Genomic DNA, 55,389 nt, shown 5'->3' on the forward strand with positions numbered 1-55,389 from the left:
CGGGAAGCGCCCAGGGGCCCGTCCCCTCTGGCCCGCTGCTCGCTGCTCCCGGCCGCGGGGCCGGGCGGCTGCGCTGACGGGCCGCACAGTCAGAGGGGGGAGAGGAGTGTGGGTGGTCGCTGGAGACAAGGGAGGAGCGCAGCAGACCCCGCTCTCTCCGATGGGGCCGTTTAAGACTGTTCCCTTCTGCAAAAGCAAGAGTAGCCCCGGTGGGAAAGGTAATGCCCTGTCAGAGCGCACACGCTGCCCCCACTCCCAGTACCAGTCTTTAGTTTACTCTGCAAAGCTAATTTGAAAGCTATTTTTGATTGGGGCAGAAATCCTGTTTCCCCTTTAGCACACCTGTGCACGTCAGTAACTTAAAATTAATTTCTACAGAGTCAGTACAATTACTGATAACACAACACTTGGCTACTTGCGTGTGTAGAAGCACACAGGAAACACCTGCCACATCAAACCAGCACTTTGCCCGCGTCTGACGAAGTGGGTATTCACCCAGGAAAGCTCACGCTCCAAAACGTCTGTTAGTCTATGAGGTGCCACAGGACTCTCTGCTGCTTTTACAGATCCAGACTAACACGGCTCCCCCTCTGATACTTGCCTAAAACCGTTGCCCTACAAATCTTTTCCCATAGAGTTAAGGTGTACCCCTATTTTAACCATTTAGCCTCCCTCGCTGTGGGTTAAACTCCACCTCTTGGACAATAAACAGCTCATTCGTATTGTGTGCCACAGCTTGGATAACGGTAGCTTTGATACCACTTTCTATCCCCGTAGATCACACAATGCGTTACTGAATTATATCTGACAGCATTAGATGGGAAGAGTTTTCAACAGTGACAAGTACTTAAGTCTCATTCACTTTGTGAGCCTTAGATGACCAAGTACTTAAGTCACTAATTGTCTACAATAGGTGAAGAGTTGGACGGCGTAAGTGAAAAGATATAAATATAATACAGATTAAAGATTCTCAGGTGTGATTTGAAATGAGCTCTTTAAGATGAGCTTCAGAGAAAGCATGTGTAGCAACAGGCTGTGATGGAGTAGGGGCTGTCTGCGTGGGGGAGGACTTTAGGGGATGAACTGTACCTGAGGCTGTAACCTAAGCTAGGCAAGGGGGGTGGGAGGTCAACACTCTTGCCCGGGAAGCTAGACAAAGGAAGGGGCCAGCAGGAGGGGGTTAGTTTCAGTTTCATTTTGGGGCTGGGTGGGTGGAATTCAGGGTATCTTAAGCTGGGATCCAAGCACCCTGAAACTCCAGGACTTGATTGAGGGGTCCTAACTGTGCCCACAAGCTCTGCTGTAACCTGCGTTCCTGTTGTCCAATAAACCTTCTGTTTTACTTGCTGGCTGAGAGTCTCTGTGGAGTCCCAGGAAGAGGGGTGCAGGACCGGACTCCCCCACACTCCATGACACAGGCAAGTTAGGGTAACAGAAGGTTCACTCTAGAAGAGTTGGGAGGAGAGACAAGGCAAGATGCAGTGTACTGAAAACTAGGACAGTCGTTTTTAAACAGGATTCTCATATGGTCAGAAAGCCACTAGATATATTGGAAAAATAACTGATTAGCAATCTTTGTGTTTTATAGTGTTTAACTCCTCAAAGCTGGTAAGATGGAACTTCTAGAAAAATTGGAGCAATCTCAATAGAGGTCCTGAGACTTTGGAAGTGACATAAAGCTATTCCCTTACTGGATTTTGAGGAGACAAAACCACCTCCTTACTCCCAACCTGTTTGCCCATGTGAGTGGTAAAACCACTAGCTCAGCTAATTAGGAGGTGGAGTGAGGGTATTTGAGTGGGCAGCTGCCACTGTACAGTAGGTATGAGTGGGATTACAGCATTAACAGGTCATCCAGAGATTTAATGTGAACTGGTGCTAGGGTTTATAGAAGAGTTAAACTGAGGCGAGATTTAGAATAAAAATACAGAGATGTTGGAAGTACTCCCACTCAACCGCACCTGAGCAAGGAAGATTTAACTTACTGAATTTAGAACTAAGTCTTATGATCAGCCAGTTGACCTCCAGCACCTTCATGGTGCTCTCCTTTTTGCAAACCCTTTAAGGGGTCATGGACAAACAGATGTTTTTGCTTTCTTTCTTCCTCCATTTGGGGTTGTAAAGAAACTGGTAATTTTAAAAACATATTTTAGCAAAACAATTTCCCCTTAAATCACAGTTGGATTTTACCTAGTTAATTTGAGAGGCAGGGGAAGAAATCTTGAATTCATATTCCTGAACTTCTCTAGTACTTGTTTAAAATTGCATTACAAATTGCCCTCACTACCTGGAAGAGGTATTATTCCCATTTTAAAGAGGGTGAAACAGACTCAGGTCCCAAGCTATTAGCCGATCAAGGCTGAAAACAAGTTCCTGTCTTCCAGCCTTATGTTCAGGCCACTAAACCACATTGTCTCCTCCTAATTTACTGGGCAATGCTCTAGTTATTTGATTGAATGATAAGAGTATTGGATACGTGAGTTCTCCTGTCCTTCAATACACTCCTGCAGACTGGTCCAGTTTCTTCTTCTTGTTGAAAGCAAGCCTCACCAACTGTCTGGAAGGAACAAGGGCACCAGAGCCAATGAGAATTTAGAGATGCATTTCCTATGCTCCTTGTGGACTTACTTTGGATTATAAAGACATTATTGAAACTTTGGAGCAGCAGTGAAAGGGTGATAGAAGTCCTTACGTTTTCATTTATTAATTACCACCAGCCACGGAGCTATTTTCTTCAAAGATAGAAGTACTGATTAAATTTAAATATGTGAAGCTAAAATTCTCAGACTATTACTCATCCCATTTATAAAGAGAGGACCTAATTCTGCAGCCAAATCCATGCAGTTGCTCACAAATAAAGGATGCAGAAGAAATCTTCAGTTCTGAAGTGTGACTTGAGTGTAGACTATGCTCTGTATTGTCTAAGAGTTCTCAAAAATGTTTATATAAAACCAAATGGAGTGCCTAAAACATATTAATGTTTATTAGTGGAAGTTTGCCACTGATTTAAGATTTGCTTATTTTGGTATATTTTCTCAAATAGACTTTGAAATTCAACTAGGGCATCTGGTGAATGTGTCTTAGGGTTGAGGATCTGAGTACACTGTACAAGATAATTTGTGGCTCTGTTAGTTCTCATAGCAGCTGCACTATCATGGATGCAAATGAACTGGCCTATGTAAGCACTTATATTGTGGTGATAGCCACTCATACAAAACTATGACTGGAAAGGGTACAGACATTAAAATGTTAAGTTTTTGCCAAAATTCAAGACACTCTCGTGGTGGTATAAACTTCTCTAGGGGGGAAAACTATTATAGTGTCATTTGCCAAGATAGGGCAATAGTGAGCCTTACTTCCCAGAAATTGAACCTTCTCATCTTGGGAATTATGGCACTTATTCACTGATGCATAATGGCAAGGTCTCAGCTAGCTGTGCCATGAGCTACATCATGTTTCCCTCAACTTGGTCCATGTCATGAGTTAGTATTGGCTCCACATGGGATGGGTATTGGGCACATCTAACAAATGTGATTTCATACTTAGTATCCAAATTGAAGCATTAAAGTCTTGAAACAAGAAGACAGCACATTTTACTTGCTCTTCACTTCCATAAGCCAAGGACCTGCTTTTCAGATGTCTCTGCACCTGCAGCTTTCACTGACTTCAATGGGAGTTCTTATTTTTCATGGGGTTGAGGGAGAATCAGGCCCCAGTTGCATTTTAGAAGAAATAGAAAAATGCATTCTTTACCTCTATAGTCCAAACATGATTAACAGCTCACAGATCAGCTTATTAGCCTGGCTGTGTACCTCCTCCTGCCAATATCCACTTTCACCCCTCAACACTCCTGCCAGCCAGCATCTCATGCAACTGCGCATGGCCGCCACGCGTCTAGCTGCTAGATGTCTTTCGGCCAGACAACGGCCCTATTAGACTTCTCCCCCTACTGCATAAGTAGTTCCTTGCTGCTGCTGGTTAACTCCCTACTGTATTTCCTCCCAGACATTCCCAGTCTGCCCCTTCCCTGAGGAGCTCCACCTACAGCTACCACTATCACTTGGTTTCCCCCAGACCAGGACATGTAACTAAGGAAGTGCCTTCAAGTCCTTTTCTCTAAGAATTGATTAAAACTCAAGAATGAAAAGGGTTAAACAAGTTTGTCCCTCTGATCTATCAGTTTTTTTAATCCCTGTTCCAGGAGCATGTGTACTGCCATTTGCCAAACTGGCTACAGTGGGCCAACAGTGTCACCTAGTGGTATGAAATCACATTATGAAGACTTCAACACTAAAAGAAGAGAACTCATCCTTCTCAACCAAGGTCATCTTATATACTGCCTTATTGCAGTTAAAACAAAAACATGAATTAGGCTTCAGTCTTAGAGTTCAAAGTAAATTACAAAGCTTTATTGAATAAAAATGTTTCATACTTAGCAAGATTGGAAGAAAGTAGAATATTTTACACCTCTATAAAAATATAGTTAGGACTAATTCTCAAGTGAATACAGTACAGAGAATAAACTACTGTAGAAATAACGCCCCCCCTTTCAAATTATTTGTAAAATAAATCCTGTCAAGTTTAAAAATGCACTAAAAGCTTTGCTAGAAACCTGTTCCAAGAAAGAATCCCACTGTTTGTCTAGTTTTCTTAGATTTTGTATGTGTAAGTCTCACAGTTCTAACTATTAAAAAAGTTCTGGCAGTTTGGTACAAGTAGGCTTTAATAACTGTCAAAAGGCCTTACAAAAGTTACTTGCAGTTTTAGTGAATCAGAAGAGCGAATGAAATCTAAAAGTAGAAAAAAAAAAAAGTCACCTCAGAAAATGCACATGGAATGCAAGAGTAATGCCCTGCAGACTCCTGTGAAAGGGATGGCTTGTCTTCAAGAGTATTGTCAGTCATCATGGGGTTTGATCTGCACTGCTATTCCAGCAAGGGGCACACTGGTGCATTAGCCAGCCAGAGGGCTGTACTACCTCTTAATTCCAGTTTAGAATGAGTTGTGTATACAGAAGAACAGAGTGCAAAGTAAGAAGTTTTCCACTCATTAAGAGCAAGCAAATAAGAATTACACTGCATTCTGTGTACTCAATATATTTGAGTTGCTAGATACTAAGTACAAAGAAAATTAGTGTTTTCATGAGGAAAACATCCCAGCTGTGCCCTTTCCGTGTATTAAAGTGCATTCAGTCACCATTTTTTTCAAGCAGACCTGCAAGTCCCTTTGGAATTGGTCCCTAAGCACTGCAGTAGCATTCATAGTGGTAACAGTGTATTACAGAAAGTGTTTAATACCACCTTTGGGAGTACAGTGGAATCCTGCAAACTACCGTTACTGGAATAAAGAATAAAATACAATGACCATGGTATAGAATAGATCTCTCTGTTCTCATGCTGTAAATTGTGATTACCTGATGTAGGAGCAGCTGTCCCACACCAAGGGGTCAAACATGTTTCCATACAGCTAGATATGATCTTTGCAGGTTTCTAGTGTACTTTTCTACCTCATATCTGTACATTCTGTTGTTCCCTAATGTGTCAACGTGCAGGATAGCATCACTTTCACAGAGGGCAGCTGCTTGTTAAAAGCTAATACACCAATTTAAGGCCCAGTACCTTGCAGCAAGTTTTCTAGTGAAAGACCAATTTATTCTTCATCTTCATCCTCTTCCTCATAGTAACGATTCCTCTTGATCTGTTCTTCCACAGACAAATCTTCCACATCTTCACCTTCCCAGAACACATCATCTCTGGATTTCCTATTCTGGCTAGGGGATAATTCCTTAGCAGTGACCGTGTTCAATAAGCTGAAATGTTTAGGAGAGTTGGAGTCAAATATTGCTTTATTTGGAGATGGCTGCTGCATTGTGGCCTTTTCTTCCTCATCTGTCTCCATACCCACCTGACCATTCTGTACCAAGTTCTCTTCCCTGTCTGCCTTGATATCAGGCACTTCCCTTCCTCTTTCTTCCTCCAGTTCTTTATTCTTCTCTTCAGTGTTCTGGATGTTCCCATTCTCAGCTCTTGTTTCCTTTCGCTTTCTTTCCATCACTGCCTCACTCTCTAGTTCTTCACTTTGTTTGAATGTGACCCTATCTGCTTTGGTAGGAGAAGATACATTTGCTGTTTTATGGCCCTTAACAGACATTGTTCTAAATGAGGCTGCTACTGTAAATGGACGGCTTCTTTCCTTCAGTGAGGATGTTCTTCGTAGCTTTTTGAGATCCAGGTCCACATCCTCCTGCACATCTGGCTTCGACACCTCATCTTCTGGGGGCCACTTTGGCTTAAATACTTTGATACCCTCTTCCAATGCACTTCCTTGACTACCTAGCTCTGACGGAGGCGGCCAGGCAATCCTCAGTTTCTTTGTTTCTGATGGTTTCTCTTCCCTTCCAGGCAAAGCTGCAGCTTTTGCTTCCATGCTAGCTGCAAGAACTCCCACCTTCGCAATTGGGGCATCCTCTACTCCTGGACTTTGAGGGCCTTCTATTGTATTTACAGTGTGGGCAGATTTCTCCAGGGACTCTTCGTTCTCAGTTTTGCTTACCCATAGTTCTTTGTGCTGTTTGTGCCCAAAACCTTCATCATAGTTGCCTTTGGCTTTGAAAAGCTGATTGAAGTGAGGCTTGCAATAAATATTCCCACGCAGAGATGCATATGTTCCAAGACTGCAAGAAAACAAAATGTTAGCACTTTGCATGTCTCTCAATCAGTTGCAGATTAAGGCCCGAATTTTAGCTAGATCACTGAAACACTTGGCATTAAACATCTCAAACAGTGTGTTGACCTGGTGTCACCAGAGAAAAAGTCCTACCCAGTACATTAAAAAAGGCATTTCTATGGGCTTTCCTCTTAAGTGCTCAAAGATCTTTACAGCAGGTAGGTATTATCCCCATCTAACAGATAGGAAAACTAGTCTAGAGAATTCAAGTGACATGTCCAAGGTCATGCAGCAAGGTAGCAGCAGAGCTGGGAGTAGAACCTAACTCCCAGGCCCTTGCTCAATCAACTAGACTACAGCTGCCTGTATTCACAGATGAACATTTGCATAGTATCATATTCAGCTTCCTGTTATATTTTAGGAAGGCTGCATTTCCCTTCTAAAGGACTGACACACTCATATACCTCACTCTCTGCACAGATTACCTGAGTTTGCTATTGCAATGTGAACAGCGGAAGCAGCTGATATGAAACACCTGCTGGTTGGCAAAGAGACGTTCCATTGGGTACACTGTCTTCTGACACACAACACAGGTTTCCTTCACTGGCAACTGAAACTTCTAAGGGAAGAAAAGACGACTTGTTAACTGGATCAGAACTAGTGGGTGAGGAGACTTGACTTGGGTTTTGTCCAAGACTTCCAGAGTTCTCAGAAACAACTTAATATTTAATAATTAGCAGCTCTGAACCCTACTTGTACCCTGTACCCTACCTGAGTAAAGCAGACCTATTACAGGCTCATTGTCTTGGTTTGACTGCATTCTCCCTCTCTGTTCCCCATCAGCTAAACCTCGGAGGTAAGACAACAGTCAAGAATTGACAGTGGAAGTTTTAAAATTCTCACATGGTTCATAAATAAGCTCTGTCAAACCATTACCAAGAGACTGACTACGGCTATACTGAAATTGAACACCTGCAACTGGCCCGTGTCAGCCGACTCAGGTTCGACGGCTGTAAATTTTTAGTGTAAACATTCAGGTTCCTGCTTGAGGCCAAATGCCTGCCCTATGATGAAATTTTACAGCTCTGCAGGCTGAGCCCTGCAAGCTAGAGTCAGCTGACATAGGCCAGCCACAGGTGTTTAATTGCAGTGTTTAATACCTTGTACGTCCTAGCCTCTTTGCCTCAAACCTGCTGATAGGGAAAGATGAGGAAGTGGGGAATACACAAAAGGGGATAAGTTTAACAAAACAACACACACACACACACACACACACACACACACACACCACACACCACACACCACACACCACACACCACACACCACACACCACACACACACAGTGAGATGAACAGCAATACAAGAAGCTCAGTGGAGGGAACAAGTAATGAGAAGGCCAAACAAGGGAAAGGACAGGGGAGAAGAGGATGACAGGAGGGTAACAGTTTGCTCAAAGACTTAGGCTGAGTAAGTTTTACTAAATGCTTATGGCTTTAGGAACGAAGGCTGCTCATTTAGGCAACTTTCCATACAAACTCTGATTAAGCCAGTAATTTATTCCTACAGTCTACTTTTAAAAAAAGTTAGTCTCAGTAGTTCAGGGCAGCAAGAAATGTATCTAACCCCATATGAAAAATTTCAGAGCTCTAGCAAAGGCACTAGTCTATACTCAGCTTTAGGGATTTGCAGTTTCACTAAAATGAAAGTTACATAACAGATAACTAAAGTTAACCCTGATGTTGACAGACCGGTAACAGTGCGTGTACTCCATCAGAGGCAACATCCCATAAGTTAAGAAATATTGTAAGGATAAACCCAATACTAGGAAGTATTAAGCGTCTACTTGGGAATAACCTCAGAATTCGTCTCCTGACAGCATCAAGGAGGTGATATTCTGTGTTCACCAAAGAGGTCACCTGATGCTCCCCACTCCTTAACACACCTACTAGAGGTGACTTAACATGGATGCTTAATAAAGAGGAAATGGCACATTGAATATCCAGTCAAAAAGCTAGCCCTTCTGGACTGACCTGATTGCAACAGCTTTTCTAGCAACAGAATAGAAAGTTACCTAGGTCCAGTGTTCAAGGAGTATAGAAAAATCACACTTAGATAACAGTCAACTCTGTTGCATAAGCATGTTTTACTATAAGTTTACTAAAAGCCTTTACGAGAAGGATATGATGGTTAAGGGATATGGAAGCAGGAAGTGCAACATCACAGGAGACAGTTACAGGGGTTGGTGTCCAGTTTGTATTTTAAATAAAATGATGACATGGTTAAGAACTGAAGGTTATGATAGATGAGGATCAGGTTGCTGAACAGAGCCAGCTGATTTAAACTGGTTTGTCACAACTTTAATGTTGCACATAATTTGGCAGTTTGCTATATATTATTTCTCATCTAATGCACTTAGATTGAGAACTTTAAAAATAAACTTTGATATTAGGTATCTGAAATTACACTAAGGGACTAATCCATACTGAGAGCTTGATAGAAAACCTCGAAAAACTCCCAGTGCCTCAAGTGATTTGTTTATTTTTAAAAGGGAACTTCAAGGCACTGACCCTTTGCACCAATTCTGTGTGAGTCAGTGCAAGCTCTAGAACACGCCACTGAAGTTTACTAGCCCAGACAAAGATCTACTCACCCACCCTTGCCACAAAAAGGAACAAGGCATTACTAACTTCCTTACCAATAAAAGTTGTTATCCTTCCCAAGCCGGCGTAAGTGCAAGGCTGCACTGCATAGTGCTAGCATGTGTTATTGCAATACATGTCTCCAACTAAGAGGAGGAACTTACATGGGTATACAGTGACCCCTGTTTGTCTGCTGAAGAGGTGGTTTTTGGGGTGCATAGAGAAAAGATTCCTTTCTGGGCATTACTATACATAGCTACTACAGGAGGAGGGTAAAGCCCAGTTAATAAAAAAAGGAGAGCTGGAGAGATAGTTGAAAGTTGAGCTCACATTAGAAGGGAAGCAGAAGGCAGGAGCAGAGATTAGGAACCAGGAACAGGAAACAGAAGCTGGAAGAGAAATAGGAACCTTGCATAAAAATCAACAGCATCTGGGCTATTCTCTAAAAACTGCAGCAACAACTATTAATGAAGGTAGAGATCCAAGTTGGGTTTTATCATGCTAGCAGATTCTTTTGAAATAAGCACAAAGGACCATAAACTTAAAGGATAAGCAGTTTACATATGAACACACACTGGAATACCTTCCAAGTTATACAATCCTAAAGGCATTTTTGCCATCTTAAAGGTGCTATATGGGCACAATTTGAGAAGAGGTGCTCACAGCACTGTGATATTAATTAATTAAATCTTGCTATCTTCTTAAATAAAATAAGTACTATACCTATCCTTTTACAGATGGGGGAAAAAATGCAGAGTGGTGAAGTGATGTGCCCAAGAGTAACATAGGAAGTGTGTGGCAGAGCAGAAATAAGACTTCCTATTTCAGACAGCATGTGTGAAGGGGATGCACCTCACATGTTACTGAGATATCATTAAAGTGCTCATCACATAGCATCTGTGTGCCTCAAAGTGAGAAAATAAATCCCTGTCCAAAAATTCTCCATCACTTCCTCGGCTACAGTTATATTGGGGTTGTTCTTGCCTGTTTATATCCCAGGAAGTCATGAGCAGGTCTACAGCCATCACTACTGAAGGAAGGCTTGGGTAAGGAGAGTAGCAGCAGACTGGGCTCTAAAGATGATAAAACTTGGACCCATCCAGATCTCCAGTGGAAGGGAATTTCACATCTAAGGGCTTGCCTCTGATAATGCCAGGACTCCAGCTCCGAGGAGTTATACACTGAGCTCCCTCAGCTATGAATACCTTCTTGATTGCAGCTGCTATCATGGCTGAGGCGAGGAGGAAGGCAGACAGCCAGACCCCAGGGTGGGTTTTAAAGATTAGCATCAGGACCTAGATGAAAATCTCTAGGAACTCTGACTTAAGGAAAGCCAAGAGCTTGTCAATGCAAGACCTACATCCAGACTTCTGTACTCAAAACTTCTCCTCCCATCCCAGAAGCAAATTAGTATTCCCACACTGTCACTGGAACCGTGCCCCTTTAACAATATGGCAGCTGTCAGCAGGCAGCTCACAAACTCTATCTTTAAAGAACTAAATTACAATTGTGTTCAGATGCTTTTCCATTCAGAACTCAAAACCCTGTGCTGAGCATTGAGCTAAGTTCCTTTATAGCCAGTCTCTTTTCTGTCATGAGTTAGTTCCAGCATGAGGTTTTTTTAAAGACTTTACCATAGAGCAGGGGTCGGCAACTTTCAGAAGTGGTGTGCTGAGTCTTCATTTATTCACTCTAATTTAAGGCTTCACATGCCGGTCATACATTTTAACGTTTTTAGAAGGTCTCTTTCTATAAAAGTCTATAATATAGAAAGAAACTATTGTTGTATGTAAAGTAAACAAGGTTTTAAAAATGTTTAAGAAACTTCATTTAAAATTAAATTAAAATGCAGAGCGCCCTGGACCGGTGGCCAGGACCCGGGCAGCGTTGAGTGCCACTGAAAATCAGCTTGCATGCCGCCTTTGGCGCATGTGCCATAGGTTGCCTACCCCTGCCATAAAGCAAAGCTGTGAGTTTAAGAGCTTTCTGCTGAAGAGTTTGGATGCTGATGGGTCAATAGCATAAGATCCCCTGAGAGTGCAAACACAGATTCATAGGCTGGATTGACTCTATGTTACAATCAGATTTGCTTAAGTATTAACTGTTGCTGGTGCTTAGGAAATAAATAGCTACTGTACCTTCACTACTTTTGGTGGAGAGGTGGCAGTCTGGTTGACGGGTTTGGAATCAGAGCTCTGCTGTTTTGTGTAGACATGTCTCTTGGCTTCAGTCTCACTCTGTGAGTTTAGTTCAACTGGAGAAGGGAGGGGAAGGAAAGTTCTGTTCAACTCATTTTTAAAAACCAAGAGAAACTCCTAGGAAGTTCAGTCTGGTAAGACCATGTAGTAATTATGTCAGAGAAAGGCTTAAAGGTCTGTCTGTTCCTGACCGTGTATGACTAAAGCATTAGTGCCAGAGCAAGCAAATATATTAACTCATCTTTTTCTGCACTGAAATTATCAAACGATTGAGTGGCTGTGTTGAGGAAATGAGACAGGTGCCAGCTTCTCAGTATGCACTAACCTCGTTTCTGGGAAATATGGCTCCACTTCAATAAAATGGTTAAGCACACGCCTAAAGTTAAGCTTGAAGTCAATAGGCTATAAACATGTGCTTAAATACCTTTGGAAGGCAACTTAGCCAATCAGCTACTGCTAATATATTTATTGAGTAATCTGTTGGCTACAGTGCTTGTTGTATTTGGCTCTGGAACACAAAGTCCAAATGGTGGGAGAACTGCACTTCTGGGGTTAAATTTAACCCCTTTATAAAGCAAGCATTAAAGCTGACTCAGCACTACAGTTACAAACCAGCTTATAAACCTGATAAAAATTCCCAGGTCTTGAGCTGGTCTGAGGTTTTAGCACAAGATTTTTATTAGAAAAATCCCAAGAATCTGAAGGGGTTGCAAGTGTTGAAATAAGATTGTTACTTCTGAATATAGTAATCTTTAAAAACATTTTTAAAAAAAGTCCCAATTTTATTAACAAGATCTGCTCCTTCTGGGCTATCATATGACAAGTTTCATAATCAGTAAATTCTATAGCCAATTTCTCAACCACTGGAAATGGGAGTTTATAAGACAAGGCTGACCATTACAGGGCCATGAACCAATGTCCACTTTAACCAAACAACTGGTTTATATGTGGTACAAAATTACAAGGCAGCACCTAGATAATGTGAGTGGGCTGCCATTGTGTGTGTTAGCGTACCTATTGGGTTCCGGGTATGTGTGTTAATGTAGCAGGGTGGTTATCCGGTCCTGCCCTGCGGGGCTTCCCAGGAGAGGGCTGGGGCTGGGAGCAAACCCCAGCTGAATGGAGGAAGTGGCTGCAGCTGGGGCCATGCCCCAAACAGACTAACCAGGCCTTATAAGGTGGCCAGGGCAGCCAGAAGCTCAGGAGTCTCTCTCTGCTTGTAGAGAAAGAAGGGCCTAGCTGCTAGGGAGCTGAGCAGGGTACTGGGAGTGGAGCAGGACTGGGGGAAGGCTAGAGGAGCTGGGGAGTTCCAGCCTGGAAAACCCCCAGGTTGTGGGCCTAAGACCAGCACTGGGGCTGCAGAGGGGCAGCTCAGCTATAGAGAGGCAGCAGGTCCAATCCACCCTTGCTTGTGATGAGTGGTGTATACTGCAGTCTGCCCCAGGGAGTGGGGCTAGATGGTGACTGGCAGTAGCCTTACACTGAGGCAAGGTGGGGTTAATGGGTGGGTGTTCCCTGGGGAGGGGAGACCCTAAGACTGAGGGTTCCTGCCAGGGGGCAGCACCCCCAATAACAGGGCACTGGATCTGGGAGGGATGCAGGGGTCAGCGGTAAGGTGGATCATCAACCTGCAGGGGGTACTCCAGGATGCTAGAAGAGCTAATTCCCTGAGAAGACCAGCAGGAGGTGCCACAGGAGTGAGTTCTTATGCTCAGATTGCTTCATAAAGTTAAATGGAATCCAGTCTTGACCAGCATATCCCTGTGATTAAATGGGAATCCTGATGCTTCCTCCAGAAGCTATGGGTTCTAAGGGCAAACTGATCTCAACATAAGCATGGCAGATAAGACGACAGTGCCAACTCATCCTGCCATCCACCTGCCCACTCTATTTATTGGGCTAGGCGAATGAGTGCTTACTGGTGCCATCTTCAGAAAGATTGGAATGGAAACCCAGACTCTTCTCCCTGAAGAAAACCTGCAAAAGTAATGTTATACTGTGAACCATATGAAAGTCAGCTGGGCTCACCAGTTGGACTCAAATTTATAAATGGATCATCCCAACATGAGTAGCAAAACAATGAGCAATTAATAGAACACTAAAACAGAAAAGCCTGTTTACTAGCCAATGACCACCCTAAGTTAAGAACTTCAACGATGTTAGCACTGGCTACAAAACATGTTCTGGATTTCTCACCTTCTTCAGGGCCTCCTTCATTGCCACTTAAGTAGTCAAGGATACAGAGGAGCCTAAGTTCCCCCCCTAAAACTACAAGCTGTGATCCTCCCAGTTTAGATCAAACATGCTTGGTCTGTCTTCTACATCCTTCTTTAGAAAAGAATTTACAAATTTCACTGTTTTATGCCTTCTGCTCAGCTCACACATAAATACTATGAAGTACAAGATTTTCATTAACAGAACTGTTAACACAGCCTAGTATAAGCTTGGTTCAGGTATGGAATAATTTACATACCAGGTGAAAAGCTCAATGCAGGCTCTAGAGGGCTATTTTAACCTGGTTCTCTCTATACGTTAAATAAAATATAGCTTAAATATATTTGCACATTGAGGAACTAAAATGCCATAATCAGATTAACAGCAGAACCTCACTAATTCACACTAATGACTGAAAGTCCTATTGCAAAGGATTGCACCTTGGAAATTAATGAGGAAGTAAACAAGTCCAGATAACATACTTTGTTCATCTGACTAGTTGAATTTTTATGATACTGCCTAATAAGCATTCCACAGTTCACTTTGTATACATCATAAAGAATTTTTAACCACTCTGTTACTGAATCTTTGGGATGTACAGGATGAGGGGAGAAGTGGTTTTTTGCATTTGAATTATGAGTGTATAGGTGAGTGAGGTTCTGTTGAACCTCTCTTTCTCCAGAAATTTCTGCCATTTAATAGATGTGCCCTGGACAGGGACAGTAGATTGATCCTGCAGTGATGTCCAAGTGACCATCCTACTACCACACAGTCTATTTAATGTGGATTCTTACACTGTGCTCATATTACACATCAAGTCAGTCACTAAAGGAATGCCTATAAATTCAAGTAACTTCACTCTAAGAGCTAGCAGAGAGAGGGTTTTATTCAAACCTTCCGTTCAACAACAGAAAATCTAACAGAGAAACTGCTTTTATTTAATAGGTTTCCTTTTAAGAGGCTCCCCTTGGTGGCTGTTTTCCCACTCCACAAGCAGCTAAAATGTGAAGACTCACTCAGTTCCCAGCAAGAAGCTGAAAGCAACATTCTGGTTGCCTGCCGAGGGAAGTGCGGAAAGGTTTAAAAGCCCTCCCAGCATTAGGCTGCCATGTGTTCAGAAAGCCTGTAATGCACAGTATCTGAAGTATTATTGTTTGGCTACTTTTATCCCCTTCTACCATCTCCCAGTTTAAGTCACAGATGCTTTGAGACTTTGCTTACTGTGTGAAGAAGGGGACAGTAATTATATACTCATTTTTAAAATTAAGTTTAAACAGCAGGAACAAAAAAGCTAATCAGGTTGCCAGTTACATTAAACAAGATCTGGCAACTTTGCCGCAGAGACCCACTTTCAAGTCATTGTGACCCAGTACTTTGCATTTACACATCTTCTCTCATCTGAGGCTCCCCAGGCACTTTACCAGAAATTTAAGTGTGCAAGCAAAGCATCTACAAGGTGTTGTCCCCATTTCACAGAGGGGGAAAATGGCACAGAAGAGTAGAGTATAGTGGCTTGCCCAAAGGTCACTCAGGAATGGTAGAGTCAGAAATAAGATGCAGGAGGCCCCTCTTCCAGTCTGCTGCTGCTATTAGATAATGCTTCTTCCTCCCATGTTCTTAATATGCCATCATTATGAAATTCAAGGATTCTGCCACATCAAGAACATTTACTATATTTGACAGACAAGCGCAACCCCCTCTAGACAAAGTTATAAAAAATAGCTAGATATTCTGCACACAAAGGACTTTATTTAGAGTCTTATAAATTAAGATTTCTCTTGCTTGTTTGTAATTACCATCCTACATTTTGATCATCTGAAAATCATGAGTGTCACAGCATGCAAATAATTTGTATCAGCCAATACACCTGAATTTCCAGATGCCTCCTGTGTGTCTTCAAGCAGTTCCATTTCAAGGAGAGTTCTTGATCCTCAATCAATACGAGTGCATCTTACCTTATCCCCATCCTGATGGGAAACGGAGTCCTCAGGACTTGGTGGCACATTCTCCTTCTGCTCAGATTGGTAACTCTTGATTTCACTGTCACTGGCTTGAATCTCATTCTATAGAGCAAAGGAATTGAGTGTTGACATCCTTTTTCCCTTACAGTGACAGAACTTTCCATGCTTCTTCTTAAAAGAAGTCTTGTGAATACTATGTCTTGTAACACACAGCTGATGACTGAAGGGAGTCTACAAATATTTGATAAGTGAAATACACCAAGGAGTGGGAGGAAATGTAGGATAATAAAGGGAGTATAACTTTTATTCCATATCATCACCACAGTATCAAAATACCTTTCCACCAAGAACCAACCGAGTCTGTCCTTAAAGCCAACTTTTCTTTCTTTCCTCTGATGAAGTGGGTATTCACCCACGAAAGCTCACGCTCCAATACGTCTGTTAGTCTGTAAGGTGCCACAGGATTCTCTGCTCCTTTTACAGATCTAACACGGCTACCCCTCTGATACTTCTTTCCTCTTGTCACTCTGGATAATTCCACATCTTCCCTTACCTGAAATGCTGCCTCATGTTTTGTTTTATTTAGGTCATAAGCACTTCAGGGCAAGGAACATGTATTATTCTCTAATGAACTATGAAAGAGAGTTTTGCCCGAGCTTCAATGCACGTCAACCAGCCAGGTGACAAATTGGACCTTCATCTTTCTCAAAGTTTGTCTCATTTCAGGAAAGTTTTACAGAAAAGTCTTCCAAATTTTCATCTAAAAAACCCCAGAGAAACCTCATGCTTCCTTTCCCAATCAATCAGTCAGTAGACTCTGTGGCAACGCAATGCTCATGCCTTTCATGAGACAGCCTTTCTGCATCAGGGGAAGAAGCTGCCAAGCACCAGCACCATACTGGACATCAAAAGGCCTTAAAAAAAAATACAGCTCTATATGCTTGTCCCTATCTTTTTGAACCTTAGTGTTTAATATGACAGGTCTTTAAATAGAAGTAATTTTTCCAAGTATCCTTTGCAGTGTTCTGAAGGGATTATGCCATCACACTTCCAACAGAAGAAAATATACAGTATCCTTATGGCTGGTCTACACTGGCACTTTACAGCACTGCAACTTTCTTGCTCAGGGGTGTGAAAAAACACCCCCTTGAGCGCATCAAGTTTTAGAGCTGTAAAGCGCCAGTGTAGATGGTGCCCCAGCACTGGGAGCTGCACCCCTTCTGGAGGTGGGTTTTTTGGGGGGGTTATTAAAGAGTGCTGGGAGAGCTCTCTCCTAGCGCTCTGCTTCAACTACACAAGCCACGTGCAGCAGCACTTTAACGTTGCCAATGTAGACAAGCCCTTGGTCCTGATCAGGTGCTGTCTACACAGACAACCCTCAAAAGAGTTCTCTTCCCCAAAAAGAATTTAATAATTCTGTTTTATAGCATATATGGGTCTGGACCTTGCTTTAAGATTTTACCGGTATTTCAGCTGGATACATACAGGATGAAGTACAAATTGCACACTTCCACACCAGCAAGATCCATTGTGCCCCCTGACAGTGGGGAATACAAGGAATTCATAGTGGGGAGATAGCTTTCAGTGATTCTACCAAGGAATAAGAGCCATAGCTTCCACTGGCTTATTTGGAAATTATTGTTAACATTGCTGTAGCAATTTGCATCCACACTTAGCTACAATCAATGTTAAGAGGCCACAATAGAATTCTGCTGGGAGTGACTGAGGGTGATAATCTATATAGCATAGGCTCAGACAGCAGGGGCATTCAAATAAGCTCTGCTCACAATGGGACATCAAGCCAGACTAGTGTTCCAGCTGGTGTGGTTTGGACTTCACAGTGAACAAAACCTAAAGGAGTCCATTTGTTAAACTGGCTGGCTGCTGGCTTCTGGGGAATGGTTTAGTCAGTGAACCCCAGCCATCTCTGTTACAAACTGGAAAAGACAATTCAGCAAACTGAATGTAACACAGGGAAGCATGATCTAAAATCTGCTATTAGCAGTTAAGCAGATTTATTACATTGGCTGCAATTACTTTCAGCTCATGCCATTAAGTTTACTTCAGGTACTGTCCAAAGTCTTGAGAATTAGACCCACACTGCATATGGCATGGAGAAATCCCTTCAGCTTGGGCTGTGGAGTTCCAGAAGCAAGATTCAAAATGCATCTCTAGATATAGACACTTCTAAGAACCACAAGCACTTCCCAAGCTTAACTTGGAGACTCGTCAACACTGGGGGCCAAAAAGTCACCCGTCTAGTTTCTCTACCTAGAATAGTCATCCACGTGGAATGTATGGCTAGAAAGGACACAAGTTTAACAAAAGCCTCTAACATCAAACAAAGCAGCTGATGGTTCCAACTGACACACCCCTTTCTGGTACATAAGCTTAGACTCTTGCTGTTTCTTTAGCTACAATACAGTTTGCTGTGATTCACTAGCTTCTCATTTCCTGTTCAGTTATCTGGCCAATGAGGACAGCTCAGATTTTTGTAATAGCCTGTTTCTTACCTGTACCGAGTTCATATGAATAGATGAGAAAAGGAATGGTTGCAAAGGGGAAGATGGCTGGTTATAAAGCACAGGACTGTGTCAGGAGATCTGAACTCTATTGTATTACCTTGGGTAAGTCACTTCATCTCACTTTCCCCAAAATCACAGGGGTAAGATTACATTTCATTAGTGTTTTTAAAGCATGCAGAGATCTTCAGATACAGAGTGCTACAGACATGCAGAAAAAGTAAAAAAGATTCCAGTTGCATTTCAAAGGAGGGTCTTCAGAAAGTATTAAGATTATTTCAGGAAAGGGCAAGTACACATCTCTTACTGCAGTTTTCTCAATTCTTCAGAGCAGAAGACAGCTTTTAATTCCAAGTGAGACAATGAATATTATGTTCTCATCAAACATGAGAACATTACATTTTAATAGCCTAATTTCCATCAGAACTATTTTCTAGCCTCAGGGCTACACCAGTAGGACACCCACTACTTCAGACACGTACCATGTGGCCTGTGGAGCTGCCTTGCTTGGACACAGCTGCCTGGTACTTTGCCAGTCTATCCTTTATTGAAGTTTCTGTTAAGTGAGGCATCTCCAGGTTTCTTCTATTCTCTGGCTTGTCTGGACTGAGTGTTGGAGAGCTACAGACTAGGTGATCTGGAACAAGGACATTATATGGTTAGAGTAACCTTCATAAGTGAAGCACTGAATAGTAAAATCTTCTGTTCAAAGAGATTCAGGTCTCTTCCTCCACTCCCAAAACATTCGGGAATCCCAGACTTGAGAGATGTTCTACCCCATGGCTTATGCTATACCAGGAGTATCAGTCTACCCCTGCAAATACAACTGAATCCTAAAAGCAGCACCTCAGAATGTGCAGTTAACATCTGCTTTGGCACAATCCAGCCAGTAAACTCCTCAGCAGTAAAGACGGTAAAAACCATCTGTACTTAGAAGAACATATAGGCATTATCAAGCAGATAGCAGGTGAGAAGTGCTGAAGAGAACAAATGGGTTCAGTTTTATTTAACCCAGAAAAGAATGGTAATGCAAGACTGTTCATTACACCACTAATGTATCCAGGTTTTGGTTTGTTTCTTTGGGGTTTTTTTTTTTTTTGGTTTTTTTTTTTTTGGGGGGGGGGGGGAGGGGCAGGGAGGAAGGAGATGGAGGCGGGGAAAGGAAGGAACATACGGCTATTTTAAAAAAAATAAAAGGGAGGGGGGAGGTGAAGCTTAGCACTCCACTACTAATAAATCCCCAAATATACCATTTACATGGTATCTTCCATCTGAAGATCTCAAAACAAAAACACTTCATAAAACAACTAAACCTAATTTCACATCATACTGGCAAGATGGGCAAGAGCTATCTATTTCACATAAGAGGAGATAGAAGAACAGATATTAAGCATTTTGTCCAGATCTCTTAACTCCCAGTGCTCTGTCACGGATTACCAAGCCATCCTTTTTTCACATCAATTCACCGCCATCTTACAGCCTTTATTTTAGACAGGGAAAAGATTTAAGGGCCAAGCACCTCTGATTATTCAACTAACTATTATGTAAGTGGACCTTAACTGGGAAGCTAGTTTTGACCACAAGTGGAGAACTAGAAATGGAGACCTTTCACTAACGCAGCCTCAAAATGAAAAATTCATTTTAATATAGAAGGCATAATGTTTTAACAGGGTGTGGAATGGTAAGAATTGGTACCTTTAATTGCTCTCTCTAGCCTGGCTCAGATAAGGATATTGTTTGCAACATTAGGAAGTAAAGTTCAATGCTAGCCATAGGCTGGAAACATAGGAGTTGCATTTAAAGCTATATTTCTAACAAAAGCTATTTAAAGATACCTGGACAATACAAGGTAGTGTTCATGAGACAAGAATTCCATAGCAAGTGCTTAACTTTTGGAGGGATTTAAAGCAACATGAAGAATTTCACCGTACTGGGTCACAAGGGAAATACTGGCAGGCAGGGAATTAGGGAGAAGAGTGTTTATTATTTCTTTGGTTTCTAAATTAAGTTTATTTTCCAAGACAAGAAGTACCACCATCTAATAGAACATGGGACTAGGAATCAAGAGATATGGCTTCTATTAGCTCTGTTATGAAGTTTTCTCCCATGCCCTAGTTTTTCTGTAGGATCCCGGAGAAAGATATGGGTGGGGTGCAAAGATATTATGTAAAAAAAGCTTTGTTTATTAGTGTTCATAATCATCATCAATCATTCCCAGCTCTTATCTAGCACTTATCAGTAGATCTCAAAGCACTTTACAAAGGAGGTCAGTATCATTATTCCCATTTTACAGATGGGGAAAACAGGGGAAGCAACTTGCCCAAGGTCACCCAGCAGGAGAGTGACAGAGTAGGGAATAAGAACCCAGCTCCTCTGAGTCCCAGTCCAGTACTCAAGGGCCACACTGCCTCAAGCTTCAGATGGAAGGCGTTCTCTCTCCTTCCTCTGCCAGACAACATTATTCCCCTACTGTTACATGCACAAAAGGGAGTTGTTTTAATGCACAGGCCCAAATGGCTCAAGACTACCGACCTGAAGCATTATGACTCCTCTCTCCAGAGCAGATGTCAAGGTCCTCTGAAGAAAAGCTGTTTTCAGAGATTCTCCTGCTATCTGCAGTCCTACTCTGGTCCTGAAAAATCTGTAAAACAAAACCCACCTATGAGCTGTCTGGACAAGCCAGAGATTGTTGTACATAATCCTTTGAGATGCATAGGTGACTCTAGCAAATCTCCTTTACTGGACTAAACACATCTAGCAGATGTCCTATTTAAGCAATATCAAGTTTGGTCACAGGATACCTACCTCTCCAGACATATCCATAGATGCCTTTTGATTGTGAAAAACAACTAGAATGCCATGTGTTAGATGCTGATCTCCAGTACATAACCTACAAGCTAGATGTCCAGGGAAGGAGATATATAAGCACTCATACCAGTTTATAAATTAACAGTTTACAAGCTCAGTAACAATCATTTAATCAAGATGTGAAATTAAGAGAGAAATAAGTTTTAAGATACCAATACATCCAGGAGCGGCGCCAGGGTTTTTGGCACCCTAGGCGGGGGGTCCTTCCGCGCTCCCGGTCGTTAGCAGCAATTGGGGGCTTCTTCCGCACTCCCAGTCTTCAGGGCACTTCGGTGGCAGGTCCTGGAGTGACTGAATGACCTGCCACAGAATTGCCGACGACGACCCAGAGCACGGAAGGACCCCCCGCCGCCCAACTGCCGCCGAGGTCGGCGAAATGCCGTTCTCCCAAATTCTGGTGTCCTAGGCGACGCTAGGTCGCCTAAATGGAAACGCCGGCCCTGAATACATCAGCATTACTATTCAGTAACTACAAAGGAGAACGAAAACTTTAGCAGATGACTTCAGTTACGTTTGATATCAATCAATAAGCACAACCTATCAGAGTCAAGCTGACCCCCAAATTAGGTCTGGTAGTCAGGTAGACTGCAATAGGTTGGTGCTGGACAGAAATAGCCTCAGATCTCCAGGATAAACCACCAACCACACTGCTGTGATGCTGGATACAATGCCTCTATATAAATCCACGGTACACCCATACTTGAATACCATGTGCAGATTGGGTTGATCCATCTCAAAAAAGTTATTAGAATTGGAAAAGGTACAGAGAAGGGGAACAAAAAATGATGAGAGGTATGGAAGAGGTTCCACATGAGGAGAGATTGAAGAGACTGGGACTTTTTTTTTTTTTTTTTTTTAAACTGAAAAGACTACTAAGGGGGATATGATAGAGGTCTATAAAAATCATGAATGGTGTGGAGAAAGTGAACAAGGAAGCGTTATTTACCCTTCCACAAGAACCAGGGGTCACCCAATGAAATTAATAGGCAGCAGGTTTAAAACAAACAAAAGGAAGTACTTGGTCACATAACTCAGTGTCAGCCTGTGAAACTTGCTGCCACGGGATGTTGTGACGGCCAAAACTATAACTGGGTTCAAAAAAAGAAGAAAGGAAGAAGTTCCTGCAGGATAGGTCCATCAAGGACAATTAGCCAAGATGGTCAAGGATGCAACCCCGTGCTCTGGCTGTCCCTAAGCCTGACTGCCAGATGCTGGGAAATGACGACGAGATGGATCGCTAAACTACTGCCTTGTTCATTCTGAAGCATCCAACACTGGCTGCTGTTAGAAGACAGATACTGAGCTAGATGGACCACAGATCTGACCCAGCATGGCCATTCTCATGCTAGGATGTTTTGTACTAGCAGCATAGACATTCTCTGGTCAGCTCCTTCAGATTTGATACATATTTGCTGCAATCAACTCTCAAATGGCTCCCTATAGAACTTTTTGGTGCACAATAAAAAAAAATCCAACAATTATAGAAATAAGTTTCAACAGCTCCTCTGAATTCTCTGTGGTGTGCAGAGTTTAGTTTGCCTACACCTGTTTGTCGGTAAACCTTTCAGAAGTGGTGTGTTGAGTCTTCATTTATTTATTCACACTAATTTAAGGTTTTGCAAGCCAGTAATACATTTTAATGGTTTTTAGACTGTCTCTTTCTGTAAGTCTATAATATAGAACTAAACTATTGTTGTATATAAAGTAAACAAGGTTTTTAAAATGTCTAAGAAGCTTCATTTAAAATTAAATTATAATGCAGAACCCCCCAGACTGGTGGCCAGGACCCAGGCAGTGAGAGTGCCACTGAAAATCAGCTTGTGTGCCACCTTTGGTACACGTGCCACAGGTTGCCTACCCCTGGCCTATACCAAGACTGGATGTTTTCACAGCCAAAAGTCAACCTATAAAAACAGCAGGAGGAGAGGAGAGCTCTCTTCTCCCCAGGAAGAGTTAAGTCTCAGAGCCCACTGGAAATTAAGGGGGCGGAGATTTGGCAAAACACTCCAACCACACATTTATTTTCCTGCTTCCAACAATTCTCTCATTTTCTGGTCACCAAACTGATAGAAATTCCAGTTTTATACTAACAGAGCTGTACTATAAGATAATCTCTGTGAAAAAATCAGGCTCTTTAGCACACAGAACAGAGGAACTTCACCGGGAAAGGAAAACACAGTTGGAAAATCCCTTGTTTTCTATTGGCAAGGTTAAAGAAATTTTATATTTCTATAGTTTAGAAAACTGATAATGTTTTTTTACTGGAAAAGCATTTTACTAAGAAACCTTTTCCTTCTGGTGAACGTACTGATAGATGCACCAGAGCAGAGCCTACACACTTCTAGGAATTTGCAGACTTCTCAGTCATCTCCAAGATTTGCTTGCACATTCTTGTTGTGTTCCACCATCACTACTACACTGAGCCAACACTCTGAAGTGCCTGAAACCTTACTTACAGTTTGAGATTAAAATATAGACAACAGTTTCTCTTTTCTCCCAATACATAGAGCTGAGTATTTTAGGCAGAGATTTTTGGGAGAGTGCTGCTAAGGAACAGTGTCCTTTTGGGGGATGGAAGGGAAGGGGTGAAGGTGAACTTCAGATGCATTAGCCTATTGCAAGTTCCTACTAGCATAAATTTGGAGACATAGCTGACATCTAGTATGCAAAGTTAAACACAAAGTTCATGCTTCTTTATATTGGGTGTGGTTAGCAGAAAGGAAGGTGGAACAAACAAGTTATTACAAGTGCACAATATGACCCAGGAAGAAAGTTTAATTGGTCAGGTAAGTGCATCTGGAAGTACTAAAGAACAGCAGTTCTCTTAAACCAGAAGCTCTCATGTATATAACTAAATCTTGAGTGTATCTGTATTCCATTCTCATTTAAACGACAAGCAATCCTTTTTAAGAACAGAGATGCCTAAGTCTAGAAGCTTCCTTGAGTTCCTTAAGGAGTGGTTTCCTCCTCCTCTCTCTCCTCCGTACATACCCCATCCTCCTTCCTGTCAGCAGACTGGAACTGATTTGAACAAACTTTCCCTGAAATCTTCGCTCACAGATTATGTAGACTAAACACGTCAACTGAAATAAAATAAAATGCTAGGGTTTCCTGAAGCTTAAGGTAAAATTCTTTCACGATGCTTTTAAACCAGATTGGGCAAAATACTCCCTCGTGGTATGATTCATTCCATTATGCATGAAAGCACACTGTACTGGCTATCCTATCAACCAGAGCAAAACCTGGTCACAGCCCCCAAGGAGTTTACAATCTAGAGTAACTGAAGTAACTATGGTTCTGCTTAGCAGGGAGTTGAGTGATTCAAAGTCTGAGAGGTATAGTCCTCTCTTTTGTTCATCTTATGCCATCAGGGGAACAAATGGACACTAGTTATAGGGCAATAAGTTTAGAACAGAGTGAAATACCACTTCACTCAGTATATTGTCAAACTGGAATTCACTGCAGCGGGAAATCAGAGTCAAATACTGGAAGTAGACAGTGTCATGACTGTAGCTATGCAGTAACATAAGTGTACTAACATCTCAAGCCAAATCTCCTCAGCTCTCCCCAACAACTGACCATATGCATTGTGGGGGGGAAGAGAGGAAGGACTGGGGAGGAATACCTTCACCTGATTCAGTAAGGCACTTGCCACAAACTTGCTGTGACATCTTGGGCAAAGTACTATACTTTGCTTTACCTCAGTTTCCCCATCTGTGAAATGGGGTATACAACAAAAACAAATTACTAATTTCTGAAAAGCCCCAAGTTTCTTGGATGAAAGATGCTGCAAGTGGACCATTGCCATTCCATTTGGTTATTTGCCCAACAACTCATCTTGCTTTTGGCAAACCACACCTAATTTATATAGCAACATAAGAATACAAGTCACTACATATTAGATTAACAGTGCCAAAAAGAACAAGTACCTGCCTCAGAACAACTCCAAGGGACAATTATATCTTAATGCTTAAATGGAATGTTTTAGGTTATGCTCCCCAACTTTAACATAAAATTAACATAGAGATATACCTATCTCATAGAACTGGAAGGGACCTTGAAGGTCATTGAGTCCAGTCCCCTGCCTTCACTGGCAAGACCAAGTATTGATTTTGCCCCAGATCCCTATATGGCCCCCTCAAGGACTGAACTCGCAACCCTGGGTTTAGCAGGCCAATGCTCAAACCACTGAGCGATCCCTCCCCCCTAAGATGACTTTCTTCTACTACTTGCACTTGTGTGCCTTATTTGGTGTGAGTCACTGTGACACACTGAAGTATCTTTGAAATTGCCAAAGACTTGAGACATTAGAACCAATAAGTAATAAAGGAAAGCTGGTCTTTTGCTTCAGGCATCAGTTTGAGTCCCACTCTCACTTCTCAGCCAGGCTGCTACTGACGTGCTTAGAAATACTTTCTTCCCAAAGATGCAACAAACATGCATCTTGCTTCTGAGATTTCAGATTTTGATCCAGTTTCTGAAAGAAAAGAAGAACTGGAGCTTGTGCAGCCAGTGCGGCATCCCTGGGCAAAATGTAATCCAGCCATTTTTTTGTTCAGTTTTGAGAGTCTGGATTGTTTTGTTTCTACAAACAGATGCAGGTGAGGACATAAGGGGCAAAGACAGTCAGGACCAACAGTTTAGGAGCTATCCATGTTGAATTACAGAACTGAGCACACTGCACTTTGAAACTACCTAGACTTGTGCTGCTTCTCCAGTTGCTCCCTACTTTAATGCAACTAAAGCATATCCCTATGCTGCATGACTGAATCTGCATGATATCACCTCATACCCCCTAAAATTTCCAGGGCCAAAAAACTTACAGAAGTGCTTTTTAGTTGCAACAAAGGCCTTTCCTCTTCATTTTAAAAAACTTAAGACATCTTACTTTATAACTTTGACTGAGGGGGGAAATTGCATGTGCAAGATGAATTTTGAGTGGGCAAGAATGGAATTTAAAGGAAGAATCCCTCAAAGTTTCAGGACTTACAGAAACTGACCCCAGCAGTTCTGAATTAGCCAGTTTGCTGTGACCAAGTTTAAAATAATGACTTATCTATGACATACAGTTACCAATTCCAGCTGTTAAAGACGAGTACTTTGGTCAGCTCAAAAACACTTCCTTCCCCCAATGCTCAGATACAGTTATTCAAGTTTGGCTGGAAAACTGGTACTTTCCTGTGTTTTCATGTGCTCTGGAGAATGATTTCCTGAGAAGAAATCTCCAAAGTCACACCTTGCTACTGCTCCTTGTAATTAGCACCTTAGGGATGGAGTCAACAGCAAAGGCAGCTTTTAAAAATTTTAATGAGAACTAAGAACTCAGATTTAAACAGTTACTTGAGAAACCATTTTGAATGCCTATATTCAGGCCAAATATTCAGCCTAACCCAAAGATTCTGTTCCCCAAGCCCCCATTTATTTCATATCTAAAGTAAATATCTCCACTGTCCAAGATTTTGCTTTGTTTTACTGAATAATCTAATAAAACCATCACAAGTAGAACAAAGCCAGAAATATAAGAAAGTTTGAGAAAACTGGAGAATCCACCAGCATCAAGGCCCCAGGACTCTGTTCCTAAGTCACTGGCATATGCAACTCATTTTCTAGTTAAGCAATTCTCCCTGGGGACAAAATCTGCAGTCCACATGCAGGATCAAATTTCATGAGCAACTGTAGGAAAATGCAAGCCCTGTGCGTTTGCAAGTCAAAACTAGTAAAGGCGTGAGCTCATCTAGCTATTTTCCCTGTGAGAGAATTTTCTTTGATAGGAAACATTAAGATACACAGATGAGAGTTTAGCACAAAGGAGATGGCATTTCGGCTCAGTACAATATAAAAGGTGAGCCCTTAGACTCTCCCTGTAGCTTTGGCAGACCTTCCTGTCCCACAGCAGTGCGTGTTAAGCTATTCACAAAGGGATCTTAATAATTTAAAAACAAAAACAAAAACACACAACAACTCATGCTTAAATGACTCACTGCTCAGTGCCCACAGGAAAAATTAAGAAGCAGTCAGCCCCACCTTGCTTTAAAAAAAAAAAAAAAAATTTTACTCAAATACCAGTCCATTCTGTGTTTGATTGGATCCAACAAAAAAAAACAAAAAAGAGAAATAATCTATCCATCCCAGATTAACATGTTAAAAGAAGAATTCCCTGCTACTGTGGAACTGCAACAGAGAGTCAGTGACTTGAGGTAAGTGAGGTAATATATTTTATTGGACCAACTTCTGTTGGGGAGAGAGACAAGCTTTGAAGCACTGTGTAAGCTCAAAAAACTTGTCTCTCTCAACAACAGAAGTTGATCCAATAAAAGATATTACCTAACCCATCTTGTCTCTCTAATATCCTAGGACCAACATAGTTACAAGATTGCATACATGGAGAGTCCGTGACATCCATAGAGTTTTCAGCTCTTTAGCACCAACCACTTCAAGATACATTTTTCAGCTTCAGTAATGAATAAAACTGTCATTTGTACAGTTAATAGCTCTGCACCACCCCCTGCAGAGAGTTCTCAGATGCTCAGGAGGCAGTTAAGAGGCTAAAAACTAAGGTCTGAAGTTATATAATTCTTACCTTTGTTTGAGCTCCATCGCCCTTCTCAAACATCATCTTTAGTTTGTTTAGTGGGATGTTATATTTCTCTATCTTCCCTGAAGAGTCCGGGTTTTCACTAGCCTCAGGTTTGCCTACTTCTTGTCTGGATTCTCTTACACAATTTTCCATTTTATCACTCTCCAGTGAGTAGATCTTAGACTCCTTGCTGTCAACACTTGGATATTTCAATTGGCCAAAGACTCCAGAAGGCAATCGGGGTTGAGATTTTGAATAGACCCTTGATGTTTGGTCAGTTTCTGCTTTAGAAGCAGGGTTGGTTTCTACTCCAACACTGGTGCTGGCGACCTTCTGCCTAACCTCAGTACAGTTGCTTTGTAGGGTTTCCGTCCCAGACTCTGTTTCCAATATTGGATTCTCCCACTTCTTCTTTAACACACTCAGACTCCCCCTTTTAAAATGAGCGGGAAGATTTTCTGTGTTCTAAAAAGAACAAGAAGTTAATGCCAGTCAAACTGCCTGATGAAGCATTAAAGCACTTCTTTTCTGTACAAAAGGAAGTAAAGACTCAGTGCTGATCTTAGCCCGCTGCTCTTTCAGACAGCTGTGAATAGTTACAACTGTGCCACATGGAGAAAGCATCTGATGGGGGGAGAGAAAAGCTAGAAACTGAAGCAGGAAGTGATCAAACAGGATGGCCTTATAAGGAAAAAAAGGGAATCGAGGTCTAATGAGAGTTAAGGACGACACAAAAGGCTTGAATCCACACACTAAGGAAATCTAACAGAATCAACACCAGCAGACTTTAGAATGAGAGACTTATGTTAACAATGGGAAAAGCAGGCACGTGTAGAGGGGTGCTATGCCAAATGTTGCAATGTTTTCCATCTGCTCTAAGGGAAGCAGGGAGAACAATTAACTATCTATTCCAAGAACTAAACATTATCTTTCAGAAACCACTATTATTTTGGATTTATGCATTTCTACTTCAAGTTAGTCGCAGGATTTCAGTGCCAACAGGCCTCTAAACACAATATTTTACACCATCCAATACAAATTAAACATTACAATTCTTTTGCATCCATTTATAAAATCTGATCATATAGTGGAATATTTAATTCTTCTACTAAAAGTAACACTCTGATCACTGAATGACACATACTCATGCACATAAGTTACATCCTACAAGCACCGCCACACCACTGCCATAAGCCAACAGAACATATTCTGGATTAGCTGGTAGTGACCCACAGCAATACTACCCCTCAGATTCCAGTACCTTCAGACTACTTCTTCTCAGCAGTGATTACCCCGTGTACAAACAACAGAACCCCGCATTTAGCAAATTCACATCCAATACCTGCCAGTGCTGCATTTTTGTGGTCTGCTCCTTATGGATCCTACTTGCAGATAGTTTTACTTATGGTAGAACAGGTCTGCAAGGCTTTAGAGAATTAAACAGGATTAGCAGCTATATTGGGATTTAAGTCTCTCACCCCATTACTCTTCTAGTCACATTCTGAATGCTTCTCTACAAACTAACTAGAATCCACTTAAGCTTCAGGAAAAGATCAGTTTATTTGCTCACTGTATTTAAAGCATATACGAAAATTGTAGGGAAAATGGCACAATTATTAAAGAGGTAACAAAGGTCCCCTGTGTGAAGGGTTTTCAGAACAAAATTAGACACTGAAGTTCCTGCAGCTAAAGTTGCCTTGAATCCCGGGTGCACTGTTGCATATGGAGTTCTGGCATGCATCATACCATGAGTCATTCTGTGCTTAGGCTCTGCTTTGCCCTGCCCATACAAGTGATGCAATAGCTTCCAGTAGTGAGCTGGCATTCTTCCTTATTAACGCTGAGAAATTACATCCTGCAAAGCACCCCACAACTTGTTCCTATAAATAGGTTTATAAATGTTTTAAGCAAGAATTATTGACCTCTGTCAGGTCTCAGTAAGTCTTTGGATGGTCATGTAGTATGGGAATGAAGGAGCATTGAACAGGCTCCTGCCTGGTCTCTCTTGCCCTGGCTACAGTGACCCAGAGACAAGGCATGCAATGCATATTATGTGTGCCATCGAATTGCTCACTTATGACTGAGGAAGCATGCTCGGAGAGGGAATTGCTCATTCCTTTTGGACACCGTAGTTAACCCTGTACATTTTAAATGAAGAAAAGCAGAAATTCTGCTTGTAAATGCAGACTTGCCATCTTAGAGCATTCTCACCCACCGGAGTCCCCTGATCCCAGAGCAGTCAGAGGAAGTGAAACTGTAATAGCAGAGCCAAACAGAACGGCTCTCCTCCCCCAAGGCAAGTAAGTCCAAATGATTTAAAAATCTACTTCAGAGAAGGGACCCCTAAAATGGATCCTGCAGTTAGAAAGGAAAATAAATTAAAACTATTGGAAGCTGACAGCATCCCGTTAAGCTTCAAAATTTAGATAAGAAATGACCAAACAAGCATAGAAACCATACAACTGCCTACAGCTCAGAAAACAGAGGTGGCTATTCATGTTTTGTCCTTTGAACAGAGGACTCCGAGCCAGCTGCATCTTGGCTTCTACTTAGAACTGAACCAGTGATTCAGTGTGTGACCTCGGGCAAGTCACTTGACTTTCCTGTGCTTCAGTCAATCCAGTGGGGAAAGACAGGCCAAAAGCAAGCCCTTGGTGAAAAAAGGCAAACACTGCATCTGAGCCAAGTATTCTTGCAAACACAAGGTACAAAAAAGCCATAGCACATGTATGGGTTGTTTAGCGTCTCTCAAGAGCAGCGGTCTCAGGAAAGGTGTAACACAGCAAGTCACCCTAATTTATATGATGCTTCTGATTCCAGAAGGATCATAAATACTTACATTTCTTTTTTTCTCTGCAGTAGCTTCTTCAGCTGCTTTCTGATACCTTTTGGGAAAGTGGAAGAAAAAAAGTTGACTACAAAATTCCAAATCTTTTGGTGGGAGCACATTCACCCTGCAACAAGGATATTACATACTTTCCAGACCTCATGAACAAAAAACTGGAGATTTCAAACACTTATCAGTTGATTGTCATGGAAAAAGTGGTAAGACACAAAAGCATATGAACAATGTAACAAGGTACAGTGACATGTTCTTTTGAACAATACAACTCTTACAGGAAAAAAAAAAATATTTAAAACCTATTGACTAGTAAAGCCATTAAAACACCGAGCAGTCATCCCACACTTCATTGCCCTGGACAGAGAGAACCAAAGCTAAGAGATTGTGAAACACCTTGCTCAATTGGTTGCAAAGACTAAAAGAGAGCCCAAATAAATTGTAAAAAAGCCATAGGGTTTCCCATCAAAATGTTGTAGCGACGAACAACTTTATTTATAGTAATTAAAGTTCTACTTTTCAGAAGCAATGGATAGTAGCTTGTTTCCTATTTGGGTACATTTATATTCTGCCTCTGAATTCCCCAGTGTACCATTCAGGAGCCTTACAACTCCAGCTGTCTTGCAGTCACATTTTTGCCATCATATCGTTGGAATCAAACACACCACTTAGATCTCTCTTGCCTTCTCGGGGCCTGATGCTGAAAGACGCTTAAGTAACCTAAGAACAGATTGCATATAGGAAAATGGAAACTAGGTCAGATTACAAGGATGGATATAGGCAAACAACACAGGAATGCAGGGGCAAGATTAGAAAGGCAAAGGCACAAAATGAGCTCAAACTAGCTATGGGAATAAAAGGGAAACAAGAAGACTTTTTATCAATACATTAGAAACAAGAGGAAGACCAAGGACAGGGTAGGCCCACTGCTCAGTGAGGAGGGAGAAACATTAACAGGAAGCTTGGAAATGGCAGAGATGCTTAATGACTTCTTTGTTTCGGTCTTCACTGAGAAGTCTCAAGGAATGTCTAACAGTGAATGCTTATGGGAAGGGGGTAGGTTTAGAAGATAAAATAAAAAAAGAGCAAGTTAAAAAATCACTTAGAGAAGTTAGATGCCTGCAAATCACCAGGGCCTGATGAAATGCATCCTAGAATACTCAAGGAGCTGACTAAGGAGATATCTGAGCCTCTAGCTATTATCTTTGGAAAGTCATGGGAGACGGGAGAGATTCCAGAAGACTGGAAAAGGGCAAATATAGTGCCCATCTATAAAAAGGGAAATAAAAACAACCCAGGAAACTACAGACCAGTTAGTTTAACTTCTGTGCCAGGGAAGATAATGGAGCAAGTAATTAAAGAAATCATCTGCAAACACTTGGAAGGTGGTAAGGTGATAGGGAATAGCCAGCATGGATTTGTAAAGAACAAATCGTGTCAAACCAATCTGATAGCTTTCTTTGATAGGATAACGAGCCTTGTGGATAAGGGAGAAGCGGTGGATGTGGTATACCTAGACTTTAGTAAGGCATTTGATACGGTCTCGCATGATATCCTTATCGATAAACTAGGCAAATACAATTTAGATGGGGCTACTATAAGGTGGGTGCATAACTGGCTGGATAACCGTACTCAGAGAGTAGTTATTAATGGCTCCCAATCCTGCTGGAAAGGTATAACAAGTGGGGTTCCGCAGGGGTCTGTTTTGGGACCGGCTCTGTTCAATATCTTCATCAACGACTTAGATGTTGGCATAGAAAGTACGCTTATTAAGTTTGCAGACGATACCAAACTGGGAGGGATTGCAACTGCTTTGGAGGACAGGGTCAAAATTCAAAATGATCTGGACAAATTGGAGAAAAGGTCTGAGGTAAACCGGATGAAGTTCAATACAGACAAATGCAAAGTGCTCCACTTAGGAAGGAACAATCAGTTTCACACATACAGAATGGGAAGAGACTGTCTAGGAAGGAGTATGGCAGAAAGAGATCTAGGGGTCATAGTGGACCACAAGCTAAATATGAGTCAACAGTGTGATACTGTTGCAAAAAAAGCAAACGTGATTCTGGGATGCATTAACAGGTGTGTTGTAAACAAGACACGAGAAGTCATTCTTCCGCTCTACTCTGCGCTGGTTAGGCCTCAACTGGAGTATTGTGTCCAGTTCTGGGCACCGCATTTCAAGAAAGATGTGGAGAAATTGGAGAGGGTCCAGAGAAGAGCAACAAGAATGATTAAAGGTCTTGAGAACATGACCTATGAAGGAAGGCTGAAAGAATTGGGTTTATTTAGTTTGGAAAAGAGAAGACTGAGAGGGGACATGATAGCAGTTTTCAGGTATCTAAAAGGGTGTCATCAGGAGGAGGGAGAAAACTTGTTCACCTTAGCCTCTAATGATAGAACAAGAAGCAATGGGCTTAAACTGCAGCAAGGGAGATTTAGGTTGGACATTAGGAAAAAGTTCCTAACTGTCAAGGTAGTTAAACACTGGAATAAATTGCCTAGGGAGGTTGCGGAATCTCCATCTCTGGAGATATTTAAGAGAAGGTTAGATAAATGTCTATCAGGGATGGTCTAAACAGTATTTGGTCCTGCCATGAAAGCAGGGGACTGGACTTGATGACCTCTCGAGGTCCCTTCCAGTCCTAGAGTCTACAAATCTATGAATCTCTTAGGCTTTGCAAATCATTCTTATTATTCTCTAGCCTCTGAGCATGTCATATATGAGAGTTTTTTAAAAGTTAAATCACAAATCTGTTTGGAGGTTTAATTTTAAAGCCAAGTTGTCAGCAAGTTACAGCCAGTTAGTGACACGGTAGCAGATTTGAAAGGACATTATAAACTCAGTTCTTGAAATATCTGCTGGTGCCACCCCCATGACTAAATCTTATCTGGTGGCCAAATCCAGTAGAAGAAACAAACACTCTCTTACCACCCTGCCTATATTTGTACTCTATCACTGATCTTTGTATCAGGCCATTTGTTTACACTGTGTGCTGGATTTATGCATCTTGCATGGGAAGTTTCTCCCTCCCATGCCTCCTTTGTTAGTCTCAGCAGAAAGCCTGTGCTGCTCTCCTACTCCATGAGCTGCACAAGCAGCTTCCATTCTGACGGACAGAAGAAAACTACACAAGTGCTTGCACTTGATGGATGTAGTTACGCTGGTCTAAGCCTTTGAAGATCCAGAGCAGTGATTCTCAAGCCTTTGCAGTGGTGACCCCTTTCACACAGCAAGCCTGTGCGTGTGACCCACTCTTATAAATTAAAAACACTTCTTTATATATTTAACTCCATTATAAATGCTGGATGCAAAGAGGGGTTTGTGGTAGAGGCTGACAGCTTGTGACCCCCTGAGAGATCCCAACCCCCAGTTTAAGAACCCCTGATCTAGGGTGTACTGCACTACGAAGCTTCCAAGTTTGTTCCTCCATGGCAAGACACAGAACTGAAGTGAGCAACAAACGGGGCGAGTCTCTTGCTGCTCTGCCTCGTCCTGGATAGAGACACGAAGATGCACTGGAGAAAACAGACTGAAGATGCGTCAGAGGGTGGCCCTTTAAGGGAGCTGGCTTAGCTCCACTTCTGACTAATTAGATGCATCCCAGGTGATTGATTGGATGTCAGGCATCACGTGCTCATCAGCAGGTCACCTGATCCTCAGAAAAAAGGCCAACAAACAGTTCAGTTGGGGGCAGAGAGACTGGCAGGGAACAGTTAGGCTGGTGCTCCAAGGCTATTTTATTTGGCTGCTGAAATGAGGTGTGTGCAGAGCAAAAGCCACAGCAAACACCTGATTCTGGGAAAGACCGACAGCCCCAGGTAGCTAACTTCCATGACAATGGAGCATGTGGCAGAAATACATTTGTGTAACCAGGAGCTCAGGCTTGTGCAGAGCCAAGACTTAATTCAAAACCTTAACTGATTTTTCAAAATAAGGAAATGCCTGTAGAAGGAATGTGATCAGTTTATGGAAAAATGGGCCAAGATTACCAGCCCTGCATATTTGAGTGTAACTTCACTGGAGACAAGGGTGCTGCAGCCGCTGGTAGCATAGCAGAATTTGGACATAATCTATCAATAGCCACTCATTGGGGGAGGGAGACAATTATATTCCCCAAATTTAGTGTTTCATTTCTAGGAGAGTAAGTTTCATCTCTTCTATCTCATTTTTTGTTGATTCTTTTGCCCATCACAACCCCTAAACACTAGCAATACCCAAAGAGTATCCATCATGGAAACGAAGTACTGATTTCAGTGTGTCTGGTAACAAGTTTGTGTCTCTGCTGTTCAAAGGAGTACACTACAGTTGCAGCCTACAAGGCAAGATGAGATGGTGAGGTTCTAGCATATTGGATTTATTTATTAGTTTTTCACCTTTTGAAAGCTTTTGCTCAAATCCTGATTAGCCACTTGCAACAATTAACATGGTGATCTCATCCGAATCTATGAGAAATCTCTCCATTTTTGTACAACTGACTACCATTGCTGGATAAGCCCAGGACTGGAAATGGGAGGGCAAGTGCATGGGTGAAACAAGGTTCATTGCCAGAGTTGTGCCTGAGACCCTGGCAAAGAGTGAGGTGCACTGGAAAAAAATATCAGAAGACTGAAGGAGAAGGCAGCCTGGAAAGACATGGATGTTGCAGGCAGGGACTGAGGTATTGTGCCAGTATTGGAAAGGAGTCTGCACAATCTATGGTTTAAATCTGCACTAACAGCCCCTCAATTTCACTAATAGTTAGTCACAAACTTATAAACAAGTTAAGAGACAAGCAGTTTGCATGGTATTTTGGGATATAAAAATGGTTTTAAAAGCAGTAGATTTAGCTGAAAGAGCTGTAGTAGGATTATGTTTCCTGCTGTGGATTTCAAGATTGGTGAACCAAGTGGGAACGGAAGTGTCCTTTTCTAAATAGCCCTGCCATTGCTTTCATGAGGGTAGGGAAGCTGGGCTTGGTTAAAGTACAGTGTGGTGAATTACTCCAGTGAATGTCATTTTAAAGGATTATTAAAGTTTAGCAAATTGACCGGGCTTGATTTCAAAATCACAGCTAGAGGCAATTGAATCACTGACTACGGCCATAACAAGCATTTTCTTCCTTGCACTCAACACTTCTAAACAACAAAATAGTATGTTCCAGGAATGGACTAGAGATCAGGTATTTAAAAAAAATAATTTAGAGGAGCAGCCTCTCATGTGAGGCTTCCATACATCCCATTACCAATTACAGAAGTTGATACCAGGCAATACTATTAAAATAGGCTGGGATTTTCAAAGCAGCCTAAGGTGCCCAACTTACACTGAAGGTCCCCACCTGCGGTCTGCACATTTCTCAGGTACCAATGACATGCAGTCCAGCAAGCACACTTAATGTAAATGTTTACTTAGTAGGGCTGCCTTCTTCCTTGGTTACAAGAAAGTGTTATTGTTTGAATGGGAAACCAATGTAAGATTCCACAGTCTACCTTGCCTCTCTGCAAGTGAACACTCCTCTAATAAAGAAAGATTAGAAGAAGCTAAGGGGGAGATCTATGAAGAACTCTTTGTGAAAATACTGTTTCTAGACTAGCCGTTTTAACCCCTTGGGTTTCCTATCGGGAAATCCATCACCGGCAACTGTCAGACTGGGCTTCAAACTGGAATTATGCTGTAGTTGTGAGAGGGGATCCTGCTCTCCACTACGTCTTGGAGAAAGTGTAGGACTGGTGAACTTTGCATCTCATATAAAGGTTGAAAAGATCTGTTTCTGATGAAAGAGTAAATCCATGGGTGGTAGCTACTAAACCCCAACTATGGATGCCTAATAGACTATTATGAATCAACCGTGAAGGTTGCACCTTCTCTTCCAGCAGGAGGGGGTGCTAGTGCTCACAATGGCAACCAGAAAGGGATATTGTAGTTCTATGGCTAACGCATCAGGATTTGCCAACAGTCTGAAGAACATTCTATTTGTATGTTATTGCACAGAGGATGGGGTTTAACTGACTTTTAAAAAAGTAAGCAGTGCAGACAGGGAACTGCCACCATCAGCTCGCAAGGTGTCAGCTGCTAGGCTACATAGCTGTTTTTGAACTAAAGCTTTAGATCACTTACTTGGAGAACCGCTCAAGGAGAGCTGATGACTTATTCTTGTTGACTAGAGAAAGCTCTTTGGCAGTGATTCTCAGAGAGTGTGAAGTCCATTGTCTTCTGTTAAATGGAGATGGCTCCATCTTGTGAAAGCAGAAATATCTATGAAAAACAAAGCAAAGAAATACAGTCAAACCTCGCAATAACGCACCCTGCTATAACGCGAAATCGCATATAATGCAATCATAAGTTGGCTCCCCTTTAAGGCCTAATACCAGTGGTCCCCAAGACCATGGCAGGGGAGAGAAGCTGCAGCCCCGCACTGCCGGGGACAGAGAACTCTGAGGCTGCGGGCGCTGGTGCTCTCTGTCCCTGGCAGGCACGGGGCCACAGCTACTCTTGAAGCCAGAGAGAAGCCGCGGTCTCGTGCCTGCCAGGGACAGAGAGCACCGGTCCCCACAGCCTCGGAGTTCTCTGTCCCCGGCAGGCACAGGGCCGCGGCTTCTCTCCCCTGCTGGGCACTGGACGGCGCACATCAATGCACCGTGTTGGGGACCACTGACTTAAACTGACCGGCTTGAAACCCCGCTATACTGCAACCCCGCATTTATCATGATGGAATTTTTTGGACCCCAAGCATCGCGTTGTAGCAAGGTTTCACTGTACTCAATATGAAATAGTGATCCAAAACGGATTGGGACTGAGTGGCTATAAATTGTCAGTCTTTATTTGGGCACTACAAGCAGGTCTTATATCATTGTTGCCAAGTAACAGTCACTGCAGGCTCCCTGGATCAAGTGAATAAAAAACTAAATCAATAGCTCTAGATTATAAAACATCTTCAAGGAACTTTAATCTATTTTACTGGTAAAAACACTGACCATTGCAACAGAACGGGAAGAGAAGACAAGCTCAGAGCGAAAAGGATGCTAACGTGAACCCCCTCTGCAATTCAGATCCATAGGCTCGACAGCACAAATAAGCTCCAGGAAGCCCTGTCGGCCATTTCCCACTCTGGTTTCTAAAACAAACCTTCAGGCATTTATGCAAAAAGATTAGAGTTATGAAACTTAAGAGGATGTAATTCCTACGCAAACATTGCTCATTTATTGTCATGGTCTTCAGATTTAACGCAGCAGCGGCTTCCTTTGCGAGTTGGAACAAGTCCTCCCTCATGGACAGGTCTGCAAACTTGGTATTAAACAGCTCCCGGTTACCTAAAGGAATGGCTTTAAACATTCTGTACTGCTGTAAACTGGGACAAGGTTTTGAACAGCTCTTCAGCATGGAAGCGGTCAGAAAGAGAAACCAGAATTTATGCACAACCAATTATTTTTATTTTTTAAGAACAGTTTTGAGGGCCCCATGATAACGCCACAAATGATTTGACTCAAAATGGGCATGTTGCTTGTTCCTCCTTTCTGTGATATTGGGGAGCAGAACATCAGTTGATCACGCTAGAGACACTGCAAGGTAACACTGTTTAAGGCAACATCTCTTCTGACATGCCTGAAGATTGCTCCCATAAGATAAGGGAGCATAAATTGATAGAGGGATCCTTATAGTGTTACAGTAAAGAAATATGGCCTAGATTGATATTTTTTCCATCCGTTTCATGTTTTTAATTTGCAACATTCACAAGTGAAAAAAATATTTATTTACTAGACACTGATGAGCCCTCAGAATATAGCTCCACAGATCCACTCTTGGAGTAAAACCACACCTGAAATGGAAGCACTAAGAAGATTTGATAGTGTCACCGCAACTAAGGGCAGAGAACTAGCACGCTTCTCTAGCAACTTTTTTCTAATCCATGCAAAAAAGGACCCAGAATAGGGAAAAATGTGTATCAGGATGATAACCTACTTTATAATACGATGCACTCATGATTACTTCCTGGTTTGAAAGCAGACACTTTGCAAGCACAGCAAATCCAGGCTGCACTATCACTGGATGGATTTCAGATGAATCTTTTCAGGCTATACTCCTGGTGCAGTTTGAGCACAACTCTTAAAAAATCTGTAGGTGGATAAGTCAATACATTCTAACTTTTTCCAACTTCAAGTACTGGCGATGGTAACCACTACTCACCAGGAACCATCCATGGACGTGTCTCCACCAAAGACAGGGTTCTTCAGAACAGCCCATTTGAATTTCACTGGCACAATGTTCTGAAGGGTCTACACGACTATTGTACTATCCAAGACAGCACATACTGACAAATCAGTCCCAAAACTGGAATTTGCATATGAAAGCAAAACTTCCTATTAGCCACAATATCGAACAGTAAAAACAACAAAAAAAAGCATACCACTGGGTCCTCAAATGGTAGAAGTGAAAAAAAAAAGGGGGAGGGGGGGAGATAAAGGAATTACTGTGTAACTTACTACTGTGCCAAACCTCAGAGACTTTCTATGTTCAGCTGAAATTTTCAAGGGCCAAGTTTCAAATCCCTGAAAAGGGTCATAAAGGGGCCTATAACTAATTTCAGTTCTGGATGGATTTGATATTATTGATGTCAGTCTCTTGACGCTTTCCAAACTATGTACTCTGAAACATCTTTGCATAGTTAGGGCAGACAGTGCATGTGTTCACAAGATGAAAAGTGACTGAAAGTACTTGCTTATAAAGTCTTGTCTCATGACACACTGAAAAAACCACTGATACTAACCTGTAAGAGCCCTTTCTAGCACAGAAAGGAAGCATGTAGTGAACCCCACTTGATAGCAAGCCACTTAGCAGCAAGATTCTTCCATACACAAATAATTTTGCATTAAACGTCTACAGACATTAAGGCCTTGCTACAGCAAGGCTGCTGTGCTCCAGTGTCAGTGGAGGTTAAAAGGTGCACAAGTTCTAGATACATTCTTTCACATTAACAAGGCCTTGTCTACACCAAGAGATTTTCCTCAATTACAGCCATCACTGAGTAGCTGCTTTTGTGCAAACTGCAGCACAGGCAGACAAAGGCCACCGTTCGCATGGGAAAATGCCTGTTTATGTATGGCTATAACCAAAGAAAATTTAATTGCAGAAGAGTCTCTAGTCACCAGTTATTCTTGGAAGGAAGAGAACAGACTACCAAGTAAACAAGGGACACTGAGCAGGCATAGCTGAGATTTGGGTGTAAGCGTAAGCCATGTGCTAATATATCCCTCTCTTAACTACACAGAAATGCTTGTTAAAACAGGATCAGTTTCTCCATGCTTTGTACCTTGCACTTTTACATGTAATGCAACATACCTGTGCTTCACAGGATTATGTCTGCTGTTTAATGTTGGCTGAACACAACTGACATGCTCTAAACAGGGAGCATGTAACGAAGCTGTATTTCACTTTCAGTTAACTCTGTTTTGTAATTTTGCATCTTCACCCTGGTTTGGGTGTACAATTCGGTGGAATAGTGACAAGAGTGGAATTAATTCATTTTTTAAGCAATTAAGATATATACAAAGACTTTTATTTTGTAATTTTTAATTTGTTGAAAGTCAGATCATTTACAGGAAAATCCTGTTACCAAGCTGATACTGATATTAAGATGCTGCACTGCTGTAACAGAAAGAATATGCAAGGGACGTTGAAAGTAAACAGGAATGTTTAAACAACACACACCTTGTTTTAAGCACTAACATTCTGTTCACTTACCTTTGATAGTAATAATTTTGACCTACGGCAGATAACACACGCATTACATTTCAGATACCACTCCTTTACCTACAGTCACTTCTGTGTTAAAAGAATCATGACTCATTCCAGCAAACATCTCTTTCATAATGGGAGCAATCTCTGTTAACTTTTTTCAAAACTGAAACAAAGTAGCCTGCTTAATCTGGAATGGCTACACAGTGTACACACACTGAAAGTTGCCATGAAGATGTTAACAAACCTGTGTTTCCATATTCTTAACACCTTCCAATATCTTACTTTGTTAAAAGATTCATCATGTTTCTAAAGCATCCATGCTACTTCCTAGCCCCTTCTGGAATGAATTACCCAGACCACTTCAAGAAAGCAATATTCATTGACTACTATGAGTATTAGTTTACTATCTGTTTTGTACAAACATGCTCTGTGCTGCACAATACACACACATTCTCTGTCCCAGAGATTCACAATCTAAAGGACACAGACAGGGCACCCAGAGACATGCAGAAGTGTAAATAATACAGGGATTACTTGCCAGCAGCAATGTCTGTACTCCAAATCTATGCCTCCACAGTCCCAGTGTAGAAGTCATGCACCCAGCTGCATGGTTATGGAAACTTTTTGAGTAGTATTTGCCTGATAGGAGGCATAAGAAATCCCCTCAAACTACACATTCCATAGGGAGAGTACATAAATAACCTGCCTCATCAGCTCCTTTCTATCTGCCTGAGGAGCCATGGAACCAACTTCTTCCCTGCTTCATTCAAATCTGGCTATAAATAATTTACATTGTTAGTATTAAAGATTAAAAGTGTTTATTTTAGCTTTTCAACTGTTTTGTTGTATTTATGGTACTGTAGTTCTGAGTTTCCTTGCATTTTGTCCAACATGGTTGACTAGTCTTATAAACCAAGAGTTGCAATAGCGAGAATGAGGATTTAAGAAACGTTCCTCTTGGACAATAAACTGTATTCTGCCTCAGACCACAGTGAGAAATTCCTCATGCATGTTGTGGAAAGGGACTGAAGTCAAATCTGTAACAACTGCAAGGCCTTCTCTAAAAGGGCTCCAAAGGACCCTAAGACTAACCCATTAGCCTAGTCCAGTAAGAAATTCTCTACAAAATGAGTCTCCCAAGCATGACTAGCTATGCCAATGGGGTTATCACTTTGTGACAGTATCCCATGAAAATCATCAAAACAGGTTTTAGGGGTTACAGAACCATGCTCCTGGGATGGAGGTAAGGAAAGCACCCCAATTACTCCTTTGGATTTGTTGGAGGAGATCTGAAGTTCTCTCTGGAGTATTCTTTATTTGGATAATGAGCCCTCACTGGCATGGAAACTACAGTTCTGGAGTAAGATGGTACCCTATATGGAATCAGGTGGGTGCATGGTTCCTGTCAGATCCAAGCTTGGTACCATGGACTTCTCTGAACTGAGAAAAGCAGGTTCCCTGCTACGCCACTGCAATGCCACATCAAGAGGAAACTAGCTCAGACACAGGAACATCTGACTTGAATATGACTACTCATAATACATGAAGTTAAGAACATACAAGTCTCCACAAGATTACAGGTTTAGTGAATATTTTAGTTTGTTTTATGTAATGATACCTAGAATTCTGAAATAGCATTATAACTGTCGAATACACTAATCACTCAAACTAAGATAACCTATTAAAACAGCCTTGCAAAATTCATATTGAGCTGAGTTAGTGTTGGGGGGAGGGTTAAATAGGTTAGTAAACTAGCATTTTTATCATCATTGTGGAAGGGCGAATGAGAATATTTGGAACCTGGCAAGTCTTCATGACAACTTACAAAAAGGTAGAGTAGAAAATGATGCATCAGCCATAGCTAAACTTCACTGTTTGCATCACAGCCACTGTAAAATTAAAACCTAATATTTACCATAGTAGAGTAAAAACCCATATATATGTTGAATCTGTGTATGAATATTTTCTCTAGATCTTCAACTCCCTATTAGTAAGCTGCCTCAAGTTAGGGCTGAGTGGTTTGTTTTTAAAGACATTTATATTGACGTGTCTGCAAAAAGAAACATCTGCTATTACAGCTCATTAGTTAATAGCAAAAGGGACATCCGAGCTGAGCAGTGGGACCAACAAAATAAAATCAGCTGAAGCAGAGCAGAGGTATACACTGATCATAGAATCGTAGACGATAAGGGTTGGAAGAGACCTCAGAAGATCATCTAGTCCAATCCCCTGCTCAAAGCAGGACCAACACCAATTAAGTCAACCCATCGATGACCCACTAATCCACCAATTCATTATCCCAAATCTTTTTTAAAAAAATCAAAATAAAATATATGCCTTTAAAATATGCACTTCTATAAGTTTATATTTCTGATGATAACCTACATTGTAGCCATGTTGATCCCAGGATATTAGGGAAACAATATGGGTGAGGTAGTATCTTTTATTGGACCAACTTCTGTTGGAGAGAGTGACAAGCTTTCATGCTTCCACAGAGCTCTTCTTCAGGTCAACAGTTATAGGCAGTAGATACAACACTAAACAATATACATTAAACCTGAAAGTGTATCTTTTTGCACTCACAGGAAGGTACTAGGACTTTTAGACGTTAATTTGGTTGTCATCTAAATAGTAACTCATCGGGATTACTACTCATTAGGTCAGGTGGGCAAACTACAGCCCACAGGACTGTCCTGCCCAGGCCCCGAGCTCCTTGCCTGGGAGGCTAGCCCCTGGCCTCTCCCCTGCTGTCCCTTCTCCCTCGCAGCCTCAGCTTGCTCGCTCCGCCACCAGCGCAATGCTCTGGGTGGCAGGGCTGTGAGCTCCTGGGGCAGTGCAGCTGCAAAGCCCGGCCTGACCTGTCTCTGTGCTGCGTGGTGGCAGCGGCGTGGCCTGGCTCCAGCTGGATGACACAGCTATAGCGCCGCCAGCCACCGGTGCTCCAGGCAGCGCAGTAAGGGGCCAGGGGAGTTCAGAGTGGTGGTTAAGGAGCAGGGGTGTGGATAGGGGTCAGGGGAGGAACAGGGCAAAGGGGTGGTTGAATGGGAGCAGGGGTCAGGGGGGCATCAGGAATGAGAAGAGGGGTTGGATGGGGCAGCAAGAGTCCGGGGCGGTCGGGGATAAGAAGAAGGGGTGTGTGGATGGGGCAGGGGTCCCAGAGGAGCCATCAGGGAATGGGTGGTTGGATGGGGCAGAGAGGAGGTAGGGGCTGGGCCACGAACCCCTCCCCAACCAGCACTCCATACAATTTACTAAATCCAATGCGGCCCTCAGGCCAAAAATAGTTTGTCCACCCCTGCATTAGGTCATCCTATGAGGAAAAATCTTCAATAGCTGGGCATGTAACAAAACAAGAGATATAAACACCAGGCCATTTTGCTGAACTTTGGCACCACAGAATACAGAAACAAACATCTCCCTGCCAGTTTTCTGATCTACAGAGACTTTGAAGCCATTTTCTCAGAAATAATAGCACCTAAGTACCAGATATTTACTGCTCAGAATGACAACTTTCTGGGAATGGCATTCACAATTCTTGTTTTAAACATGATGTAAAAACCTTTATTTAAGACTCTGAGATAGTACAAGCATTTGCTGTTAAGACCAGACAAGTGATCTAATAAATGTGTGTGTTAAATCAGCAGGAACATATTCAAATATGAGATGTCATTTAACATACTGAATAATGGACTTATTTTCATACAAAGTGTTCTTTGGTAAAAAGCTCAGACATCTGCAACAGCACAGATACCTGATTCTGCCTGGGGCTCAGAGACTCAAGACTCTTAACTGTTTAGCTACCAAGCTACTGGCTTCAGTGCCAATAGCACACTGAACTAGCAGTAGCTACCATAACCTCTCATTAAGCTTCTTCGCATTTATTGACGGCAAGTTTACACTACAGCCCGGATCAAGGCTCTGAGATCAATCCACTGGTGGTCAATTTAGCGGGTCTAGTGAAGACCCACCAAATTGACAGCATATCGCTCTCCAGTCGACCCCTGTACTCTACCCCTAACGACAATAATGTAGGTCGACGAGAGAAACTCCACCCACAGTGTAGACCCCGCGGTAACTCAACCTAAGGTACGTTGACTCCAGCTTTGTTATTCACGGAGCTGGAGTTGTGCAGCATAGGTCGCTTTACAGTGGTAGTGTAGACATAGCCTAAGATTCAAGCTCCTTTCGGAATAGGCTTTGCTTGTACAATTCAAATATTCAGTTCAAAGTTGAACATGTAAAAATTACATTTTTAACCAATACTGTCACCCTAAGAAATATCAGGCCAATTATTATAAATATATTTGTGTCACATTCTACTGAACCACTGGGGGCACTGCACATCACAAAAAGGACAAACAGAAGACCATCCTCTAAAAAAATTGATGTTTAATTTAATTGCTTGAATGCTAGTTTACAAGTTGGTCAAGCTAAGAATACAGAGAGATACATCTGTTGAACTACTGACTTTCTAACAGAAGTTTATTAAAGTAGATACAGTAGGAACTGTAGAAATATTCCTACTGACCAAGGAAGAACAATGGAGGTACAGCTGCTCCTAAGCTGATAAAGATACCAGCTATGATGCTGTTTATAGAAGATTCTATACTTACCACCACAACAGCAGAATTCTCTCTCTCTATAGAGCCTACTTTAAAAATTCTTTGCAGGTAATCAGCATAAATAGAAGAGAGAAGGTGCACTGCTCAAGAAGTTCACAGATCATAATAATATCTGTGTATTACCATAATGTAATAGCTTGAACTAAAAGTTACCTCCCACCTGAGAAATTCTGAAAGAATAAGGCTCTTTGGGTTCACTATACAGTCTAATCTTTCAACTAATGGAATAAGATCAAAGTCTGCAGTCAGAATTAGATCTGAAGACACCACAACACATCTGAAGACACCACAAACATAATATTCCAGAACAGGACAAAATGCTAACTGCACTATTTCCTGGATTGTGCCAGGTCAATCTGAATGTTTTCTTGAGATAAGTTTTCAGTTTTCTAAGCGCTCAATTCAAAACTCAGAACTATTCCTTGATTCCTTCCTACCCCAAACAAATAAGTCCACACTTGAGGACAGGTGGCCGTAAACAAGTCACTTGAAATAACCACCTTGTAGTTTCTGTGTAAAGTTATCAAATTAGGATGTGACCTACAACCATAACACTGTAGCACACAAAGATACTGTGGTCCAGATTTGTACCAAAGCTGGAGAAGGGAGGACAACCCTAAACATTTTTCCTCTTTAATGGTGGTGAGAGGCTTGCAAAAGCAAAATAATTATTACTGGTTTTTTCCCCTTAAATTGCATTTCAGAGAGTTCACCTAGTATTTAGGGCATATACTGAAAGAATGTGAAGACTATACCATGCCCATTACCAAACATTTGTTAGCAGCCTATATAAAACAGGCTCTCCACAAACATATCAAGATGCCATCAGACACCTTTCATTTCTTTGAAAGATGGGCACAAACAAATTTCACTGGTAAATTTTCAATACTGCATGGCACAGAAGAGGAGAAAAACACAGGTGATCAGACAATTTATATTATGAGCTCAGTAAAACCTTGTTATGGATTGAGTTAAAACCTCATTGAGACTGGTAGCCGTGAACTCACCATTCAACTACCATTACTCTAAGGATAAACCCCTGGCCCCCCAAAACAAAAGAAATGTGAACCCACCTACTGTTTTGGCTAAGTGGTACATGTATGGGAAGGCACAACAGACAAACTGGAAAAAGAGAGAGTGAAAGACAGCTGGAAAGAGCAGTTGAAAGAATGTAGCTGATCCTTGAAGAAACCTGGGGAGAAGTTTTTGGGTTGGGGTACAGGCTGCTTGGGGCTGTAAGTTAAAAAAAAAAAAAAAAAAAGAGTGGTTTCTGCTTCTTGATTCTTTTTGCATTCAGAGACACAGGACTTTAATGCACTGTTCTTTATTTATGAAGAATGTATAAAGAAATACCTGACTATCACCAATTTCTATACCCAACTAGAACCACCTACTAGACTCCAGAGGTTTTTTTAAGCTTAGCCACTAAAGCCAGAGAGGGTAACAATATGAAGAAACCATTTCGGTTTTGTTTCATTTTGAACATGGAGGTGGCAAATCTAGCCAAGATTTATGCAGTTATGAGAACTTTATAAAGCAAAAGCTCCTAAGGGCATTGATTTACTGTAACAGCACAGCTTTAGAGCAGCACAATCTTTCAGTTTTCTGAACTAGCTAAAGCAAGCAAAGGGCCACATATCCAGCTTTCTTTCCAGAGAAAACTCCCATTGCGAACAGGAACAGCGGCTTCCTCCTCGTATGGCTCACCGAGCAGACTTCCAGGACTCAGGTGGGGCAGGAAATGAATCCAGGGCATAAACCAGGCACGGAGTTTTGATCACGCTCTCCGGGCAGGCACACCCACGGTGCAAGCGGCGTGTGTCAGCGCGCGGCTCTGGCAGGTGTCAGACGCGCCTGCCGCAGGGGCTCCCCTCGGAGCGGACCAAGCCAGGCTCCTGCCCCGCCAAGGGAGCCCGCCAGCAGGCAGGGGAGCGTCGCTTCAGCCCCTGGGGCGGCTGCCGGCGGGGAACGGCGGCCGGGGCGGGGGCGGGGCGGCCCGGCAGCGCACAGGGGCAACGAGCCGGCGGGGTGCAGGCCCCGTTGGCGCCCCAGCCCCACAGCCCGGCCCCGGCGCCACCGCTCCTCAGGGGCTGCGCGGAGAGGCGGCCTGGGTCGGACCCGAACCCGCCGGCCGGGGGTGTCTGCGGGAACCGGCCGGTCAGGGACCGGAGCCAGAGCCGATGCAGGCGCCGCAGCGAGCAGGGGACCGGACCCCTGAGGGGAACCAGGCGGCCCCAGCGCCCGCAACAACCCACCTGTGCCGGGCGGCGAGCCGGGACCAGCGCCGCGCACCTGCCGCTGCTGAGGAGACGCGGCGACACCTACAGCAGCCGGCAGCTCCGCCAGGGCAGCTTTGGCCACACCCACTCCTGCCGCTAGCCACGCCCCGTCTCCCTGTCCGGGTCCTCCTGCACGCATGCGCCCACCTCGCCGGCACGCTCCCTAGGTGCGCACGCGCACTTTCCCCCTCGACCCTCCTTGGCAAAGCTTCTGCGCAGACGCGCGCTAATCTCTCCCTGTTCTGTTCCTCTCCCCTTGCAGAGGACGGAGTGTCTCCTGGGGGCCTGCAGCCTGACACACGAGGCCTGACACAGAGCTTTCATAGAGGGTCACCAGGGTTAGCAGGAGGATTTCTGGATCCATGGATTGTGTCCTTAGCCTAGCTCTGTTCCCCATGGCCCCAGTCCTGGTCCAAAGTGGCCCTGGAATGATAGATGGTTTTGCACCAAAATGCGTGAAGCCACCTGGAGTCAGCAGCACCAGGAGGCCCTGCCTGCACTAGGGAATTTTTGTACCAATATAGCTGCCCTATGCAAATCCCTCATATAAACAACTGAATTTGGGGAAATCAATACACAATTCCCAGTTCTGCCATGGTTTCCCTGGGTGATCTTGGGTCAAGGTGGGTGAGGTAATACTTTTTATTGGACAAACTTCTGTTGCTGAGCGAGATAAACTTTTGAGCTACACAGCTCTTTTCCAGTCACGCAAGCTCTGCCTCCATTTCCCCACCTGTAAAATGGAAATAATTATATTTCCTTTTTCCCATTCTTTGTCTGTCTTATCTATTTAGATCATAAACTCTTCTGCACAGCAACTCAGGGGCAGCATCTAGCACAATGAAGTTGAGTGGGGCTCCACATGCTGCCATAAAACAAATAATAATAGCAATACTATCAACCGTAAGGCATGCTGCTCTAATGCCTGATAGTAGTAACCACGGATAAAGACGATCTCCCACCTTTTATTTATTAGTTCATTAGCTTCGAGGAGGTAGCATTCAGAGTGGAAAATATAACTGCACATCTGAGAAAACTGAGGCTGAGTGATTGTTTAGCCAGCTGGATGCTCTTCATTTTCTGCTTGTAAGTAGATAGTTCTCCAGCAGCCAAACAAGATCATCTGCATTCCTCTCCCTGTACTAAATACTGAGATGTTGGCAGTTTTGTGTATCTTCATTAGCATGGTATGTGTGCGCTCTCTCTTCAGCCAGCAGAGTGGCTCCTCAAGATGTTTATCTGTATAAAAACCTTGGCATAGCTTTCGCTGCTTTTTTGCTCTAGTTCTTCATACTCTGTGGGTCATAAATGGAAAGGCCCAAATCAATAATAAAGTTTAGTCTGCCCTGCTCCAAATCTCCCTAACACAGGCATCCTGGTTGGGCGTCTAAGGTGGCCTTCCTCATGCAGAAATTCTGGGTCCATTGCTAGTTGTCCCAGGTCTATGTGACAATGTGATTCCATCACTCTCTGCTTGTGGCCCTGCTCCAGAACTACCATTCAGCACAGGAGGATTTAAAGCTATTAAAACTTACATCAGTTGTCTTCACTGCTCCATGTCTGCATGCAGCCTGCATGATCTCCTTAGCAAGGCACAGCACCACTTTCTCAGGGCAATAGGCTGCTGCCAAAATGACCCCACATGTCTCATGCCCTGTATTTGCCTCCTGGTTCCAAAATGAGAATTACATTAATGCCAACAGTTGGAACACGTCATTATTCTGATCTGTTATTATTCCCTTACCACTGGCTGGAAAAGAAGCCATAGACAGAAGTCTAGAGCATGCCAAGCGGGGAGCGGTTTGCTTTTCTGGATTGGTGAGCTAAGGGCACTTCCACAGAGAGGCCCACGAAGGATAGATAAGTTCTCCCACAATACACTGCAAAATAATTTATAGAGTGACACATCTTAGTGCATGCTAAGAAGCAGAGAACATGACTGCAGATGTCTGAATGCCTCACACAAGTGGATGTAACAACTTCAGTGTGCTTTGCAGAGGGGTTGCTCACATCAGGACCAGCCTACCCAAGTGCTGATCACCTGGGTTAACTCTGCAGACTGCAATGGAGACATACCCTAAGAGAAGAAACCAAGGGCTGAATGTAGACAGGGAGAGGAAAGTCCCCTCTTCTACCTAGATGTGGTCCTGCCAGGGTGATGCTGAGGACCATGGGCAGTGGAGCGGGAGTAGAGGAGCTTGCCTTGCTGTGTTCCATGCATGCCTGTCCTGCAGATAAAGAGACAAATTTGTCTCCAGGACTGTTAATCTGGCATCCTTCACTAGCATTATAATCTCACACATTGATTCTCTAACCCTCATCTACACACACATTTTAACTGGTTTAGATAAACTGATCCAAACCTGTGTGGATGCTCTTATTTCATCCTAAGAGCAGGTTCTTTCAGGTTAGCTTAAACCTGTCCCTAACCAGTTTAAACTAAATTGATATAAGCCTGCTTAAACCAAAATAAGAGCATTCTCAGAGCCTTTTGCATCAGTTTAATCAAATAGGCTTAAAATCACATCTTTAACTGAACTGGTGCAACTCTGAGTGTGGAAAAGTCATCAGACTCCTTTGAAAATCCCACCTCAAATTATTATTATTTCTGTAGCATTAGTGGGAGCTAGATGGGGCAAATGTTTCCTGTGCCAACCCAACTGAAGCTTTCAAGGATCCTTATATTTATTTTGCAAACACAAGGAAATCCCCCCCCCCCCAATCATTGTTAACTTAGACTTAAGGTTGTTGAAGAAATGAATGTAACTCAGACACAATACAGACCATTACACATCCGAATCACTAAGAAGACAGGAAATTACTAACTAGTTTACATTAATTACAGTAATATCAGTATTGACATGTGCACCTTACATAGTCCAATAACAACCTGAACTCTGACACAGAAGATAGACACATCACCAATTACACATACACACAGACGGGTGATCTATATGTTGAAAGCATCTGTAAGAATGTCTTGATGGAGGAAGGTTTCAGCTGTTATCGGAATCTGTAAGGTAAACTTGCTCAAGTCAATCTTATTAATTAAATGTATGAAATGTAAAGGAAATAGTATGCTTATGTAAATTCCCTTAGTTGGTCATTTCCTGTCTTTCTAATGTATACATTCTTCAATGGTAATTCTGTAATGATGTATTTTAATTAAAGGTTACATTAATAATAATATTATATTAATTACTTCAACAAACAACTCCAATTTAAGAAAAAAAATTCCATGGGGATTGCATCTATCTATGCATCCATCTTATATTGGTATTAATAATAAATAAAATAATTAATAATGTATATTATGGTAATCTTTAAGGGCCGTCCAAGAGCGGGGCCCCTTGTGCTAGGTGCTCTATGAACACACAGTAACAGGTGGTTGCTGCCCTGAAGAGTTTACAGTCCAAATAGACAAGACAGACACGGGATCAGGGAAGGGGTAGAACACCCCTGCAGAGTGAACAATGCAATGTGAGCAAATGGCATATAAATTCCATCACTGTTTTGGGGCAGGGAAGTTTATTGAGGAGGGGATCAGCTAAACGGGAAGAAAAGGGAAGAGGTGAGGGAGACAGGGCAGGGGAGAGAAGGGTAATAGGATCAGGTCTAGAGTAAAGCTGAAGTGAAGAGACTGAAGGTGTAGAGGAGTTGAAGCACAGGACATAGAAAGTCCAGTCAAAACTGTAGAAACTTCTCCACATGTCCCCAGGACCAAAGATCCCCCTGCTTTGGCTGCTTCTGTCCCTACTGGTTGGAGTCTCTGGTGGCTCCTCTCTGCCGTCTTCTCCAAGGCCCACATGGAGGGAGGGGTGGTACCATCTGGGTCCCAGTGCCCCAAGAATGGGGGAGGCTCCCCTGCACAGTTCTGGATCCAGTGGGATGCTGGGAGGAAGGGTGGCTCCCACTGGATCCCATTTTACCCCCTCCCCTGAGAGCAGTAGTCCATGATTCTCCTTAAATATAAAAATGTAAAAGTTGTTATTTTTAAGCATTGTAATTAAAATAATTCTCTTTTATTTAAGGATTCTCCTGCAGTGTTGGGAATCCAAACAGAAGATACTTGAGATAGTGCTCAAGAACCAGAAAGTGAAATTGGCAAGTTTAGTTTCACTGCTCAAATAGTAAAAGATAAATAGACCTTTTTAGCACATTACTGATTTGCATTACAGTAGCATTCAGAGGCCACAATCAGAATTAGGAACCCAGGCCATTAGATAAACATATAGTAAAAGTCAGTCCCATTTCCAAAGAATTTACAGTCTAAAGCCCCAATCCTGATGATAATATATGTGTAGACTTCTCCATCCATGTGGAGCCCTATTGACTTCAAGAGAGCTCCATGAGGGTGCAGAGATCTGCCTAGAGCTGATTGCAGGATCAGGACCTAAATCAGGACAGGATGTGACAAGGGACACGGCACACAACAAGAAGGGGGTGAGGGGGCTGCAAGGAGGCAGCCATAACAAGGCACAAGGTTCCCTAGTTGAGATATATGTATAATTTGCACTGCATGTTTTAATGTAATTTAATGTAAAGTGTCTGTGATGTTTATTTGTTTTAATAAATGATTTTAATGAATCTCTAACAAGCCATCTGCTTATGACATCATCATAAATGGTGAAAACTCAGTGAGATTTTAACCATTCTTTCTGGATTAACAATCTCAGGTATAGTCAGTAACATAGGAACAGGGTTTGTTTGTTTTTTAAATTGGGCTGGATTCTCCTCTTACATTACTCTTAGAGCAGTGGAATTCAATCAACGTCAGTAGAGTTTTTCCTAATTGGCATGGGAGAGGAGAATCAAGATAAATATTTATTTTTGTCTCAACAGTCTGTTTAATATTTCACCTAGGGTCAATCCTGACATATGCTGGCACTCTGTGATGGATGCTGAGTCCTTTCATTGATTCCCAATCAGTTGTTGAGGCTGTTCAGTTCCCTATAGGACGGTCTCAGCATGCTGCAGAATTGGGCAGCTATCATTTGAGGGCAGCATTCAGTGATATGGCCAGTCCTAACACCCAGATGCCCTTTCTGTTTCTTAGAACTACACCCAGTCAATTAACTTCATAAAAGTCCCTCCCAACACTGGTTTAATCAGTGACTAAACTGGAATTTTACTTTATTTCCAAGCAGTCCCTATCAGTATGTACATTCCTCTTTTTATGGAGCCAAAGCAACAGAAAAACAAGCATAACAACCATTACAGTGGTAGTCAGGAGGGCTGTATAAAAAGTCCCAGGACTCGGAGAGATCTCACACAGCTTATATGTCAGAAAAGCATGTGCAGATTTGGGACTGAAGATTAGAGGTTCTAGGCAGGATGTTAACATAGTGCTCCAGAAAACATGTGTAAGAAGTTAGAACTGACTCTTTATGGAGCATAGATAAAAGAGCAAGCACAGGATCAGATCTTAGTGTCTTTATTCAGTCCACACTCAGGCAAATAGGGTATGCACCCGCCCACCGTTCCTTACAGGAATGCAATCTCAACCAATTAACCAACATCTTAATGTTATCAGCTAAAATCAATTGAGAAAAAGTTCAGTGGTATCTTACAGTCAAACCAGTTAACTGATTGCAATACATACAAAAGTCATTGTATATTATCACAAGCCAGATTCTTGATTGCGGCAGAGCTGCTCGGGCATAACAGAGAGCAGAAAGCTGGCCCCGTATCTGCCACAATCATCTTGATCCCATATTTACCTTGCAAATCTAAGGTAACATTAGAGTTACTCCAGATTTACGGGGGGTGTAACTCAAGGCAGATTTTAGGAGGTTTGATTGAATAAATGCTAATTAGGGGACGATTCTCATATACACTAAGGCCTTAGCTACACTGGCCTTTCCAGCGCTGCAACTTTCTCATTCAGGGGTGTGAAAAACACCCCCGAGTGCAGCAGGTTACAGTGCTGCAAAGCGCCAGTGTAAACAGTGCCCCAGCGCTGGGAGCGGCGCTGTAAACTAATCCCCACGGGGAGGTGGAGTACCTGCAGCCCTGGGAGAGCTCTCTCCCAGCGCTGGTGCCGTGACCACACACACACTTCAAAGTGCTGCTGCAGGAGCACTCCCGTGGCAGCGCTGTACAGCTGCAAGTGTAGCCATACCCTAAGTCCCCTTTACAACTTCTCTAGCTGTATAGGGGCAGGGTCTTAAAATGGGTTTCAATGATGATTATACTGGCAGAGCAGGGTAAAGAGCCTCAGAATTAGGCCTTCAGATGAAGGATTTGGTCTGAGATATCCAGTCATGTGAGAGGTTAATAAAGCAAACGCCACTATTACATCCTGGAGAAAGAATTCCAGCCTCCCTCAGACACAGAACATTTCAGAACCACAGTGCAAGGATGGACGGATAGGTTCTCCAGTCTGCTCCAATCATCCTTTGTCATGTGCTTTCTTGCTATGGGCTTGTTAACTCTAACATATACTGTCACTTTCACATATGAATCACAGAATTCCTTTCCACTCAGCCCTCCTGAGAGATTGAGAAAGAGGCTGGATCTGGCTGACAGGCATAGCTTTTGATTTCTTTCCCAGTGTACGCATTTCATTTTATAGTGGAGGCTGAAGTAAATCTCTAATAAACTACTACCTCCTTAATGCCACAGGTCTCAAGTCACTGTTAATGGCTATTGGATCTCCATTTAACCCAGTGGTTCATTGCATCTCTCTGTGCTCTGCTATTAATCCCTTGTCCATGTGTACAGTATGCAGTGCAGGGGGAGGGGACCAAAGTGGGAGGGAATGGCGCAAACACCTTCATGGAGGGGTTTTCAGCTGAAATGTGTGGTTTATGCAAATAAAAAGGAAATATAGAAATACCCTGCAAGGACTTGGCTGGTGTGTGGCCTCTACTTGAAAAGATAAACAACATAAGTACTGAAGAGTACCCTCATAGGCTGTATTCTGCTATCAGCTAATGGTGATTCTTCTGTAGCTCATTTGGCAGGGGCTCTTGCTTTTGGAGAAGGGGAATTTGAGTTCCATTTCTGTCATTGCAAAGTTCCAAGAGACTGTGTCAAGCGGCACTGTGACATGCACAGAATCACAGAAATGTAGGACTGGAAGGGACCTCAATAGGTCATCTAGTCCAGTCCCCTGCATTGAGGCAGAACTAAGTATTATCTATACCATCCCTGACAGATGTTTGTCTAACCTAGAATGATGGAGATTCCACAACCTCCCTAGGTAATTTGCTCCAGTGATTAACTACCCTTACAACTAGGAAGTTTTTCCTAATGTCTAACTTAAATCTCCCTTGCTGCAATTTAAGCCCATTACTTTTCGCCTGGTCCTCGATGGATAAAAATAATTATTTACCACCCTCCTCTTTATAACAACCTTTTACGTACTATCATGTTCCCCCTCAGTCTTCTCTTCTTCAGACTAAACAAACTAATTTTTTTCAATCGCTCCTTATAGGTCATGTTTTCTAGACCTTTAACCATTTTTGTTGCTTTCCTCTGGACTTTCGCTAATTTCCCCATATATTTCCCAGAGTGTGATGCCCAGCAGAGGGCTCCTAGCTAGCCATGGATTACAATCCTGCGCAGTGATTTGCCTCTGCACTTCCACCTATGGATCTCAGAGTGCTTCAGTAACAATAATTGACTGAGAGGCAGGTCAATGTTATCCCCATTTCACAAATGGGTGTTCTGATGGACAGGAAGGGGAAGTGACTTGCCAAAGGTTATACAGTAAGTCAGTGTCAGAGTTGGGAACAGAACTCGGAGTTCTCCCAATCCTGTGCTTTATCTACTAGATCTGCTTTCTGACTGAGACTGTCAGGTGAAGATTTCATTCACCTTGGGAAGAAGAATTCAAGGTGGAGAAAAAGTGACCAACAATCCAAGGAAGAAGGGTGATCTTGGTTAGACACTACATTATCACCTTCACCCCCACCCCATGGACCTTGCCTACTGCACTGAACACATCCCTGACTTTCCCCCTGTCCTCCTCGTCCCTCCAATTAAATGAAAATCAGCACTTCCCAATTACTGCTTTCCAGTTGCAGCACAATGAGAGGTATTTTCCAGAGACACACATTATCGAAGAAAGCCACAGAAATGGTTCCTGCAGCAGAGCCCGTGAGCCCTGCTCCGATCTCCACACTGTAAATGCTACAAGCCAGAGAAGGCTGGGGTGCAGCTGGTTCTGGGTGTCCTGTTTCTGAATGGATCATTGATAATGTGGGTTGCTGGCAAGTGAAGAGAGCTTTTCCTTACTTTTCTTCTTTACAGTGTTTGTCTGTCTATCCTCCAGCTGTATTTGTG

General features: G+C 42.5%; 1 protein-coding gene across 2 annotated transcripts; it reads right to left on the reverse strand.

The window, feature by feature from the left end:
• Window positions 1–4,387: 4,387 nt before the first annotated feature.
• On the reverse strand, window positions 4,388–47,196 carry LIMA1 (LIM domain and actin binding 1). Of its 2 annotated transcripts, XM_032782301.2 has the most exons (11): window positions 47,077–47,196; window positions 36,582–36,719; window positions 30,485–30,530; window positions 27,649–28,110; window positions 20,733–20,841; window positions 18,683–18,837; window positions 15,673–15,780; window positions 13,423–13,480; window positions 11,444–11,559; window positions 7,152–7,285; window positions 4,388–6,673 (listed from the first exon to the last, which is right to left on the reverse strand). In XM_032782301.2, the coding sequence occupies exons 2-11, from the start codon at window positions 36,698–36,700 to the stop codon at window positions 5,650–5,652; spliced, it is 2,331 nt and encodes a 776-aa protein (XP_032638192.1). In that variant the 5' UTR covers window positions 36,701–36,719; window positions 47,077–47,196; the 3' UTR covers window positions 4,388–5,649. The 2 variants fall into 2 exon arrangements, with proteins under 2 accessions (XP_032638192.1, XP_032638193.1); XM_032782302.2 differs by lacking the exons at window positions 11,444–11,559; window positions 13,423–13,480 and having other exon boundaries at window positions 5,563–6,673.
• Between the last annotated feature and the right edge of the window lie 8,193 nt (window positions 47,197–55,389).

The sequence above is a fragment of the Chelonoidis abingdonii genome, chromosome 26, assembly GCF_003597395.2.
Source record: "Chelonoidis abingdonii isolate Lonesome George chromosome 26, CheloAbing_2.0, whole genome shotgun sequence".
NCBI lineage: Eukaryota > Metazoa > Chordata > Testudines > Testudinidae > Chelonoidis > Chelonoidis abingdonii.

What these genes read in the sequence shown, in the direction of transcription:
- LIMA1 (XM_032782301.2), bottom strand. Translation starts at nt 36,700, where the DNA reads ATGGAGCCATCTCCATTTAACAGAAGACAATGGACTTCACACTCTCTG. An exon ending in CTCCTTGAGCGGTTCTCCAA is followed by an intron (nt 30,531 to 36,581) that starts GTAAGTGATCTA and finishes CTTTCCCAAAAG; the next exon opens with GTATCAGAAAGCAGCTGAAG. An exon ending in CCCATCAGGATGGGGATAAG is followed by an intron (nt 13,481 to 15,672) that starts GTAAGATGCACT and finishes TTACTTTTGCAG; the next exon opens with GTTTTCTTCAGGGAGAAGAG.